Genomic DNA, 72,089 nt, shown 5'->3' with positions numbered 1-72,089 from the left:
TTTGGGAAGTTCTCATCGACAATTTGTTTGAATATATTCTCTGTTCCCTTCTCTCTTTCTTCTCCTTCTGGTATGCCCATTATTCTTATGTTGCTCTTTCTGATCGAGTCAGAAAGTTCTTGTAGAGTTCTTTCATTTCTTTAAATCTCAAGTCTCTTTCTTCCTCCATCTATGTCATTTCCAGGTTTCTATCTTCGATGTCCCTGTTTCTTTCCTCCGTCTGGTCAGTTCTATTACCTAAATTGACTATTTCATTCTTAATTTCTTCTATTGCGTTCTTAATCTCCAGAAATTCTATTTGGTTCCTTTTAAAATTTCAATATCTTTGGTAAAATGCTCATGTTGTTCTTTGATTGTGTTTCTGAGTTCATTAAACTGTCTTTCTGTGTTTTCTTCCATCTCGTTGAGTTATTTCAGAACTGCAATCTTGAATTCTCTGCCATTTAAGTCACATATTTCCATATGTTTAAGTTCATTTTCTGGAGACGTTTCACTTTCTTTCTGAGCTGTCTTGTTGCCTTGGTTATTCATGGCCATTACTGATTTATTATTTCTCTTCCTAGACATCTACAGTAGTGGGTTCTACAACAGGTTGATAGGAATAGGTCTTTCTTTTTTTTCCACAGTACTTGTTGGTAGAATGTTTTATATTCTCTCCGAATACAGCCTTTTTTTCTCTCTCACACTGTCGTGTTATGTTTTCTCTGCACTATTCCAGCTTCTCACATAATGGGGGGATTCCCTGGAAGGTGGGCTTCTCCGTTAACAGTTCACCTGGGTCATAGGGCACTACGTCCCCGTGGGCATGCGGAAAGGTTTTGAAGTTCCAAAGCTCTTCCTGCACCAAATTTAGAGCCCGTGTGTTTCAGCAGTTCTGTTTACTCCTGCAGGCATCACCCAGATGGCTGAGGACAGGGGCGGGGTGGGTTGTGAGAGGTGGCCCAGAGCAATGGCAGCGACCACCACTACAGCCAGTCCTGCTTCCACAGCTCCCTCCCCTTTGCCGGAACTAGTTGGGCTGCAAATCTGTGTTTGCGGACCACAGTTGTCAGAACTGCAAATATTCTTTTCTTTTGATCTGACACTGCTACTGTTCCACCTCTAGCACTGGGCAGGTGTGGGTGGCGTGAGCTCTGGGAGGTTAGGGAGGGAGCGGCTAGTCTCAGTGCCTAATGCTTCCGTTCTCTGCGGCAGTAGGGCTTAAACCCTGTTTTCAGCCTTGTTCCCTCAGTCTTTGCTCCGAGGTCTCTGCCGTGAGCTTTGGATTCAGCCGTGTTGTATGCTTTCTCTGTAGCCCTGTGAGCCATAAACTGAGCCCTAGCAGTCGGAGTTCTTCCCTCTCCTGCAGCTGTAGTTGTTCCAGGATGCAGCGAACTGGGATTACTGCGCTAGGTGTGCATCCTATGCCTGCGCGGTCCCGTCCCTGCACTTCTCCCTTCCCTCCTCCCCCGCTCACGCAATTTGCCCAACTTTAGGTGAATTCGGTAGTGAGCATCTTCGTCTTGCTTGTCTGCTGTGCAGGGGGTCATTTGTGGAGTTATAGTTGTTCAATTTGTTGTAAATTCTAGGGGAGATTTCCAGAGGCTCACCTCATGCCTCTATTTTGATGACGTCACTCATAATTTTAATTCAGTAAAAATATAAGAGATGGTTTTTTGTTTTTTTTGCTTTCTTTTTTTTTTTTAATTAAATTTATTGGGGTGACAATTGTTACTAAAATTACATAGATTTCAGGTGTACAATTCTGTATTACATCATCTATAAATCCCATTGTGTGTTCATCACCCAGAGTCAGTTCTCCTTCCATCACCATATATTCGATCCCCCTTACCCTCATCTCCCACCCCCCACCCCCCACCCCCCTTACCCTCTGGCAACCACTAAACTATTGTCTGTATCTATGAGTTTCTGTTTCTCATTTGTTTGTCTTCTTTTGTTGTTTTTGGTTTATATACCACATATCAGTGAAATCACATGGTTCTCTGCTTTTTCTGTCTGACTTGTTTCGCTCAGCATTACTCTCTCAAGATCCATCCATGTTGTCACAAATGTTCCTATATCATCTTTTCTTACTGCCGAATAGTATTCCATTGTGTATATATACCACAACTTCTTTATCCATTCATCTATCGAAGGACATTTTGGTTGTTTCCATGTCTTGGCCACCGTAAACAAAGCTGCAATGAACATTGGAGCACACGTGTCTTTATCTCTAAATGTTTTCAGATTTTTTGGGTAGATACCCAGAAGAGGGATTGCTGGGTCATATGGCATTTCTATTCGTAATTCTTTGAGGAACCTCCACACTGCCTTCCATAACGGCTGTACCAGTCTGCATTCCCACCAACAGTGTATGAGGGTTCCTTTTTCTCCACAGCCTCTCCAACATTTGTTATTATTTGTCTTGTTGATGATAGCCATTCTGACTGGGGTGAGGTGATATCTCATTGTGGTTTTGATTTGCATTTCTCTGATGATTAGTGATGTTGAGCATTTTTTCATATGTCTATTTGCCATTTGTATGTCCTCTTTGGAGAAATGTCTCTTCAAGTCCTCTGCCCATTTTTCAATTGGGTTGTTTGTTTTTTTGTTGTTGAGTTGCATGAGTTCCTTGTATATTCTGGATACTAGCCCCTTATTGGAGGCACTGTTTGCAAAAATCTTCTCCCATTCAGTTGGTGGCCTCTTTATTTTGTCAATGGTTTCTTTTGCGGTGCAGAAGCTTTTAAGTTTCATATAGTCCCATTCGTTTATTTTAGCTTTTACTTCCATTGCCTTTGGAGTCAAGTTCATAAAATGCTCTTTGAACCCAAGGTCCATAAGTTTAGTACCTATGTTTTCTTCTATGCAGTTTATTGTGTCAGGTCTTATGCTTAAGTCTTTGATCCATTTTGAATTAACTTTGGTACATGGTGACAAATAGCAGTCCAGTTTCATTCTTTTGCACGTGGCTATCCAATTCTCCCAGCACCATTTATTGAAGAGGCTGTCTTTGCTCCATTGTATGTTTTTAGCTTCTTTGTCAAAAACTATCTGTCCATATTTATGTGGTTTTATTTCTGGGTTCTCAATTCTATTCCATTGGTCTATGTTTCTGTTTTTCTGCCAATACCATGCTGTTTTGATTATTGTAGCCCTGTAGTACAAGCCAAAGTCAGGAAGAGTGATACCTCCATTATTGTTCTTTTTTCTTAAGATTGCTTTGGCTATTCGGGGTCTTTTGTGGTTCCAAACAAATCTGATGATTTTTTGTTCTATTTCTTTAAAATATGCCATTGGGATTTTGATGGGGATTGCATTGAATCTGTATATTGCTTTGGGTAATATGGCCATTTTAACTATGTTGATTCTTCCAATCCATGAGCACGGAATGTCTTTCCATTTCTTTGTGTCTTCTTCAATTTCTTTCAAAAATGTCTTATAGTTTTCAGCATATAGGTCTTTCACATCCTTGGTTAAGTTTATTCCTAGGTATTTTATTCTTTTTGCTGCAATTGCAAAAGGAATTGTTTTTTGTATTTCTTTTTCTGAGATTTCATTGTTAGTATATAGGAAGGCAATGGACTTTTGTGCGTTGATTTTGTAGCCGGCAACTTTACTGTATTCGTTGATTGTTTCTAATAGCTTTTTGGTGGAGTCTTTAGGGTTTTCTATATATAGCATCATGTCATCTGCAAAGAGTGATATTTTAACTTCTTCATTCCCTATTTGGATGCCTTTTATTTCTTTCTCTTGCCTGATTGCTCTGGCAAGGACTTCCAACACTATGTTGAAAAGCCGAGGTGATAGTGGACAGCCCTGTCGTGTTCCTGAACGTAGAGCAAAGGGCTTCAGCTTTTCTCCATTAATTATGAGATTAGCAGAGGGCTTGTCATATATGGCCTTTATTATGTTAAGGTATTTTCCTTCTATACCCATTTTATTAAGTGTTTTAATCATAAATGGATGTTGTATCTTGTCAAATGCTTTTTCTGCATCAATTGATATAATCATATGATTTTTGTCCTTTATTTTGTTTATGTGATGTATCACATTGATGGATTTGCGTATGTTGAACCATCCTTGTGCCCCGGGAATGAACCCCACTTGGTCGTGATGAATAATCTTTTTAATGCATTGTTGTATTCGGTTTCCTAGAATTTTATTTAGGATTTTTGCATCAGTATTCATTAGAGATATTGGTCTGTAGTTTTCTTTTTTTGTGCTGTCCTTACCAGGTTTTGGGATCAGGGTAATGTTGGCCTCATAAAATGAGTTAGGGAGTACTGTCTCTTCTTCAATTTTTTGGAAGAGTTTGTGCAGAATTGGTATTAGATCCTCTTTGAAGGTTTGGTAGAATTCACTAGTGAAGCCATCTGGTCCCGGACTTTTGCTTTTGGGAAGGTTTTGGATGACTGATTCAATTCCTTTACTGGTGATAGGTCTGTTTAGATTTTCCAGTTCTTCATGGTTCAGCCTTGGAAGGCTATATGTTTCTAAGAACTTGTCCATTTCTTCTAGGTTGTTGAATTTGGTGGCATATAGTCCTTCATAGTATTCTTGGATGATCCTTTGTATTTCTGTGATGTCCGTGATAACTTCCCCTTTTACGTTTCTGATTTTGTTAATCAGTGTCTTCTCTCTTTTTATCTTTGTAAGTCTAGCCAAGGGTTTGTCAATTTTGTTAATCTTCTCAAAGAACCAGCTCTTTGTCACATTAATTTTTTCTATTGTCTTTTTGTTCTCTATTTCATTTAGTTCTGCTCTAATTTTTATTATTTCCTTTCTTCTGCTGACCTTGGGTTTTACTTGTTCTTCTTTTTCTAGTTCTTTAAGGTGTAACATGAGGTTATTTATTTGGGAGTTTTCTTGTTTCTTGAGATAGGCCTGTAATGAGATAAATTTCCCTCTTAAAACTGCTTTCGCTGCATCCCAAAAATTTTGGTAGGATGTATTTTCATTGTCATTTGTTTCTATGTATCTTTTGATCTCTCCTCTAATTTCTTCTTTGACCCAGTCCTTCTTTAAAAGTATGTTGTGTAATCTCCATGTATTTGTGTTTTTTCCCGCTTTCTTTTTACAGTTGATATCCAATTTCAAAGCCTTGTGATCAGAGAATATGCATGGTATGATTTCAATCTTCTTAAATTTGTTGAGACTGATTTTATGTCCCAATATATGGTCTATCCTTGAGAATGTTCCGTGTACACTAGAAAAGAATGTATAGTCTGATGTTTTAGGATGAAGTGCTCTATAAATGTCAATTATGTCCATTTGGTCTAATGTGTCATTTAGGGCTACTATTTTGTTATTTATTTTCTGTTTGGATGATCTATCCATAGCTGTCAATGATTTATTTAAGTCCCCTAGTATAATTGTGTTTTGGTCAATTTCTCCCTTTAGTTCTGTTAGTAGTTGCTTGGTGTATTTCGGTGCTCCCTGATTGGGGGCATAAATATTGATGACTGTTATGTCTTCTTGTTGTACAGTCCCCTTCACCATTATGAAATGTCCATCTTTATCTCTTGTTATCTTTTTCACCTTGAAGTCTGTTTCATCTGATATCATTATGGCTACACCTGATTTTCTCTGGGTACCATTTGCTTGGAGTGTCAATTTCCACCCTTTCACTTTGAGTCTATGCTTGTCCTTGTAGCTGAGATGTGTCTCTTGGAGACAGCATATGGTTGGGTTTAGTTTCTTGATCCAATCTGCTACTCTGTGCCTTTTTATTGGTGAGTTCAGTCCATTTACATTTAGGGTGATTATTGACATGTGAGGATTTCCTGTCATTCTATCTTTAGTTTTCTGGTAAGGCTGTGTCTCCATTGTTTCTTTGCCTTTTTGTTGCTGTCTATTATTTCTGTGTGGTGGTATTCTATGACGTTTCCCTCTGTTTCTTCTTTTATTTCAGTATATATTTCAATTCTGGATTTATTTTGAGTGGTACCCTTAAGTTTATGTAAAAGAAAGTTTGATATTTAGAGTATTCCATTTTCTTCAGCACGCTTACTTTCTCCATTCCCATATTCTGGTTCAGGCCTTTACTCTCCCCCTTTTTGAGTTTTGGTTGCCACAAATTGTCCCTGTTGATGGTGGTCGAATAGCCTCCTTTAGTATTTCTTGTAGTGCAGGTCGTGTATTAGAAAATTCCCTCAGCTTCTGTATGTCTGGAAAGGTCTTTATTCCTCCTTCATATTTAAAGGATAACTTTGCTGGATATATGATTCTTGGCTCATGATTTCTCTCTTTCAATAGTTTGAATATTTGTTTCCACTCCCTCCTGGCTTGTAGAGTTTCTGCTGAAAAATCTGATGATAATCTAATGGGCTTTCCTTTGTAAGTTACCGTCTTCTTTTCCCTGGCTGCCTTGAGGATTCTTTCTTTGTCGTTGATTTTACACAGCTTCAATACAATGTGCCTTGGAGAAGGCCTGTTGGGGTTGAGGTAACTAGGTGTTCTATTTGCTTCTTGGATTCGAGGGTCCAGTTCTGTCCACAAATTTGGGAAGTTCTCATCGACAATTTGTTTGAATATACTCTCTGTTCCCTTCTCTCTTTCTTCTCCTTCTGGTATTCCCATTATTCTTATATTGCTCTTTCTGATGGAGTCAGAAAGTTCTTGTAGAGTTCTTTCATTTCTTTTAAGTCTCAAGTCTCTTTCTTCTTCTATCTGTGTCATTTCCAGGTTTCTATCTTCGATGTCACTGATTCTTTCCTCCATCTGGTCGACTCTACTACCTAAGCTGGTTATTTCATTCTTAATTTCTTCTATTGAGTTCTTAATCTCCAGAAATTCTCTTTGGTTTTTTTTTAAAATTTCAATCTCTTTCGTAAAATGTTCATGCTGTTCTTTGATTGAGTTTCTGAGTTCATTTAACTGCCTATCTGTGTTTTCTTTATCTCGTTGAGTTTTTTCAGAACTGCAATCTTGAATTCTCTGTCACTTAAGTCACACATTTCTGTATCTTTAAGTGCCTTCTCTGGAGACTTTTCACTTTCTTTCTGAGGTATCTTGTTGCCTTGGTTATTCATGGCGATTACTGGTTTACTATTTCTCTTCCTAGACATCTACAGGAGTGACTTCTGCAACAGGTTGATAGGAAGAGGTCTTTCTTTTGTTTGCCAGTACTTGTTGGTAGAATGTTTTATTATTTCTCCGACTGCAACTTATTTTTCTTCTCCCACACAGTAGTGCTATGTTTTCTCTGCACTATTCCAACTTCTCACTCAATGGGGGGATTCCCTGGGAGACGGGCTTCTCCTCTGTTTATAGTTCGTCTAGGTCACAGGGCACAGTGTCCGGTGGGTATGCAGAGAGCTTTTGATGTTCCAAAGCTCTTCCAGCTCCTGATTCAGAGCCCGTATATTTCAGCAGTTCTGTTTACTCCTGCAGGGATCTGCCCAGATAGGTGGGGTCAGGGGCGGGGTGAGTTGTGAGAGGTGGCCCAGAGCAATGGCGGCGACCACCACCACAGCCGGTCCTGCTTCCACAGCTCTCTCCCCTTTGCTGGAACTAGTTGGGCTGTGATTTTGTGTTTGCGGTCCACAATTCTCAAAACAGCAAATTTTCTGTTGTTTTGATCTGACACTGCTACTGTTTCGCTTCTAGCACCGGGCAGGTGGGGGTGGGGCGAGCTCTGGGAGGGGAGGGAAGGGGTGGCTAGTCTCAGTGCCTAAGGCTCCGTTCTCTGCTCGGTAGTGCGGGCTTAAACCACCGTTTTCAGCCTTTTTCCCTCAGTCTTTTCTCTGAGGTCTCTGCCGTGAGCGTTGGGTTCAGCCGTGTTATATGCTGTCCCCTCAGCCCTGTGGAGCCCTGGCGGAGCCCTAGCAGTCCGATCTCCCGCAGCTGCGGTAGTTCCGGGAAGCAGCGAGCTCGGCGCACTGAGCTAGGTCTGCGTCCTGCGCCTGCGTGGCTCAGTCTCCGCCGCGCGCTTCTCCCTTTCCTCCTCCCTCCACTAGCGCGAATCTCCCACCTGTAGGTGATTTCAGTCAGTAGTGGGCCTCTTCGTGTTGCCTGTCTGCTGTGCAGGGAGTCCTTTGTGGAATTTTTGTTGTTCAATTCTTTGTAAATTCCAGGGGAGCTTTACAGAGGCTCACCTCACTCCGCCATTTGTCCGGAAGTCCCTGATTTTGTTTCTTAGTGTCTTTTCTCTTTTTATCTTAGTGAGTCTAGACAAGGTTTTGTGAATTTTATTAATTTTTTCGGAGAACCAGATCTTTGTTGCATTAATTTTTTTCTATTGTCTATTTGTTCTCTATTTCATTTAGCTCTGCTCTGTTTTTCATTATATCCTAAACTTCTGCTCACTTTGGGATTCATTTGTTCTTCTTTTTGTCGATTTTGAAGGTGTAATGTGAGATTGTTTATCTGAGAATTTTCTTTTTTGTTGAGATATGGCTGTAATGATATACATTTCCCTCTTAAAACTGCTTTTGCTGCATCCCCAAAATTTTGGTGGATGTATTTTCATTTTCATTTGTTTCTATGTATCTTTTGGTCTCTCTTATTTCTTCTTTGACCCAGTCATTCTTTAAAGCATGTTGTTTAATCTCCACATATTTATGGTTTTTCCTGCTTTCTTTTTTGCAGTTGATATCCAATTTCAAAGCCTTGTTATCAGAGAATATGCTTGTTGTGATTTCAGTCTTCTTAAATTTGCTGAGGCTAGTTTTATGTTGAGGTAGTTATATGGTCTAGCCTTCAGAATATTCCATGGACAGTAGAAAAAAATGTGTAGTCTGATGTTCTAGGATGAAGTACTTTATAAATGTCAATTATATCGATTTGGTCTAATGTGTCATTTAGGGCTGCTATTTCCCTATTGGTTTTCTGTTTGGATGATCTATCCATAGCTGACAATGGCGTATTTAGGTCCCCTACTATAATTGTGTTTTGGTCAATTTCTTCCTTTAGTTCTGTTAGTAGTTGCTTTGTATATTTTGGTGCTCCCTGGTTGGGTGCATATGTATTGATGAGTGTTATGTCTTCTTCTTGTATTGTCCCCTTTATCATTATGAAATGTCCATCTTTTTCTCTTATTACCTCTTTTATCCTGAAGTCTGTTTCATCTGATATCAGTATGGCTTCACCTGATTTTCTCTGCCTACCATTTGCTTAGAGTATCAATTTCCACCATTTCACTTTGAGTCTATATTTGTCCTTGTAGCTGAGATGTGTCTCTTGAAGGCACCATATGGTTGGTGCCTGTGAAATTCCAATGTTGCCTCTGCAGCCTCATGCAGAGCTTATGTCTCTCAGCAGCCTTGGTTATCACCACAGGGATCACACATCAAAGGTGGGGGTAGGGTGGGCTGGGAGAGGTGGCAGGTGTGTTTTTGGCTCCAAGCAATGGCGACTTCCATCCCACAGCTGTATCGTCCCTACAGCTCCTTCTCTGTCACCAGAATTAGGCACACTGTGTGTCTGACACTGCGGAACTGTCTCTCCAGTTCTCAGGGCTATAGATATACTGCTGTTTAATCCGACACTACTACAGTTTCTTCTGGGACCCGTTTCTAACACTGGGAGGGTGAGAAGAGGCGAGCTCTAGGAGGGTGGGTGGTGGTGGCCAGGCAGCCTCTTTGTTTTCTACCTGGTAGTGAGGGCTTGAACTGTAATTCTCGCTCTTCTGTATTCAGTCTTTGCCCGAAGGTCTCTGCCCTGATCACTGGTTCAGCCTTATTATATGCTGATCCCTCAGGCAGCTGTGTGAGTCACAGAAAGTGGACCTGCAGTCTGAATGTTTCCCTCTCCCATGACCACAGTGAGCTCCAGACTGTGTCTCTGCACTCCTTCCTTCCCTTCTCCCTTGTTCCCTCCAAATTTGCCCACCTTCAGATGTTTCAACGCACAGATCTCTCAGACATGCTTGTGTGTTGTGTAGGGAGTCCTTTGCTTAATTACAGCTGTTCAATTTGCTGTAACTCCCAGGGGAGATTTCAAGGAGCACCCCTCATGCCACTGTGTTTCTGACATCCCATAAACTTATATTTTTAACATCTCAATAAAAAGAAGATATTTAAAAATATCTTTTGGTATGTTGTCAAAACCCTTTCCCAGGCCTTCATGGCCTCCAGTCCATGTAAAAGGAGTGTGTGTATTCGTGTAAATAAGCCTCCACTGCAATTGGTTCCGCCTGTTCCACATGGGGCTCACCAGGTCCAAATCGGACTGGAGACCATATCTTTCTCAGCCTCATACTTGAAATAACTGAAGGGAAAGATGACAGACCACAAGATATTTTTCAGAGTGATCATATCAACAATATAGTCAATTCTGCTTGTGTTTCAGCTGCTGTCTGTGCGTGCGTGTGTGTTACATGTTCTATACTATTGGGTGCTTACTGTGTCTCTTATAGGTATGCTTGCATCAGTAACAAGCCACCTTCCACTGAGGCAGCGGCTTTATGAGGCCATCAATGAGGAGGAGACAGTTTCACTCCTGGCATCATTAATTACTGCATGGAGGCTGCCTAGCCAAATGAGGAGACATACCCATGCAACCTATTAGATGGCTGACTATGAAAGAACTGCAGGATGTTCTTTGGAGTCTGGGAATGAGACATGCTGTCTATTCTTAGAACTTCACAGGGCCAGATAGTGAGTTTTTTTTACAGCAGGGATCAAGGATGTCATTTTACAGTCGGCCCCTAACCAACAGTGTGGTACCTTGGTTTCCTTCTTGAGTCCCCTGGTAGGGCAAGCAACTTCCCCTGCTGCACAAACAGTGTCAGATCTAGGAAAGACTGAAAACGTACACTGCTGGGGAGTCAGGAAGGCTGAACAGAAGGGAAAGGGGGTGCTGTTTGTGTAACCCATAAGCAAATATGATATGACCTGCACCAAGCAGGGATACCCTGGAATAAATTGACAGACAACCAAATGCAGCCTTTAGCAAATTGTGGCAGAAGTTACCCAAAGAGAAATGTTGCTGCAAAATGCCACCCCAAGATGGTCTCCTGCAGAAGAAGGGGGAAACTCAGCCCACGGTGCCACCTAAGGAAGAGGGCTGGCAGGAGCCATGCCTTCTGCAGTAGGATGGAGGCCAAGGCCCTGGACTCCAAGTCAGGGTGTACGCCGGGAATTGGAGTTTTCATGTAGAACTGATCATCCACTAGTCTTCCAAGAATAAACAGAAGATTTTAGCTCTTGCTGATACAGGAGCTAAATGCACTTTGATATATGGCAACCCCAACCATTAGGTTAGTGCAAAAGTAATTGCAGTTTAAAGGGTTAAAATAATTGCAAAAACTGCAATTACTTTTGCACCAACCTAATATTTCCAGGAACCCATGGAGAAAGCACGATTAGGTCTAAAAAATACCTTTAGTTCTATAAATTGGCCAACTCCCCTCTAAATGATATGTAGTGCATATATCACCCATACCTGAATACATCTTGGGTGTGGACATTCTGGCAGGCCTTACACATAACACAACGGCAGGGGAATTTAGACAGTGATGCAGGGTGGTGACATGCCCGGGGACATGCCAAATGGTCTCCGGTGAGACTCTTATCCCCACGGTGCATAACAAATACCTGGCAATAACACCTGCTGGGAGTGGAAAGAATAACACAAGCTATACAGGAGTTGGCAAAAGTGGGCATTGTTCACCCAACCCACAGTGTCTTCAACAGCTCTGTGTGGCCCGTGTAAAAACCAGATGGCACTTGGAGGATGACTGTAGATTATAGGGAATTGAATAAGGTAAACCCCTTTGTATTCAGCTATACCTAATATTGCTTCCCTCCTAGATGACACTGGACAAGCCCTGGAAACATACCATTTTGTCATAGACCTGGCTAATGCTTTTTTTTTTTTTTTTTTTTTTTTTTGTGTGTGTGTGTGTGTGTGTAGCTAGTCAAGACCAATTTGCCTTCACATGGGGAGGGCAACAATGGACATTTACCGTCCTCCTCCAAGGCTATCTACACAGTCCCACTATGTGCCATGGCCTCGTGGCAAGTGATCTGCAGCTCTGGTTAAAAGCCTGTGTCAGTGCACCTGGTTCACTATATAGATGACATAATGTTACCCTATGCATCTCTTTCAGATCCAGAGCAAGCAGCTGGAATGCTGATTCCCCACCTGAAGCAACGAGGATGGGCAGTGAACTGTACCAAAGTGCAAGGGCCTGGGTTCTCTGTCAAATTCTTGGGTGTTATGTGGGTGAGTAAGACAAAAGCCATGCCAGAAGCAGTTACTGATAAAATACAGTCTTTTCCCCTCCCCTAATCTGTCCCCCAGTTATAATACAATCTGTTTGGGGACTCCTGGGTTATTGGCGACCCTTCATTCCCCACTTGGCCCAAATCCTTAGGCCATTATATAGACTAGTTAAGAAGGGGGTGCCTTGGGTTTGCAAAACCCAATACACCAAGGCAGTCATTCAGCAAAACGGGCAGTCAAGCAAGTACAGGCATTGGTCATGATTCAACCTGACGTGCCCTGTGAATTGGATGTGGCTAGTGCCATGGAGGGTTTTAGCTGGGGCTTGTGGCAAAATGAATGGCGTGCGCCTCTTTGTTTCTGGATGCAGTTATGAAAAGGAGCTGAACAAAGGTACAGCTCCATTGAAAAACAGCTCTGTGTGATGTACCATACACTTCATCAGTGCGAACTGCTCACCAGCACAATTCCTATCACCATAAAGACTTCCCTCCCCATTGCTGGATGGATTCAGGACACATTGTGGAAGCCACATTCAGTTACCTTAGAGACACTAACTGTGACTAAATGACATGGTTATTTACAGCAGCACAGCACTTTTGCAAACAGCCCCCTCAGTGAGGAGATGCATGCTGTCCTGAGACCCATGACTTATCTCACTACAGGCCTTTCTGCTGACACCTCGATATGGACATACAGCCATCCACTGTGAAGGAAGGACGAGGGACAATCCAACCAGATACCTGGTACACAGATGTCTGTGTAGTAGGGCAGCCACCCCAATGGACTGCTGTTGCTGTGCAGCCCTTCACCGATACCATATAGTGGACTGATGGAACAGGGCAAAGCAGCCAATGGGCAGAGCTATGAGCAGCATGAATAATGACTGTCTTAGAAGCAATTATGTCACCCTGTGTACTGACAGCTGGGTGATCTTTAAGGGCCTTACCAGGCCATATAGGGCTCCCTACCAGGGTTGCAAATGACTGGATGGTTGCAAAACGACCTCTATGGGGCAAGGACTTATGGCAGAACACGTGGGCAGCAGTACAATGGAAAACTGTCACGGTGTACCATGTCCCAGATCATGCAGTGTTAAATACCCTGCCAGGGAATCATGAGACAGACAGCCTCACCTGCCTGTGCTGGGCCCGACTAACAACAACAACAACAAAAATAGCTCAATGGCTACATAACAAGAGTGGCCACCAAGGCCAATGTACTCTCCTCCAACTGGCCATACAATACAGCCTTGACATGTCAGCAGAAGACCTCAAAGTTATCTGTAAACAATGTCCTGTGTGTCATCAATGACATCCTAAACAACTGGGGCAACACATGGGGCACATTGGCAGAGAACATGAACTCATTTGTCACTGGCAGGTCAATTATATAGGACCCCTTTCCCTGTTGGAGGGCTGCAAATATGCCCTGACTTGTGTGGATACAACTGGTTTCCTGCAGGCCTTCCTAAGTAAACAGGTCACACAATGGAACACCATCTGGGGACTTGAACACCTAAGTGTGGCTTGTGGGCTCCCATCACACATTAACAGTGACAATGGGACCCCCTTATCTGGAGTTCTTACCCAGATCTGGGCTGAACAGCATGACATAACGTGGTCATTTTACTTACCCTACAATCTAATTGCTGCCAGTCTAATTGAACAATATAATGGACTGTTAAAGGGACAATTGAAAATGGAGACTGCCTCCCTCTAGGGGTGGACCACCCAGCTGCATTAGGCCCTCTAGACCATCAATGACTCACCTCGAAGAAAAAGACCCAGTGATTACTCCTGACAGCTGGGTCCTACCAGGCCCTCCAAATTCAGGTAAGTGGGCCACATAGTCTCATGCCCCAATGAGGCACCGAAACAACCTCTTCTTACCGTTGACACAAGACGTACCCACGGGGACACATGCAATCTCTTGGTCATGGCAAACCAGACCTCGGTAGTTGGGGATCCTAGCTCCACGGGATTTTGGTATAGAATGGGGACTAATAATACCCCCAACTTTTGTCTTTAAAATCCCTCCCTAAATCACTATTCAGTGCCCATGATAAAGCAGGGATCTCTATGCATGACCCTATGGGTGGTTATTATGCCCATCTTGACCATAGATCAAAGCCCACAGCCCACTTCTCCTGCGGGAGATAAAATTTGGTACACCAAAACTGGTAGACAACCCTGTCCAGGCACGGTGTTATCTACCACTGATCAAATTGTATTTATCTTATTGGATGGGTAAGAGCTCCTGCTGCTAGTCCCCAGAAAACACCTCACTTCAGATGGTTCTCCAGGTCGATTGTTCTATAATTTAGTTGTAATTTTAATGTGTTCACAGAAGGAAACAGGCACAGTGCTTATTTACTCCGCCATCTTGGATCTCTCCAAAGAATTTTCTAAACATATTCTTCCCATCTCCTTCCCTCCCCAGAACATGCTTGAATCAAGTTTTCTTATACCCCACAACCACATGAGCTCAAATGCTCTTTTCAAGGTTCAAATGCCTCATGTATCAGTTAGCTTTGGCTGGGTAACAAATCACTTCAAAATTTAGTGATTGGATCAGTTCTTTGTTACCTCAACCTTCTGGAGTTCAGCTATGTGATCTGGGCTCAGTTGTGAAGTTCTTCTGTAGGTCTCTCCTTGCGCACTCTTGTGTCTGCAGCCAGGAATGGATGACCTGTATCTAGGATGTCTGGGATCCACAGGCTATCAGCATGGATGCCTTGGTTGTCTTCCATATATCCTTTATAGTAGAATAACTTGGGCTTGTTCACATGGCAGCAGCATTCAGGAAGAAAAGAGAAGAACCTGCAAGGTCTTTTGAGAACTAGGTTCAGAAATTGTGCAATGTGCCATATTTTGTTGATAAAATCAAATCACATGGCCAGCCCAGATTCCAGGCATTGGGAAGAAGAGTTATCTCTGGATGAAAGGTGGCTCTTTATAATCAAACAAAACTTTATGTGATCAAATCTTCTTCTTTGATCAATTAGCATAATTAGACACTATTAACCTTTACACCCTTTTCTTCATCTTAAAAAAATTGATGTACAGTTCAAATATAATAAATTGCATATATTTAATGCACCACACTTTCATAAGTTTTAACACCTGCATACACCCTTGAAATCATCATCACTTTCAACATAAGGAACACACCTTAACACTCACTCCCTTAAGTTTCCTTGTGTCTTGTTAGTGTCTCCCTACTGCCCTTCCCTGCCTCCCATCCCCAAGCAAACATTTGTCTAATTTTTGCCACTATGTATTAATTTGCATTTTCTAGGATTTTATATAAATGAAATCATACAGTATGAACTTGTCTTGTATATCCGGCTTCTTTCACTCAGCATAAATTTTTTGAGCTTTATCCATGTTTCTGAGTGTATCAGTTTGTTTTTTGTTTGTCTGTTTTGCTAAGCGGTATTTTATTGTACAGCTATACCACAAATTGTTTATCCACTTACCTTGATGGACATTTAGGTTATTTCTGGGTTTTGGTTCTTATAAATAATCTGATATGAGCAACTAGCCCTTCCAGCTGTGCACCTGTAGACTCCCAGCCTCATTCACATCACCAGCATCCACTGCTGTGCTGCACTGTGGAAACCCTACAGCCACATGGTTGCTGGTCTATAGCCAAGTATCGCACAGGTACTTGTGGGCTCAGCTCTGTCTCCTGTCAGTGGCCTGCACTGTTATGCTCACCTCCAGCTACCCTTTCCAGCTATGCAACTACATGCACCCAGCCCAGATCCCTTTGCTGGCCTCCAGTGCCATGCACACACCCATGGGAAGACCCTGTAGCCACAAGAGTGTTACACTGTCAGCCAGAGTACCCACAGCTATCAATGAACCTGTAGTTGGCCCTGCCCTTGCTGTTGGCACTGCCTTCCTCCACTATGTGTGTGTCTGCAACTGCCTCCTACAACCACACAGCCCCTGTAACTGAGTCTTGCAGCTGCTTGTGTGCATTCTATTGGCTATATCCAGGATGGCTGCCTGACCTGGTTCCTAGTTGCTGTACAAAGAGGTTGAGTTCATCTCAAGAGAAAGAATAAAGGTACTATTTTCCACCCTACTAATTTCATTTGAGCCTTCATTTGAGGAAGTATAATTCAATGTTAAAGGTATTTCCCCCTGACAAGAAAAACTTATTGAGGGCTTATGTTTTTGTAGAAACTATTGACCTAATTAATATATTTATTGGCATATGAACTGATTAGGAAACAGCAAGTATCTGTTAATGGTCCCAGTGGAAAAAATCATAGGTTTGGGGGAAAAATCATGTTTGTGAAGAGTTCTCAATCCCTACGACTTCAATTCTTTCCATACACCAAGGAAGGGGCTGCTTGATCTGTGTAGGGTTTAAGGTAGAAAGTGTGGCACCAGTGTCAACTAGGACAGGATAAAAGTCATTTTCAATCTGAATAGATGTTTCTCCTAAAATATTCAAGGGGTAGAGGGCAAGTAGCCTCTTTTTCTCCTCTAAGAACTGTCTTTAGGGAGTTTACAATCAATGAAAATAGTTTGTCATTGCTAAATTTTGAATTTTGAGCAGTCTCATTTCAAAAGACCAGGTTTGGTTTTGTTTTTTCAGTAATGACAAATCCCTTCAGGGTTGGGTTTAGCTTTACAATTGGCCTTTGCCTCCAATTATTGGAGCTGTAGATTAATTATTTGATTTGCTTTCTTGTCTCTAGCTTTATCAAAAGATTGGGCTAAGGAATCAGCATGGGCCCCAAGTTGAGCAGTGGGAAGAACTTCCCAGTCTTTTTTAGTTAAGGCAGACAGTTCTCTGTCTAATCTATTAGGAAAACCTGAATTTAAGGCAAATTTTGTTGTCTCAGCATCGATAGATGAGCCAAGCTTTTCATGAAGGACAGGACAGAGCCATGTGAAATCATTATAAATGGATTTTCCTTTAATTTTTGAATTTTATAGCAGTCTACAGGTTTTGGAAAGGCTCACGGAATAGAGTCTCACAGCCATTCAGCAATGCAGTTGTCTCCTTCAAAAGCTAGGCCCAGATTATTGGGTAAGGCTCCTAGAGGAGTTTTGGGATCTTGACAACCTGCAAGTTGCATCCTGTGTTGTGCCCCTCTGGGCCCCACAAGCATGGTAACTAGCTGACATAAATCAGGTAATATGGGCAAAAGGAATGTATGGTAACATTCAACGCTTGCTTAAATGGGTGATGGTTTTCATGTAAATATGAGGACTTTAATAATGTCTTAGATGAGCAAACATAAGATATATCAGGTTTTACTTCAGGAGACACTGCTGGGGAACCCTAACTCTAACCCTAACCCTTGCCCTTACCCTAACCCGAACCATAACTCTAGCACTAATTTAAAATCAGATCTTAACCTGAAAGCTAATTCTAATTGTAAATTTAATCCTAAACCTAATCCTAAACTCAACCCTAACTCTCACCCTAACTCAAAACCTAACCTTAACCCTAAAACTAACAACATATGTAAACCCAACCCTAGTCTTCACCTTAACACTAAACCCAAAATTAACCCATATTGAAACCCAAACCTTAAACTCAAAGGTAATGCAAACCCTAATCCTAATCGTGTACTCAACCCCTACCTAAACCTAAATTTAACCCTAACTCTAGCCATAACACTAAACTTAAAACCTAACCCTAACCCTGAAACTAATCCTAACCATAGCCCTTACCTTAAATCCAAACCTAAACCTAAAGCTAATTTAAATCTAAAACAGAATCTTAAAAGTAACTCTAAGCCTAACCATAACCATACCCTAATCATAAACTCAACCGAACCCTAACCCTAATGCTAACTCTAACACTAACCCTAACTATTATCATATTTCAAAACTTAACCCCAACCTTAAAGCTTACTCTAATCGTAACCCTAATCATAAACTGAACACTATCTCCAACCTAACCCTTACCTTAAACTTAACCAAAAACTTAATGTAAATCTAAATCTAAATGTAAATCGAAACCTAACACTAACCTTACCTCATACCCTAGCCCTCAGCCTAACCTTAATTCAAACCCAACCCCTAAATTAAGAGCTAACTCTAATTATAACCATAACCCTAAGCATAAACTCAACCCTAACACTATTCCTAACCATAACACTTACCCAAAACATGTTACCTCAACTTAACCCCAAACTTAACTTTAACCCTAGCTCTTAGCTGAAACCTAACATGAAACTTAACTCGAATTTCAACCTAAACCCTAACCTCAAAGTTAACTCTAACCCTAAACTTAATCCAAACCTTAACTCTAACTCTGAATATAAACCTAACCATAACTCTTAATTTAATCCTAATCCTAGCTCTCACCCTAAACCTAACTATAACCCTAACTCAAAATCTAACCCTAAAACTAAACTTAACACTAACCTGAGACCTTAACCAAACCTTTAACCGAACCCCAAAAAATAATTTAAACAAACCCTAAACTCAAAGCTAAATCTCACCCTAACCCTAAATATAAAATCAAACTTAACCATAAGCCTGGTTCTAATTGTAACCCTAACTCTAAACCTAATGCCCTACCTAACCTTAACTCAAAAGTTAGTCCTCATCCTAACCCTTAACTTAAACCTAACCCTAACCCTATCCCTGACCCTAACCCTAAACCTACTCTAAACTTAACCCAAATCCAACCCTAAATGTAACACTAACCCTTATCCAAACCCTGTGTCTTACCTTAATACTGACCCTAACACCAACCCTAATTTAAACCCTACTTTTAAACTTAATCCTAACCCTAACTTTAACACTAGCACAAATGTAACATTAACCATAAATTGTAACCCAAACCTAAGCCTAACCCTAACACTAACCTTAACCTTAACCTTAACCTTAACCTTAACATTAACTCAAAATCTAACCCTAACTTAAACCTAACCCTAAACTCAGCCCTTACCTTAACCCTAATCCTAAACCTAATTTAAACAAAAACATTAATCTCAATGCTAACTCAGACCCCAACCTAAAATATAAACTAAACCCTAACCTAACCCTAACCCTAATAGTAAGCTGACTAAAAATCTAACCCTAACCTACCCCTAACCCTAAACCTAACACCAACACTACCTTTCCCTAATCCTTACCCTAAACCTAACTCTAATTTAAACCCAAACCCTAACCTCAAAGCTAACCATAACTATAACTATAAACCTAACCCTAATTCTAACCCTAACCTACTATTAATCCAAAACCTAACCCTAACCCTAACCTAAAGCAAAACTCACCTAACTCTAGCCCTTACTCTACAACTACCCTAACCCTAAAACTAATACACAACCCAACTCAAACACCAACCGTAAACCTAATCCAAACACTATGCATTAACCTAATGCTAATTCTAACACTAACTCTGGTGTAAATCCAAAAACTAACCTCAAAGCTATCTCTAACTCAAATCCTAACCCTTAACTCAATCATAAACTTAACCCGAACAATAACACAAACCCTAACTTCAAAGATTATTCTACCTCTAATGTTAACTTAACCCCGATAATAATCTCAACACTATCCATAACACTAACCATGAACCCTACTGTAACCGTAAGCTTAAACCCAACCCTTATACAAAACTTAACCCTAAATGTAAACATAAACTTTACCCTACCCTAGTGTCTACCCAAACCCTAAACTAAACCTAACTATAAATTCAACCTAAACCTTAACCTCAAGGCTAAATCTAACCCTACCCCAATTCTAATCCTAATCATACAAGCAACTGTAAACCCAACTCTACCCCTAATTCTAACACTAACACTACCCTAAACCTAACACTAACCCTAGCCTTTACCTTTATCCTAGAACTCACCCTAACCCTAACCTAAACCCATACTGTAACCTGGGCTAAATTTAATCCTAAACTGAACCCTAATCATAAACTCAATGCTAACCCTATCCCTAATACTGACTTCAACCCCAACCCCAACTCCAAACCTAAACCTAACCCTAGCCCTAAACCTAGCTCTTTCCCTAACCCCAACACTAAGCTTATCTCTAGTTGAAACCCAAGCCCTAACCTCAGAACTAACCCTAACCCTAACCCACCTCAAAGTCTACTTCTAACCCTAACAAACCTAAACCTAATCCTGACCCTAACCTTAATCCTAATCTTTACATCAACCAAAACCTAACCCTAACTCATTCATCCTAACCTCAACACTAGACCTAACACTAAAGCTAACCCTAAGCCTAAACCTATCTTCAACCCCAAAAGTAAACCTAACAGTAACATTAACCCTACTCCTACACTCAAGACAAAACCTGGCTCTTTTCCTGTTTTTGGGTGCGAGGCAACATGAGCAGCAAAGTCTCCCGTGACACTCTCTACGAGGCACGGAAACCAGTGCAAGTGCCGGAAGTTTTTGGAAACTATGGAGCTGCAGATCAGCTTGAAGAACTATGACCCTCAGAAGGACAAATGCTTCTCAGGCACCATGAGGCTTAAATCCACTCCCCGCCCCAAGTTCTCTATATGTGTTCTGGTGGACCAGCAGCACTGTGATGAGGCCAAGGCTGTGGATATCCCCCACATTGGGGTTAGGGACATTGAGGCACTGAGGAAGCTCAACAAGAATAAGAAACTGGTCAACAATCTGGCCAAGAAGTATGATGCATTTTTGTCTTCAGAGTCTCTGATCAAGCAGGTCCCATGAATCCTGGGCCCAGGCCTGAATAAGGCTGGCAAGTTCTCTTCCTTGCTGACCCACAATGAGAACATGGTGGCTAAAGTCGATGAAGTGAAATCCACTATCAAGTTCCAGGTGAAGAAGATGCTGTGTCTGGCAGTGGCTGTTGGCCACATGAAGATGACAGATGATGAGCTTGTGTACAATATTCACTTAACTGTCAATTTGCTGGTGTCATTGCTCAAAAGGAACTGGCAGGACATCCAGAGCACCATGGGGAAGCCTCAGTGCCTGTACTAAGGCACAACTTAATAAACCATAGTGTTACCAAAACATAAAAATAAAAATAACACAAAACATGACCCCCACCCTAGGCCTAGTCCTAAATGTAACACTAACCCTAACATTAACTCTCACCTTAAGCCTAACCCTGTACTGAAACTCAACCCTAAACTTAAACTTAACCCTAACCTTAAATTAACCTTAATCCTAAACTCAATCCTAACCCTGACCTTCATGGTATCATAATCCCAAACCTAATTTTACCACCAACACAAACACTAATCCTACCATCAACATAAACCTTGACTATAACCTGAACCCTAAATCTATACATGACCACAACCCTTAACCTATACTTAGCCCTAACCCTACACCCTAACTAAACTCTAAACCTAACCTCTATCTGAATCCTAAAGCTAATTCTATTCCTAAACTTAACGTAATTCTGACCTTAATTTTAACCATAACCTTCACCCTAACACTAACCTCGAACACTACACTAAACACAACCAAATCCAAAACTTAACACAATGTTAACCTCATCCTTAAGGCTCTACCAAACACTAACACTTACCCTAAACCTAACCTTAACCTCAATTCTAACTCTAATACTAATCCTTACACTAAGCAAACCATTGACATAAGTGAAACATTAAACCCTAACAGTGACCATAACCCTAACCGCAATCCTACCTCAAATCTCACATTAACACCAACTGTAACGTAAAAACCACAACGTAAAAACCCTAATGCCAATCCTAACCCAGACCATAACCCTAATCACAAACTTTATAAATGCAACGCTAACCCTAATCCTAACCCTAAACCCTAACCCTAATTTAAACACTAACCCTAAATCTAACCCTAACCCCAACCTTCACCTTAACCCTAACCTTAACCTTAACCCTAACTCTAACTCTAACCCTAATGTAAACCAAAAATCTAACCTCAAAACTCACTCTGTCCCTAACACTAACCTAATTATAAATTCAACCCTAATACTAACTCAAAACCTAACACTACCTGTAACCCTAACCTCAAACCTAACCCTAAACTTAGCACTTACCCTAAACCTACCACTAACCTAATTGAAACCCAAACTCTAACCACAAAGCTAATCCTAACCCTACAATGAACCCTAATCATATACTCTACACTAACCCTAACAATAACTTCAACTCTTCCCTAACCCTTAACTGTAACCCTAACCTCAAACTTAACACTAAACCCAACCCTAAACCTACTACTTACCCTAGCAGTTATCCTAAACTTAAACATAAACTAAACACTAATTTAAACCTATACTCTATACTCAAAGCTAATTGTAACCATAATCATAAACTTAACCTTTACCTTACATAATTATAACCCTAACCTTAACCTTAATTAAAAACCCAAACCCACCACTAAGCTTAATCCTAAAGATACCCTAATACAAAACCCTTACCCTAACAGTAAACCTAAACCTAATTAATTCCTAAACAGAACCTCAAACTTAGCACTAAACTAACGATAATCATAAATACAAGGCTAACCTTAAGTCTAACCCTAACTCTAACTGAACCCTAACTGTAAGCTTACCTTAAAACATAAACCCTAACCCTGACACTAAACTGAACCCTAATTTAAACACAAACCCTTACCTCAGTTAACTCTTAATCTAATTCTAAACCTAACTTTAACTCAAACTCTAACCCTAACCCTAATTTCAAACCTAACCCTAATCTTATCTCTAACCCTAGACTAATTTTAACCTTAACCCTTAACCTAACCTTTACCCTAATTCTAGTCCTAATCCTAATTGAAACCCAAACCCTACCTCAAAGCTAACTCTAACCCTAACCCTAAACCTAATCATAAAATCAGTGCTAAATCTAACCCTAACTGTAAACCAATTCTAGACTTAACCCTAAATTTAACACAAACTCAAAACTTAACATTATCCCTAACCCTACACATCACCCTGACCCTAAATCTAAAAAAAAAAAAATAACTAACACAAACACGAATGTGAACCGAAATGTAATGTCAAAGCTAAATCTAAACTTAACACTAACTTGAATTGAAACCCAAACCTTAACCTCAAAGAAAACTCTAATCATTACCCTGATCTGCACCCTAATCTTAAACTCAACTCTAACCATAACGCTAACCCAAATTATAACCATAAGTCTAACCCTAACAAAACTCAGAAGCTAACACTAACCTTAACCATAACCCTAAACTAACACTAACCCTAACTCTATCCCCAACCCAAACCTTAACACTAACACAAAACCTAATCTTAACACTAACCTTCACTCTCACACTAACCCTAACCCTAACCCTAACCGTAACCAAGCAATACTGCGTCAGTGTTCATGTGAATTCGTCCAAATCATATGCATACTTGGTAGGCACATGAATCCCGCATCACTATCATGTGATTTCTGCATGACCATCATGTGATTACGGCCTGAACGTCACGTGATTCCCACGTGACTGGCATGTGGTTGGTACATGATTCCCCCCCGTGACGATCACGATTCCCATGTAACCATCATGTGATTCTCATGTAATTCCCATGTGACTGGCATGTGATTCTCACCTTACTGTCACATAATTCTCATGTAATTCCCACGTGGCCATCACAAGATTTTCTCATGGCTGCCATGTGATTCCTGCATGACTGCAACATGATTTCCACATGGTATCAGCATGACAGCCACGCTATTCCACATGATTCCTGCACGAGTGATATGCAATTTCCAGGGGACAGTCACGTGATTTTTGCTGGCCCTGCTGTAAACCAAGTTCCCTCATAATAGACTCAGACTACCATCCATAAGCATTGATATAGCAGTGGCTGGTGCCAAAGCTATGAAGCAAATTTTTTCAGAACACACCTGGGCTAAGACCCCAAAGTGACAGCAGTGCAGCACCCACTGCCACAGCTGTAGGTCAAATTTCATAAGAACAGACTCAGCCTCATTCTCCAAAATGGCAGAAGTGAGGCAGCCACTGCTGCCATAAAGCGAGTTCCCTTAAAGCAGAAGTGGCCTACACCTCGAAGTGCAACTGTGGCAACTGCCCATTCCACTGCTGTAAAGCAACTTCCCTCAAAACAGACACTGCCTTAGGCCCTGAAGTATCAGCAGTGAGGAAGCTGCTGCTGTATAAAGCAAGTTCCTTTAGAACAGAAGGGGCCTACACCTTGAATTGCCAGAATTGTGGCCACCAGTGAAACTGTGGCAAAGCAAATTCCCTCAGAACATACTCTGACTCAAGCCTGAAACACCAGCATTGTGGCAGCCATGTCACCACCATAAAGCAAGTTCCCTCCTAGCAGAGACTACCTACCATCCCTAAGTGCTGGTATCATGACATCCGGTGCCACAGCTGTGAAGCAAGTATTTTCAAAAAACACCAGGACTAAGGCCCAAAAGCAACAGCACTGAAGCCAAAGGTCAAGTTCCCTAACAACAGACATGGCCTCATTCTCCGAAATGTCAGCAGTGAGGCAGTTGCTGTTGCTGCCATAAAGCAAGTAACTTCAGAACATATTCGGACATTAGCACCTATGTGTCAATGTGGTGGCAGCCTGTGCAACTGCCATAAAGCTAGTTCCCTCAAAGGAGACATGGACTCATGCCCTAGAACATCAGTGGGGCACTCACTGCTGCTGCCGCAAAGTAAGTACACTCAGATCATACATGGTCTCGCCCTTTAAGTGGAAGCAGGATGGCTGTAGCTGCTGCAGCCACTACCACTCTGCTACAGCTCCGTCAGTTGCATGTGAACTTAATGAAAGAATATGTATACTTGATAAGCACATGAATCCTGCATGACCGAGACATAATTGGCATGTGATTCCCATGTAACTACCACGTGATTCCTGCCTGATTATCACGTGATTCTTATGTGATCACATGTGATTCCCGAGTAATTCCCACGTGGTTGTCGTGTGACTTTTCTCATGGCTACCACATAATAGCTGATGACTGCCATCTTATTCCTACATGTAAAGGTGTGACTGACAGGTGGTTCCAAGTGATTTCTGATCAGCCAATATGTAATTTCCTGATTTTTGCTGCCCCTGCTTTTTGCTGCCCCTGCTGTAAAGCAAGTTCCCTCAGAAGAGACACAGGCTACACCTAAAAGCCTCAATATGGAAGCTGCAGGTGCTGCTGCCCTCAAGCTAGTTTGTTCACAATAGATGTGACAGCAGGCCCAGAAGATGGTGCAGTTAGACAGGTGTTGCCACTGCTGCAAAGCAAATACCCTTATGGTGTTCGCCAGTGCTGCTGCCATAAAGCAGTTTCCATCAGGCGAAATGCAGCCTTGGGCCTGAAATACACAGCAGTGCAAAAGCTTATGTGAGTGAAATCACATGGTTCTCTGCTTTTTCTGTCTGACATATTTCACTCAGCATTACACTCTCAAGATCCATCCATGTTGTCACAAATGTTCCTATATCATCTTTTCTTACTGCCAAATAGTATTCCATTGTGTATATATACCACAACTTCTTCATCCATTCATCTATCGAAGGACATTTTGGTTGTTTCCATGTCTTGGCCACCGTAAACAAAGCTGCATGAACATTGGAGCACACGTGTCTTTATCTATAAATGTTTTCAGATTTTTTGGGTAGATACCCAGGAGAGGGATTGCTGGGTCACAAAAACAACAAAAGAACAAGACAAACAAATGAGAAACAGAAACTCATAGACACAGACAATAGTTTAGTGGTTACCAGAGGGTAAGGGGGGTGGGGGGTGGGAGATGAGGGTAAAGGGGAATCAAATATATGGTGATGGAAGGAGAACTAACTCTGGGTGATGAACACACAATGGGATTTATAGATGATGTAATACAGAATTGTACACCTGAAATCTATGTAATTTTACTAACAATTGTCACCCCAATAAATTTAATTTTAAAAAAAAGCTTATGTGGCTGTCATAAAGCAATTTTCCTCACAACAGATGTGACTTCCTGTGATGGCTGCAGTGAGGCAGCTGGTGCTACTGCCATAAAGCAAGTTCCCTTAGAACAGAAGTGGCCAATACCACCAAATGCCAATATGTTGACCGCCAGTGCCACCTCTAAAGAAACTTCCCACAGAACAGATGCTGCCTCAGGCTCGGAAGCACCAGCAGTGAAAAAGATGCTGCTGTTGCATAAAGCAAGTTCCCTTAGAACAGAAGTGGGCTACATCCCGAAGCACCAGTATCATAGCCACCAGGGAAGTTGTAGTAACATAGGTTCCCTCAGAATATATGCTGCCTCGAGCTCAGAAACAACAGCATTGCTGTCACCATGTGGCTGACATAAAGCAAGTTCCCTTGTAATGGAATCAGGATACCATCCCAAAGTATTCATATTGAGGCATCTGGTGCCACTGTTGCGAAGCAAGTTTTTTCAGAAGACACCCGAAAAAGGCCCAAAAGTGACAGCAGTGCAGCACTTGCTGCTGCAGTCATAAGTCAAGTTACCTAAGAATGGATTTGGTCTCATTCCTCCTCGGATGAGACACAGCCTTGGGACTGGAAGTCACAACGATGCAACAGCGGCTGCCCTTGCCATAAAGCAACATCTCTCATAACAGATGTGACCTGATTCCTTGTAAGGGCAGCAGTGAGGCAGCCACTACTTCTGCCATAAAGTTGCTGCCATAAAGCAAGTTTCTTGAGAACATATTCACACTTCTGCCCCTCTGCACCACATTATGGCAGCCTAAGCAGCTGCTATAAAGTTAGTTCCCTCAAAAGAGACATGGTCTTGGGCCTGAAAGCATCAGCAGTGAGGCCCACACTGCTGCTGCCATAAAGTACACTCAGGCCAGACGTGGCCTCTCCCTTTGAGTGGAAGCAATGGGGCTGTAGCCGCTGCAGCTGCTGCCACTCAGCTATGGCTCCCTCAGTGTTCATGCGAACTCAGCAAAAGGATATGCACACTTGATAGGCACACGAATCTTGCGTGATTCCCATGTGACTGGCACATGACTGGCATGTGATTCTCACCTGACAGTCACGTGATTTCCCCATGATTCCCATGTGACAATCAACTGTTTGGCACATGATTCCTCCATGACCATCACATTATTCCACTGTGATTCTCATGTGACTGCCACATGATTCCCATGTGACCAACATGTGACTGGATCTTGATTCTTACCTGTTGGTCATGTGATTACCGAGAGATTCCCACATGACCTGTACGTGATTCTCACGTGATTCCACATGACTGGCAAGTGACTCGCACTTGATTCTCACCTGACTGTCATGATTCCTGAATGATTCCAACGTGACTGCCAAGTGATTCCATTGTAATTCTCACGTGACCAACACGTTACTGGCATGTGATTCTCACCTGTCGAGAGCCTGGAAGCTGCACTCCTGGCTCTGTCCCCACAACTCCCCTTCTCTTCGCTAGATTCTTGATGATGAATGTTCGGCCTTGGATCAGTTACTACATGTGAGACACACAAGGGTTTTCCTCATGGTTTGCATTAGAATGGATAGGATACCTGTGACCACTCAAGGGGTGTACGCCAATGTTATCTAACAACCAGTCACTCACGCTCCATAGCTGAGTGTTGCCCTGCCTCCATACCAGCCATGCTAGTATTTATTTAAACTTTCTAAGTTAATTAAATTAAATTTTATTTTTAAATTCAAACGGGGCTCCATCCTAAGCAAAAGTAGTCAGGAATCACGGTCTGATGTGACAGATTTATGAGAGTAGGAGTAGGAGCCTTGGAGCCAGGCTGCTGGCGTTGGAATCCTCGCTTTGCTTACCACTTGTTATCTGGCTAATCTGGTGAGCAGCTTATTCTCACTTTGCCTTGGTTTAACCATCTTTACAATGGGGATAACAATTGTAACTACGAATTGTAATGGGGTATGATGAGGATTAATTGAGGTGATAATAACAAAACTTCACAATGACCATACACCCAGCAGCCTCACATAGCCTCACATTTCCTCCTTTGGTCACGTTCATATATATATGTATATATATATGCCAAAAAATGTATGCAAGTGGACAGACACTTTGGTCAACACTGCTCAAGCAGTAGTTTGCCGTAATCAGAAGTGTCTGGACGCTGGTGCTAACCACTTTGAGCACCTCATGTAATTGCAGAAGTCAAACGTGACTTGTATTCATCTTTTGTTATCGGTATATATTGAGTATTACAATTTTAATAGTTTTTTCCTTTCTTGAAATATGTCTACATATTTTGGCATGATATATGTATATATAATATTATATGTACTTATATATTATATATATTATATTCATATATATATATATGTTTATATATATATATTTTATATATATTCATATTCACAAGGACCCGAGAGAGGAGAGATTGTTGTCCTCTGGCAGTATGCAATGAAGATAGGACGTTTTCCTGTGAAAATAATACTTGTATCATGTATTATGTTGGCTTCTTCGTGTATTATGAGCTCTGTGCCAGGAAGTGTGTCAGGAGAGTGTTTATTTCGCTTAGCAGATAGATTCTTTCTAGGCCTAATACATTTTATTTCCAGGAGCCAGAACACAACAATGTAATAATAGTTACCATGTATTAAGTGCTTATTCTGCGCCCAACTGAAGAACAAGCACTATAAAAGTTATAATCAGGGGGCATGACAGGGTCTAATTCACATTTTAACCATCAGCTAGATCACCCTGGCCCCCGAGTGGAGAATGGTCACAGGAGAGAAAGAGTGAAAGCAAGGGAGAGAGCAGGTAAACGCAACACTGTACTTTAAAATGATAGTGGATAGGCCTGTGGGTCCATGATACATTTAGGCGCCCATGAAAATAGTTTAACTTCTGATATGCTGATAGATTGGATGTTTGCAGTTGAAGAAAGTAGATGAGACAGCCTACATGCCTTAACTCCTTGAACCCTCATGAGAACCCTATGATGTTGGCACTGTTAATATCCCCACAGAGTGAGTGGGTCAGGCTTTGGACCTACGCTCCTGACTGCCTCCTCCCCATTACTGGTGGCCTTTTCCTTCTCCCCACAATGTACATCTCTTCCTGTTTTCTTTTTTCTTATCCTATTTCATTATTTTTTCCTCCTTCTTCCCTCTTCCTTGACTGAGGGTAGAACCCCAGGATCTCACTGAGCCCAGTGGGTGTCACTCAGTTAAAGAAGCAGGTAACTAAGTCCTGTCATGCTGACTCCCTAGATGCTGCAAAGGGTCAGGGCCTTTCCGTGCTCGGAATCACAACGAAGACCACAGTCTCCAGTAATTCCTCTATTGGTGGGCTACAGACTCAGTGGGTCTGCCTCTCTGTTTAATGTGCCAAGAACATTAAAAAACACACAATATTTGCAAATACATACAGAAAGTTTAGAAAAAGAATATAACATTACTTCAGAGCACACCCACAATTTTCAGAAAAATAAAGGGTTTGTGAGTTGTCCACTCTTGGAAAGGGTCTCCATACACTTTCTCATGACAGACTCTCTAGGGTTTTTGTCTGTGATTTAGCTTATTGGGGCAGATGTGGGGGAGGCTGTGTAATTATGAGTCTGTGTCATGCATAAGGGGGTCCAAGTCCAGTAAGCTGTGTATCCATAGATATCCTGAAACTTGAATGGAGATTTATAGCGGGTATGCCCTTACTGTGAATCTCCCTATACTGCACCCCTTCCACTTTTTTTTTTAAAACTAGGGCCAATCCTGTGCTTGAAGCCCTGTTTGCATGTCCTAAAATCACTCCATTTTGCCACAAGTACAGGTCTCTTTTGCCTAGGCAAAGATATTTAAACTCAGGCAGATTCTGCCCAGTGGTTATTTTCACCTGAAGATTCTTCTAACTTATTTAAAGACCTCCATCAGTGTACTTAATCAAAGATAGACTTTCTGAAAATCAGAAATTCCACAATTCTATCAATCTATGCTCAAAATAAGTTTATTGAGCTTATGGGAGTTTCCTCCCTCAAAAAAATAAACTATTGCCTTTTCTACAATGCTATCAACACTGCCCCCCATAGAGCAGTAAAATGCCTTTTGTCTAGAGTGGTACATCTTTGAAAATATCTGGGCATAAATATTTCACATCTATTTCTTTAACACTTGTATAGTGCTTACTATGCACCAGCCATTGTTCTAAATATTTTCCAAATATTAAGTCATTTTTCTTCACTATAACACTAATTGCAAAGGACACCATGCAGTGTAAGTGTTCTTAGCTGCACTAAGCACTGGGCTAAGCACTGGGCTGGGGTCTACACGTGCACTCTGATGAGGATTTATTCCTAAAAATCTGGAGCACTTACACTTTCTCAAGGGGCACGCTGGGTTTCTCGCAGAATGCATGTAACCACCCAGAGTGCTGGGCAAACCCAGCTCCAAGATCCTGTTCCCACAGCTCCAGGTAACATGGAAGGCTTTGATTTCAGGGTCATAGCAAATACTAAAAGCAAGCAGCCTCCAGCAAGTCTGTTCAGTTTCATTACTAACCCCTTTCGGATTCCTGGCTGCCGCATATGAAGGGCTGGGTCAAAGGACATCTCGAAGCTTTCCTGCGAAGACTAGAGTGAGGTCTCCCCTCTTTCCTTTCTGCACCCAAATCAGCTTGTAAAATGGAGCAAAGCCCCTTCCTCTGGGCAGGCACCCCACCAAGTCCAGAGTACTTAGCTGAGAAGTGATATAGATCCCTCATTCAGTACACTTGCATGTACCCTACAGGCACCCTTCTGCTTTCTAAACTCATGACTTCATTGGTCAGAAACTTTTCAGTGTCTTTGTAAAATTGTGTGTGTGTGTGTGTGTGTGTGTGTGTGTGTGTGTGTATACAGATGCACTATATGTATTATATATACATATATATACAGTATATGTGTATATATACATATATATGTATTTATATTCTTAAGTAAATTGTTATACATATACATATTATATATATGACATATATGTATATGTATTACATATATATGTAATATGTACATACACACACACACACACAAAACGGAAGACCTCTGTGTGGAGACTATCAGATGGACATAATAGCAATATCTATGCCATAGAACTGATGAGAGGAATAAATGACATAACGTGCGTAAGCGCCTAGCACAATGTCTAGCCACAGAGGAAGCCTTCAGGAATGTTTACTACTGTTACTCCATAGTATATCCTATTACAATGGTATAACCTGTGGCATATGTGCTATAATGGAAAGAGGCCTGATTAGGAATCACACGTTCTGGTTCTTTTAGAGATACACATTGAAATATTTATAGAAATTCTGTCGTTTGCAACAACATCGATGAATCTAGATAAAGGACATTGTGCTAAGTGAATTACCCGGACAGAAACACCCCACCCCACCCCCAAAAAAGAAGTATTTTCTGGGAGATGATTATCTTTATTTTTGCAAATAGTAGTAGTAATAATAGCCACCCTATTTTACAGTTGGAAAACTGAAGCTCAGAATGATGATGAGGCTTGCTCAGTGTCCTGTGATGAGAATATGAGGCCAAAGTTCTTGCTATGAGGAGGAAACTGGAAGAGCAATTCTGTGCGCTGAAACCAGATTCAGGTGTTCTAACTCCAAAGCCTGGCTTCTTTACTCAAATCCCTGGTCTCCCATATTTTGGGGGAGGGGTGGTTAATGTCATCACGTACCCCTTAATTATCTGATGAAAGGTGCACCCACTCTTAAAATTACCGTATGTATAGATTACACAATTCAAGTTCAAATAGACTCACAATCTCCATGATGGCCAACCACGGCCTCCAAATCAGGAACCCTATGTCTGGAAAATGTGCCCCACCCCCAAAACTGCAATGAACTCAGGCAGCACCTGGCTCTCTCACTCTACTCCACATCCTAAGACACTGCTTTCATTAAGTCACTGCCGCTGACCTAAACCTTTACAGTTATCCATGCCCAAATGCTGGCATTCTAATTCCTTCCATAAGTTTGACCCCAACCCACCGTTTAAACTTTATTTCTCACCTGCTGCAGTGTTGTCTTCAGGCTCCCCCTCCAGCTCCCTCTCAAGGTCACACTTTACATGTGCTCACTCTCCTGGTCACCCTGGCTGTGATGGGGTTCCCTGAGAAAAGTTTGTACCTGGTCCCTCCTGGGGCTGTTCACACTACCTCTTTTAACTGGGACTCCCTTCACAGACTGCTCAGCATCTGCCAACGTCTGACCCATCCTGTGAGGTGCAAAGGGCACCCTACTACGCACGCAAACTGCAGCTGCTTCTATCACCAGCTGCTAAGAACAGCATCTTCAAAGGTTTGACTTTTGGCCCATTTCCTTTCGGCTGTGTAACCTTGGGAAAGTCACTGAGCCTCCCTGAGCCTCCATTTTCTTGGTTAGGAACTAAAGAGAGTTGTGGCCCTCTCCTCAGGGGATGGCTGTAAGATTGATTAGCCAGGCCCTGGTGCACAATGAGCACCCGTAGGATCTCGCCAGCATGAACAAGCAGAGCTACGCGCCACTCCACAGACTCTCATATCCACTCAGGAGCAGGGGCTACACTCCATGCCTGGCATTTTCAATCACAGTGCGGGCCCATGTGCAGACTGACGGCCCGCAGTCCTGACCCCTTAACTCCAGCATCAGCTCAAGTTGTCTCAGCCCTCACCCTGGGCCTTACTTGTATGATTTCATGTAAATTTCTTCACACCAAAGAGCAGGGACCACCACGATCCCCATTCTGCAGATGTAGCACCTGAGGCACACAGAGGTCAGCTAACTTGCTCAAAGTCACAGAGCAAGTCAGCAGTGAGGCCAGGCAGTCTGCCTCCATACTGTAGGGCCTCCTGCTCTTGGGTGGGCCAATCTGCCTCCCCAGATTGTGAGAACCTGCAGCACAATGTCCAGGTTGGCCTTCATGACCTCCCCCACATTGCTGCTCTGTATATGCCACAGCCAGCATAGGCTTATTGTCTGAAGCACATATATGTACAAAAAGACATGGTGGGGACATTATTTTCACAAGAAAACGTCCTCTCTTCATTGCCAACACTTAGATGGTAACCGTCTTTATCTCCTCTCATGGGCCCTTATTAAAAATAATTACTAAAAAGATGGAAGTAACAAATGGGAGGCGACAGGGTATGTTCGTTTATAAAGATTTTAAAAATCATCCCTATTAATCTTCACAACAACCCCATGCGTTAGGTACTATTGTTATCTCTGTTTTGCAGATAAGGAAACTAAGGCTAAGGAAGAATAAGCAAGTCAGGTTAGCCAGGTAGCAAGTGGTGAGCAAGCAAGGTTTCTGATGTCAGTTAGCCTGGCTCCAGGAAGAGCTAGTCTGAGGAGGAAACACGTTGGTCAAAGTCATGCAGAGTCTGTCCGATTGCCATCTCTGACCATTTTTTTTTTTAAAGTGAATTCGTCAACTAAGCTTTTTAAAGCTGTTTTCTTACCCATTTTCTGGGAACATGAGGCGGGGGCATTTATCCATTAGGCACACTACATGAGGTGACTGGGGTCCATGATACATTTAGGGGCCCATGAAAATAGTTTAATTTCTGATATAAAACAGAGTTGATGGCAACGGTGGTTGTGCAGGTAAAAATAAGCAATTTCTCGTACATTATCGAGCATAGGGCCCATTGTTAGAGCCTAGTCTTAATATTTAGGATATTTAGGATATGAACACATCATGGAGCATCTACAAAACACTCCCTGTAGAAAGGCTCTTACAGCCTTCAATCTGTCCTGGCTCTCTTTATTTGATATAAATAAAATTTGACAATAAATGAAATTTATTTATTCCTAAGCAAGAGCTCAGGAAAAGGAGGGTGTAGAGCAAAAGGAGGAGGCAGCAACAGGAAAGGGAGGAGAGAATTCGACCAGGTGCACAGCACCCACCCAGCACAGGGAACAAGTGTGTGTTTGAAGACAGTCTGTAGCCACAGGCACAGCAGAAGTGGCATAGTCCGCAGTTAGAACCAGGAGCAAAAAAAGGGCCCTTTGCAGTTTGGGCATTCTTGGAGGCTCTAAACTCTGTGTAGGCTTCTACTCCTACAATCCGACATGGATTCATTACTAAAAATCAATAGCCAGTGGACTGTCTCAACCAGTGCGCTAGGGTTGTCCCCACCCCCACGCCCAGTGCATCTGAGCACAGCACATGCTCAGGACACGCAACCTCGAGCTCTTGTTCCTGGAGATCCGAGAAGCATGGTGAGGTCTGACTTCAGCCTCATTGCAAAAACTCCAGCAAGCAACGTCCTAGCTAATTATATTAGTTTGGTTACTATTCCCTGCTCAGTACTGGCAACTGTGTATGGAGGCTGGGCCAAGAGATACTCTGCAAACTTTTCTCCAAGGTCTCCGGAGCTCGTGTGAGGTCTGTCTCTTACCTGCTACATATTGGCTTGCAAACTCCAGCAAAGCCCCTTCCTCTGGGAAGATGCTCCACCAAGACAGGGGCAGTCTGTTAAGATGCAACTTAGAGCCTCAAGTCATACTCCCTATGTATGCTCCCTACCAGAGCCCCTCTTGCAAGTACACCCTCTTTTTGAGGTCCAACCCCCTGTCGCATGCGCACCTCAACAGCACCCCCCCACACACACACACACAGCAGGACCTGGTAATAAACCCAGGGAGGGCGCCTAGTCAGACACACTGTAGCCTGACTAGACTCGGGAAGGAGCCAGGCCGCATTGCAGAATCTGCAGAAGCCACAGCCTCAGGACAGCACTCAGAACATGAAGCATCAGCACCAGTGCAGCCGGGGTGTCACTGGCTTCCTCAGCCTGGGAGTCGATGAGGATCGGGAAGAACTGCGTGGTTAGTGCTGGTCGGGACGCGTGCTTCGGCCAACTCCAAGAAACTAACGTTCCCCGGGAGAGGCGAACGGACAAGACACCCGTCAGATGCAGCCCCTTGCCTCCTCACCTCCTCTTTCCCACAGCCTGAGATACAATACCCTGCTCTTTCTCTTTGGGTTCCTTCTTTTGCAGAAGCGAAGCCTGCGGGGATCTCGTTAATCAGAGAGGGAGGAGAAGAAGAAAAGGGTACACAGCCCGAACCTGAGCAGGGAGCAGCAGCAGCAGGAGGAAGAGAGATAGGAGCTGAAGAAGAAGCCAAAGAAGGCAGTGGCAGTGGCCCAGGTGCCCCAGGCCTCCTTGATGTCGGAAGCCACGAGGCCAGCGGCGATAGTGGCGGAGAACCAGGAGAGCAGGGGCAGGACGAACAGCCCGTCCAGGCCATTGCCCATGGTCCACAGCCAGAGGACAGGCAGCAGGTCGTCCAGCGCGCCATGTTCACCCAAGTGCAGGTGCAGGAGCTGGAGTGCGTTTTCCATCACAATGCCTATCCCAACTTGTTGATGAGGTAAGCAGTCCGCCAGGGGATGGCGCCATTCCAGCGAGCACGTGGCGCTGGCCTTTGCCTGTGTCACAGTGTTGGCCCTCCCACAGGTCCGTCTCCTTCTCTCGTGAACAAAAGGCGACCTGCAGGACTCGAGGCTGGGAGGGGGGCGGCTCTCCTGCACTTGGGTTGGGGTGAAGGCTATGCCTCTTGGGACTCAAGGTAAATACTTCATACAGTATTTAAATGAATCAAACTGGGTAACTACGACAGGCGCCTGTTATGTTAAACAATGTTCTGTTAGAACCAGGGCAAGGATAAGGATGAGAAGAAGCCTGAGGGAGGTATGATGGAGCAAATCAGAGTAGGAACTGACCTTAATTTAAAATGTTGATAAATCTGTTCATCATAGGTTATTTTTGCATTGCTTTTTATAATTTTAAATGCTACATTCGAAAATTATTTATCTGGATTAGTGATTTTTCTGCATCCCCTTAATTTTGCTCTTGAGAGGAAACTGTCTCTAAAGCAAGCTTCAAGCTAGATATTACAGAATAGTGTGTGGAAGGGCAGTTGGTGGCTAATTTTTTTAAAAATCAGCACAATCAAAGAATAAACAGCAGAGGATTTGTGTCGTCCTTTAGCATCTACTAGGAAAGTACTCCAACCTGCACAACACAGATAGATAGATAGATAGATAGATAGATAGATAGATAGATAGATAGATAGATAGATAGATAGATAGATAGACCAGGCTATTTTAAGTATGCAATTTAAGCCATAAAATGGGTAAGAGCAATGATTGAAAGTTGGTGGAGACATTTCTTCAGTCAGAGATATTTAGTAATTTCAAAGTTGAAGTTGATAACACTGAAAGAAACTGTGAATTAGAATTTCATGTGTTCTTGGGAACTGTGCCTCCATGAGACTTGGCTTTTTAAAACTGCTTTGTCAACTTAATTTCACTGTAAATCAAGAAATGGTGTGTCTTCCTACTACAGATATTGGTTCATAAAATAAATCACTGAAAAAAAACAAATCACTGACATTTCCCTGAAAAAAAAAAAAGTAAGTAAGAATGAAATAACATTTTATACTTAATTTCCATCCACATCTCTGAATACTGAACATTTGTGGTTTTCTCTCCTCAGACAGGAGATTGCGAGACGCATGAATGTGCCTGAAGCGAGAATGCAGGTCAGTAAACCTGAAAAATGCCATGTGGCAGGGCAGCCATTCTACAACCTGCTTCAGGACTTGCACACCTTTGTCCTAGACAATCTCAAGTTGGTGTGTTTTTATTGCCTTTTCTTTTCTTTTTTTTTTTTTTTTTAAAGATTTTAGTGGGGAACAGGACTTTATTGGGGAACAGTGTGTACTTCCAGGACTTTCTTCCGAGTCAAGTTGTTGTCCTTTCAATCTTAGTTGTGGAGGGTTCTGTTCAGCTTCAAGTTGTCCTTTTTCAGCCTTAGTTGTGGAGGGCGCAGCTCAGCTCCAGGTCCAGTTGCTGTTTTCTAGTTGCAGGGGGCACAGCCCACCATCCCCTGCGGGAGTCGTCAAACCGGCAACCTTGTGGTTGAGAGGACGCGCTCCAACCAACTGAGCCATCTGGGAGCTCAGCGTCAGCTCAGCTCAAGGTGCCGTGTTCAATTTTAGTTGCAGGGGGCGCTGCCCACCATCCCTTGCGGGACTCGAGGAATTGAACTGGCAACCTTGTGGTTGAGAGCCCACTGGCCCATGTGGGAATCGAACCGGCAGCCTTCGGAGTTAGGAGCACGGAGCTCTAACCGCCTGAGCCACCGGGCCGGCCCTTTATTACCTTTTCAATGATTGGAAAATAAGTTTGGGGCCTTAGTAGGTTGAAAATAGGATAAATAAACTATAGCTTTCGGGAACTTCCCATTATCAGAGGGAACATGATTTCCAAATTGGAAAATTACTATAGTATACTATTCCTTGTATACAAAGACATATATACTTTCATATAAACTATACTTATATATACTTATATATGTGTATTGTGTACACACACACACACACACACTCTTACATAGTTTAACTCCTCTAACACTGGTATCCTTGAAATAACACTTCTGTGTGAGGTCACACTGGGGTTAATTGTGAAGTGGAAATTATTCCAATTAATGCACTAAAGAGTCCAATTATACAAAATTATTTGAAGCCAAGCATAAACTCATTGCACAAGGGGTGAATTTATAAATATTTAGGCATTGGAAGGAGGGAATAATTCACACATTAGAACACAACAGACGAGCAACTAATGTCTGTTTAGTTAAGTTGAGTGGTCCCCAAGTCCAAGTGCCTGGTCCTCCTGATGTTCTTTTTAAGGGTTTGGAAAAGCGGTGTAGAGAATGGCTGCCCTAAATTTTAATTTTCTGGAATACTTTGATATGTCAGCCTGGAAACACTGCTAACATAGTAGGTTGTGCATTATGGTGGAGATGGGAAGGGGAGTTGCAACCTTTGAAATATGTCTAAAACAGGAAACAAACTAAAACAACAATTTCAAACAGAGTTCCACTGACTTAAGAAAGGCAGAAGTGTTAGGCAAGAATAATGTAGAGTCGAACACAGGCATTGGGGACACCACACACAAATTTTAGAAACTACCAAATGCATTAGTGAATATTGTCTTGAGGAATTTTTTTCTTCTATTCTGTGGTACTATTTGTGAAGAGATGGCTTGTGTGGAGTTTGTTGGTAGTGGGGGTTGGCTCTTAGTTCAGGCTAGATTCTTACCTGTGGTAATTTGAAATATTTTTTCATTTGCTCAGTCAGTGATGACTAACTTACAGGTCAATGGATCAAGAGCTAATTTTCTGAGATCATAGAAAAACCTAAGTTGCATCAAACAATAATTTTTTCTGGGGTGGGGGGGGTGGTGGAAGGAAATGAGAGAGAGAGAGAGAGAGAGAGAGAGAGAGAGAGAGAGAGAGAGAGAGAGAGAGAGAGAACCAGGATGGGTTTATGCAGGTGTGGTGGTGGGCTGTCTGAAAAACAGCCCACCCAAGCAGGCCACTGAATTCTGGCATCCTAAGGCCACAGACTGGGCTCACAGTCAGGGCTGGCCAGGGCTTGGGAGGACCAGGCCTCTGCTTTCTCCCACAGGCAAAGCCAGCACAGAGGAAAACAAACACTTCAGTTTTGGTGACTTGCTCTCTCCCCCTCCCTGGGTTTGCATAGTGCTCTCAATAGGGTTCTAAAGGAAAAAGGAGCCACAAGAAACAAATAAGAAAAGTTTCTCATCGATTTTCAAATTCTACAGCATGAATCACCCCATTAAATTTCACCAGTTTCATTGAGATATAATTGATATTACAGCACTGTATAAGTTTAAGGTGTGCAGCATAATAATTTGACTTACATATGTTGTGAAATGATTACCACAATAAGTTTAGTTAATATCCATCACGTCACATAGACACAACCAAAAAAAGGGAAAAAAAATGTTTGTTTTTTTCCCCTGTGATGACAACACTTAGGACTTACTCTCTTAACAACTTTCATATATGCCTTGGAGCAGTGTCAACTGTAGTCATCATGTTGTACATTACATCCCCAGGACTTATTTATCTTATAACTGGAACTTTGTACCTTTTGACCACCTTCTTCCCCCTCCCCCTCTCCCCCACCCTGCACCCACTAACCGCAAATCTGGTATTTTTCTATGCGTTTGGTGTTTTGTTTTGTTTTGCTTTTTAAGATTCCACATATACGTGAGAGCATACAGTATTTGTCCAAAGAAAATTTTAATGGAGGTTTCCGCCCCCAAGTCTATTTTGCAAATACAGTGAGACTTGTTTTATGAAACCAGCATTGGAAATATAAAGCTAGTATCAGCCTATACCTTAGTTAACCCGATTTGTGTTTTGGTTGTGTTTATGCAGATCTGACCATGGGTACACTTGGAGCGCCACCCCCATCCGCCCAAAAAAAGCTCAATTACAATGGTGTTTTTAGATTCCATATGCTTGCAGCAGAAGGGCCCAAATTCTTTTTTTATTATTATTAGTTTCAGGTGTACAAAACAATTGTAATAAACATTTATCATTTATGTCCCTCACACAGTGACAACCCCCCTCCCCCACGTCTACTACCTCTCTGACATCACATACAGCTATTACATTTCCACTGTCTCTATTCCTAGTTCTGTACTCCACTTCTTGTAAATATATATATATATATATATATATATATATATATATATATATATAAATAAAATTACAGTTGACATTCATTATTCTTCAGCTTCAGCTTCAGGTGTACAGGGCAGTGATCAGGCATCCACATCATCCCTGAGGTGGTCTCCCTAATGGGACAAGTGTCCATCGGATACCCTACAAACTCTTTACAACATTATTGATTACATTCCCCAAATTGACTTTCGTATCTCCATGGCAACCCTGTGGTTACTGATTGTGCTTTCTAATCCCCTCACCTTCCCCTTTATCCCCACCCCCCTCCCATCCAGAAACCCTCAGTTTTTCCTCTATGTCTCTGAGACTGTTTCTGAGTAGTTCCTTCCTTTATTCTTTTCGTTGGATTCCACATATAAGTGAGATCATAAGGTATTTGTCTCTCTGTCTGGCTTATTTCACTTAGCATAATGTTCTCTAGGTCCATCCATATTGTTGCAAATGGTAAGATTTCATGCTTCTTTATGGCTGTGTAATACTCCATTGTATAAACGTACCACCGTTTCTTAATCCAGTCATCTACCGATGGGCATTTCGGTCATTTCCATGTCTTGGCTATTGCTTGGCTATTGCGTATAGTGCTGCAATAAACACCGGGGTGCACAAATATTTTCGAATTAGAGTTTTGGATTTCTCCGGATAGATACCTAGGAGTGGAATTGCTGGATCATAGGTAGTTCCATTTTCAGATTTTTGAGATGCCTCCATACTGTTTTCCATAGTGGCCGCACCAATCTGCAATCCCACCAACAGTGCACGAGGAGGACCCAAATTCTAAGATGAAAGAGGGAAAATGAGGCCTGGAACAGCAACAGAAGACCTTTTGTATCACTTAAAATGTGCAGTTTGGAAACTTCCAAAAGGATTTAAATACAATGTAAACCCCGTTAACTAGGACACTGAGAAGACAGTGAAGTCTAACTGGCAGTTTTGTTTGTTTATTCGCAAAAATAGTTGGCGGATAGTTAGGGAGGAGTCATTTTGTAACCCCTCACCCACATGGTTGTGACTATCTTGCTAAAATGCCTGTTCCCCCTTCTTGTCTCTAAAATGAGGGATGGGATGCTGACCTCCTAGTTCAATTGCAGGCCTTAGGGGGACCCACCATGCTGGACCTCAGTGGCTCCAGCCCAGGGTCCCGGATCTGTAGCCAGAGCAGAGTGAGCTGACCGGGTCCTAAGCCCAGGAAGGTTAGCAACGGGGGGGCGAGGGGGGGGGCACGGTGGATCATGCAGAATGACAGCAGTGACTGATTTTTTTTAATTTTATTTTATTTATTTTTTTTTTTTTTGCCTCTTTCCTTTCAAACTCTTGGCTGGGCAAAGATTTTAAGAGTTTTTCGTAAATTTGTGCCGAGTTAGTCTAAACATTCATTACCTCAAATGTCTGAAATACGAAGGCAGCGTCCAGGGCTTCAGCTATACTCGTGTCCCAGCAAGATAGGCCACAAACTCCCTGGGACCCCCATGACCAAGCCACTCTCACAATACCATCTTTTTAACTATTAAGAGGTTTCAGATGATGAATGACCCTTTAGGCATTCTTGAAGGAAAACTTTTGTTTAAAAATCCCAAAGGCTCCTATTGATTCTTCACTGTACACTGAAGACGGCCTTTTCAAAATGGGGGCTGTTCCCCTCAGCATGATTTTAAAAAGCACCCACTTTTTACTGTGTTCTGCTTCCCCACAGGACACAGACATACCAGGTCCTTTTGTAGGCATAGCAATAACAGCAGGCACAGAGAGCAATTCCTCAGCTCCACCTGCATCTAAGAGTGGGGACAAATAATACTAAAGGTGGGAGGAGAGGGAAAGCAATAAGCCAAGCCATAGCCTGGCACATAGTTGGTGCTCGCTGTGGGTGAACTGAAGGGAGGGCTGCGGTGGAAAGTTCCCTAAGATGTTTTAGCAAGAAGGAAATAGCTTTCTCTGATGCAATGTAAAATCTTAAGGGCATAGAGAGTTGCCTACTGTGTTTTTTTATGAATGACATTGAATGCTAAATGTACTAAACCAATCCCTTTCTCTCTCTGATTGAAGGTTTGGTTTAAGAATAGGAGGGCCAAGTGGAGGAGACAACAGAGGGCATTAATGTTCAGAAATATGCACCCCGTGGCCCTGGGCCCTCCTGTCGTCATAACCTCGGGGAGACCCTTCAATGCCATCCTTATTCCGCAGCCAGTTTGGAGATGTGTGCCAGTTCCGCTGCCCCTGTGGCCGCCTCTGCTGCCCATGCTGCCCTTTCCTCCTCGGTTCTTTCCTCCTCCGCCCTTGCTTCTTGCACCTTTGCCTCCCTGGAGCCGGCACCCATGTGGCTGGGCCTGGTTCCTTACCCCGAATGGTCCTTTTGTAGCCCCCATTTTCTAACGAATTGTCTCTGAGACATTTTTTTTTTCAAAGGCTTTTGAGCCAGTTTCAAATTCTGCATGCCTCACCATCAATAGCAGTTCAACAAATAACCTGTTCAGTGTATTAAATAAAAGTACAAAGTCACTGTCCCACTCTTTTAGGGCACGTTGTTTTGTAGTTTCAATAAAGTTGTGAATTCTCTGTATATTTGTTTTGTGTGTCACATGGGGTTAGTCAATTTGATGGAAATTGCTAAGAAAATTCCATTCAAACTGAACAGACCCACCCTGCCCCAACACCTCAGCCCCCCAGCCGTCTCCCCCACAATCCCTAGCTCCCTACCCTCACCCCTTGTCCACTGGGTCCACATAGATATGCAAGACACGGTGGGGCAGGTCCCTAAGGAGAGAACATTGTGTTTCAAGGCAGGCCAGAGCCCCATTCAGGGTGACAGCTCAGGCACATCAGAGGACTCTTTTAAGAGGAACTTCCAAAGAGGTTACTCACAGGGCTTTATTGGAGAAGTGGGAGCCAGGCATTCATTTGGTACTCTCCAAGTTCCCTTCACTGCTTCCCTTTTGTGGAGGGGACATGGGGATAGAAACCATTCTAGAGGGTCCTGCCTCTTCAAAGGTCAGCTCTACGCCCTGCTCCCTTCTTCTCCTCCCCCACCCCCAGGTCTGGGGAGCATGTTATTGCTCCTTCCCCAGCTCAGAGCTGACATTCACACCTTCAAGTATATTTTGTCACCTTCAGCATCCTTGAGAGAACCCCACCTCAACGCTGAAAGGGAACCTCTTAACTTAGTGCTGTCTGAAGTAAGGAGGAGAGGGTCCCTCAGCCATGATCCAGAATAATCACTGCATTTAAAAGAAGCAGGTAGACCTTGGCTTTGTTCATGCTGCCTTCTTCGTGTGGAATTGCCAGGGTGGAAACCACACACACATATATGTATATGTATATGTATATGTATATGTATATGTATATGTATATGTATATGTATATGTATATGTATATACATATGCGTATGTATATATGCCATGGTATGCACCCTATAGGATACAATATGTGACATACAAGCACACCCAGAAAACACCCGCAACACAAGCAGAATTGGCTGTTATTAAAATGACCTTTCTGTGAAATACATCTTGTGGCCCGTCGTCCTTGCCTTCAGTTATTTCAAGTTCAAGGCTGGGAAAGGACAAGGCTTCGCGTCCACCTTGGACTTGGGGAGGGGGCGGGGCTCATGCCGAACCGAGGCAGTGTATCTGTTTGCCTGATCCCTTCATCTACACTAATGCACACAACACTTCTTGTTGCCAGGACGACACCAGCCCTGGGGAAGAGTTTTGCGGTTGGACCCAAACTGTTTCCTCGGTTACTTCAGGTTTGGGCGGGGTGGGGGGGGTGGCGGGGTGGGGGGGGTGGGGGGGTGGGGGTGGGGGGGCGGGGCTGGGGGTCCGCAGCGGGTCCTGGGAGCCAAGGCGTGCGAGATCTTGGCGGATCCGAGATCGGCATAGCCTCCTTCTCACGCAGAAGCAATGGGCTCCAGTGTCTTGCCTCGGGATCGGGGAAGCATAGCCGTACTTTGAAAATCCCCAAGCCCCACAAAGCCGCCCGCTGCACGCGTCGCTCACATTCTTCCCTCAGTCCTGAGATCTGAATGGCCTCAGCCATCAGCTGTGGGGCCTCAGCTCCAGGCTCCCCAAACCAATCCTCCAGCAGTCTGAGGCACCATCTTTGCGTTTGACTCCAGGATCCTTCCATGTAAATAGCAATTTTTGAAACCACTTCCTGGTATGTTCCTTGATGGAGATGATGCTATTCTTTTTCGTCGTGCATTTTTTTTTTATTAGTTTCAGGTGCACAAGACAAAGCAAAACTTAGATGTTTATCATTTATATCCCTCACACTGTGTGAACCCCCCTCCCCCCTCCACTATCCCTCTGACCTCGCACAGAGCCTATGCATTTCCACTGTCTCTATTCCTAATGCTGTACTCCGCTTCCTGTAACAATATACATACAAATATATAAATATACATACATATATACATATATTTATATAAAATTATAGTTGTCATTCAGTATTGTTCAGCTTCAGGTGTACTGCGCAGAGATCAGGCATCTACATCATCCCTGAGGTGGTCTCCCAAATGGGACACGTGTCCATCGGATTCCCTACAACATCTTTACATTATTGATTACGTTCCCCAAATTAATTTTCAAAACCCCGTGGCCATCTTGTGGTTACCGACTATTTTCTAAACCTCTCACCTTCCCCTTATCCCCACCCCACCCCCGCCCCTCTAGCAACCCTCAGTTTTTCCTCTATGTCTCCAAAACTGTTTCTGATTAGTTCATTCACTTATTCTTTTGTTTAGATTCCACATATAAGTGAGATCATATGGTATTTGTCTTTCTCTGTCTGACTTATTTCACTTAACATAATGTTCTCTAGGCCCATCCATGTTGTTGCAAACGGTGAGATTTCTTTCTTCTTTATGGCTGCGTAATACTCCATTGTATAAATGTACCACAGTTTCTTAATCCAGTCATCTACCGATGGGCATTTTGGTTGTTTCCGTGTCTTGGCTATTGTGTATAGTGCTGCAATAAACATAGGAGTGCATAAAGAGTTTTGAATTGGAGTTTTGGATTTCTCCGGGTAGATACCTAGGAGTGGGATTGCTGGATCATAAGGTAGTTCCATTTTCAGATTTTTGAGATACCTCCATACTGTTTTCCATAGTGGCTGCACCGATCTGCATTCCTACCAACAGTGCACAAGCGTTCCCTTTTCTCCACATCCGCACCAGCACTTGTTGTTTGTTGATTTATTGATGATAGCCATCTTGACTGGGGTGAGGTGGTATCTCGTTGTGGTTTTTGTTTGCATTTCTCTGATGGTTAGTGAGGTTGAGCATTTCTTCATATGTCTGTTTGCCATCTGTATGTCCTTTTAAGAAAAATGTCTCTTCATATCCTCTGCCCATTTTTTAATTGGGTTGTTTGTTTTTTTGGAGTTCGTCGTGCATTTTAATCGTGTCAGACGCTAGAGGGAAACTGGCTATTTTTAACATCTGGCTTCATTGGTCCTCTGGCTTTGATTGTCTCATGACTATTCTAACGGATTTAACTATCACGAGACCTCAGATGGAATGGTGCCATGACGTGGGTCATGTTTCTGGTGCTTATTTAAAGTCTTACTTGTATCATCTGCATTAATTCCCGTACATTATAACAACTTAGGTCCAAACCTAGCGTTGGGTGTAAGCTCTACCTGGCTCTGGAAATCTGGACGTTAGATCTTATTTTTCTACACGGAAAAGCCTCCCACGATTCAAAATTTGAAACAAATTTCAGAAAGAATGAAAAATACAAAAGGATTAATTACCTAATTTTAGATTTGCCCCCTTTATACCTGAAGGCTTTTCATCTCAATACTCTATTGTCACCAGTTGCATCCAACGGGACAACAATAGGTGTCCAAACAAACAAACAAAAAAATCTAGATTTAATAAGAATAGGATTGGGTTGGGGGAACACCAATAGGCATATAGAAGAGGCTTAGGACATTCAAACTGATGCCTCGTCCCCCATCTTGTTCCACTTGTGCCCTTTATCGCAGTCCATCCACAATATATCATTTTTTAAAACTGTGGTAAAATTCAAATAACATAAAATTACCCATTTTACAGTATACCGTTCAGTGGCATTTAATACATTCACAATTTTCTGCCACCATCACCACCATGTGTTTTCAAAACATATTTATCACCCCAAAATGAAACCCCTTATTCGTTTAGCAGTCATTTCCCCTTCCTTACTCCTTCAGGCCTGGCAACCTGTAATCTGCTTTCTCGCTCTATGGATTTGCCTATTCAGTATATTTAATATTCGTGGAATCATACATTATATGACCTTTTGTGTCTGGCCTCTCTCACTTAGCATAATGTTTTTGAGGTTCATCCACATTCTAGCAGGTATTAGTACTTTTTATTTCCTACTTGAATAATATTCCATTGTAAGGGTATGCCACGTTTTGTTTATTCACTTCTCCGTTGTTGGACATTTGGGTTATTTCCACCTTTCAGCTGTTGTGAATAGTGCTGCTATTTACATTTATGTACAATTATGTATTTGAATACCCATTTTCAATTCTTTTCGGTATATACATATAAGTGGAAGTGCTGAGTTGTAGGGTAATTCTATTAAACTGAGTCTATTCTAATTAAATTTTTGAGGAACTGCCAAATACAGCAACTTGCACTATGTGACATTCACCTAGTCATGTATGAGGGATCCAGTTTCTCCACATCCTCACCAATACTTATTGTATTCCTTTTTTTTTTTTTTTTTTTTTTTTTAACAGCCATCCCAGTGGGTGTGAGGTGATATCTCATTGTGGTCTTGATTTGCATTTACCTAATAATTAATGATATTGAGCCTCTTTTCATGTCTGTTGGTCATTTGTACACATTCTTATTTTTTATGTTTATTTTTAAACTGTAGTTGACATACAATATTATATTAGTTTCAGGTGTACAACATAGTGGTTAGACATTCATATACCGTATGAAATGATCACCATAATAAACCTGGTACCCATCTGGCACCATAGGTAGTTACGTATCACAATATTATTGTTAAATTTTTTTTTTATTCCTGACTTCGAAGGGAATTCTAACAAACATTAACCACTAAATAAAGTATATTGTATGCTGTAAAATTTGTGTAGACACCCTTTATCAAGTTAAAGAGCTTCCTTCTATAATGAATTTGCTGAGAATTTTTACCATGAATTAAATTACATCAGATGTTTTGTCTGCATCCATTGAGATGATGATTTTTCCCATTTAATATATAAATGTAGTAAATTATATTAATAATTTTTCTAATGTTCTAGCACTGTATTCTGGGACAAACCCAAATAGATCATAAATATTAATTCTGATGCATTGCTGGATTTAATTCATGATTTAATGTTTTACTATTTTGTTTAGGATTTTCACTTCTGCATTTATGAGAGATTTGTCTACAATTTTCCTTTCCTATTTATCCTTGTCTTGTTTTCATATCAAAATTCTGCCAGCATCACAAAAATGAGTTGTGGTACACTGTGCAAGATTACGATTAATTTTTTCTGAAGTGTTTGTCAGAATTTGCTTATAAACCCCTCTGGCTGGTCCTCACGTGTTTTGTTTTGTTTTTGCAGGTAGATTTTAAACTAATTCAACTTTGTAAAAATAGCTATAGCTCTCTAATCAAGTTTTCTATTTCTTCTTGAGTCAATTTAGTAAGTTTCATTTTTCTAGGGAACTGGTCATTTCATGTACGTTTTCAAATTTAGTTGCATGAAGTTTATAGCATTCTCTTATTTTTAAAATTTTTTCCCTTTTAATTTCTGTCAGTTTATTGGTCTTTTCAAAGCACCAGCTTTTTGTCTTCTCGATCATTTCTACTGTAAATTTGTTTCCTTTGCTGTTTTTTAACCTGTCTCCCCACGCCTTCCCCTCTGGCAACCATCAGTTTGTTCTCTGCACCTATGGGTCTGTTTTCATTTTGTTGGTTCGATTGTTTTGGTTTCTTTAGATTCCACAAATAATTGAAATCATACGGTATTTGTCTTTCTCTGACTTATTTCACTTGGCATAATACCCTCTAGGTCCATCCATGTTGTTGCAAATGGCAAGATTTCATTCTTTTTTTATTGCCGAGCAATATTCCATTGTATATACATATACACACCACGTCTTCTTTATCCATTCATCTATCGATGGACACCTAGGTTGCTTCCATGTCTTGGCTATTGTAAATAATAAACATAAGGGTGCATATATCCTTTTGAATTAGCGTTTTTGTTTTCTTCAGGTAAATACACAGAAGTGGGATTGCTGGGTCCTATGGCAGGTCTATTTTTTATTTTTTTAGGAACCTCCGTACTGGTTTCCATAGTGGCTGCACCAATTTACAGTCTCACCAACAGTGCAGGAGGGTTCCCTTTTCTCCACATTTGTCGTTTGTTGATTTTTTGATGATAGCCGTTCTGACAAGGTGTGAGGTGATATCTTATTGTGGTTTTGATTTGTGATTAGTGATGATTAGTGATGTTGAGCATGTTTTCATATGTCTGTTGGCCATCTGTATGCCTTCTTTGAGAAATGTCTACTCAGGTCCTCTGCCCCTTAAAAAAATTATTCATTGTTTTCAGTTACAGTTGACATTCACTATTATTTTATATTAGTTTCTGACATACAGCATAGTGGTTAGGCATTTATACTATCATTTATGCAGTGATCCCCCGATTAGTCTAGTACACCCCTGGCACTATACATAGTTGTTGCAACACCATTGACTATATTCCCTACGCTGTACTTTACATCCCCATGACTATTTTGTAACTACCAATTTGTACTTCTTAATCCCTTTACCCTTTTCACCAAGCTCCCCAAACCCTCTCCCCTCTGGCAACTACCAGTTTTTTCTCTGTATCTATAAGCCTGTTTCTCTTTTGTTTGTTCATTTATCTTGTTCTTTAGTTCCCACATATAAGTGAGATCATATGGTATTTGTCTTTCTCTGTCTGACTTATTTCACTTAGCATAATATCCTCTAGGTCCATCCATGTTGTCGCAAAAGGTAAGATTTTCTTTTTTATGGCCGATTAATATTCCATTGTATATATGTACCATAGTTTCTTTATCCAATTGTCTATTGATGGGCACTTGGGTTGATTCCATATCTTGGCTATTGTAAATAGTGCTGCAATGAATATAGGGGTGCATATATCTTTTCGGATTAGTGTTTTGGATTTATCTAGATATATACCTAAGAGTGGAATTGCTGGGTCATAAGGTAGTTCCATTTCCAGTTTTTTGAGATACCTCCATACTGCTTTCCGTAATGGCTGCACGAATTTGCAATCCCACCAAAAGTGCGTGAGGGTTCCCTTTTCTCCACAGCCTCACCAACTCTTGTTGTTTGTTGATTTATTGATGATGGCCATCCTGACAGGTGTGAGGTGATACCTCTTTGTGGTTTTAATTTGCATTTCTCTGATGATTAGTGACGTTGAGCATCTTTTCATATGTCTATTATTGGCCATGTGTATGTACTCTTTGGAGAAATGTCTGTTCAGGTCCTTTGCCCATTTTTAAATTGGATTGTTTGTTTTTTGGGTGTTGAGTTGTATGAGTTTTTTATAAATTTTGGATATTAACCCCTTATCAGATGTATCATTGGCGAATATCTTCTCCTATTCAGTAGGCTGTCTTTTCGTTTTGTTGATGGTTTCCTTTGCTTGCAAAAACTTTTTAGTTTGATGTAGTCCCATTCATTTATTTTTTCTTTTGTTTCCCTTGCCCAAGGAGATATAGGAGAGAAAATATCACTAAGAACAATGTCAAAGAGCTTACTGCCTATGTTTTCTTCTAGGAGTTTTATGGTTTAGGGTGTTAAATTTAAGTCTTTAATCCATTTTGAGTTTATTCTTGTATACGGTGTAAGAAAGTGGTCTAGTTTCATTGTTTTTGCATGTATCTGTCCAGTTTTCCCAACACCACTTATTGAATAGACTGTCTTCACCCCATTATATATTCTTGCCTCCTTTGTCATAGATTAAATGACGATGTAGGCATGGGTTTATTTCTGGGCTCTCTATTCTGTTCCATTGATCTACATGTCTGTTTTCATGCCAGTACCACGCTGTTTTGATTACTATAGCCTTGTAGTATAGTTTGATAACAGGCAGCATGATAACTCCAATTTTCTTCTTCTTTCTCAAGATTGCTGTGGCTATTCAGGGTCTTTTGTGGTCCCTTATATATTTTAGGATTATTTGTTCTAATTCTGTGAAAAATGCCATTGGTATTTTGGTAGGGATTGCACTGAATCTGCATATTGCTTTGGGTAGTATGAACGTTTGATCAATATTAATGTTTCCAACCCATGAGCACAGTATAGGCTTCCATTTGTTTGTGTCCTCTTCAGTTTCTTTCTTCAATGTCTTAAAGTTTTCGGAGTACAGGTCTTTCACTTCCTTGGTTAAATTTATTCCTAGGTATTTTATTGCTTTTCATGCAGTTGTCAATGGAATTGATTTTTAAATTTCTCCTTCTGATCATTTGTTACTAGTGTATGGAAATGTCATATACAGATTTCTGTATGTTAATTTTGTATTCTGAAACTTTCACTGAATTCTTTTGTTAGTTCTGATAGATATTTTGGGTGGAGTCTTTAGGGTTTTCTATATATAGTATGCCATCTGCAAATAGTGTCAGTCTTACTTTTTCCTTTCCAATTTGGATGCCTTTTATTTCTTTTTCTTGTCTGACTGCTGTGGCTAGGACTTCCAGTACTATGTTGAATAAAAGTGGTGAGAGTGGGCAACTTTGTCTTCTTGTTCCTGGTCTTAGAGAAAATGCTTTTAGCTGTTCACCGTTGAGTTTGATGTTGGCTGTGGGTTTGTCATATATGCCCTTTATTTATAGTGTTGAGGTATGTTTCCTCTATCCCCACTTTGCTGAGAGATTTTATCATAAATGGATGTTGAATTTTGTCACATGCTTTTTCTGCATGCCGTGATATGATCATATCATTTTTATTCTTCACTTTGTTTATGTGGTGTATCATGTTGATTGATTTGTGGATATTGAACCAACTTTGCATCCCTGGAATAAATCCCACTGAACATGATGTATGATCTTTATAGTGTATGGCAGAATTTGGTTTGCTAATATTTTGTTGAGGGATTTTTTCATCTATGTTCATCAGAGATATTGGCCTGTGACTTTCTTTCTCCTTCCTTCCTTCCTTCCTTCCTTCCTTCCTTCCTTCCTTCCTTCCTTCCTTCCTTCCTTCCTTCCTCCCTCCCTTCCTTTCTTCTTTCTTTTAGTGTCTTTGTCTGGTTTTGGTACCAGGGTAATGATGGCCATGTAGAATAAGTTTAGGAGCTTTCCCTTATCTTCAATTTTTAGGAGTAGTTTGAAAAAGACAGGTATTAATTCTTCTTTGAATGTTTGGTAGAATTCACCCATGAAGCCGTCTGGCCCAGGACTTTTGTATGTTGGAAAGTTATAGATTATTGATTTGATTTCATTACTAGTAATCAGTCTGTTCAGATTTTCTGTTTCTTTCTGATTCACTCTTTGAAGATTGTATATTACTAGGAATTTATCCATTTATTTCTGACTGTATAGTTTGTTGCCATAGAACTGTTCATAGTCTTTTCTCACAATCCTTTGTATTTCTGTGGTGTCACTTGTCACTTCTCTTTCATTTCTGATTTTATTTATTTATACATATTCTTTGGAAAAACATGTATGTAAATCCTTTGCCTCTTTTTTTTAAATTAAATTTATTGGGGTGACAATTGTTAGTAAAATTACATAGATTTCAGGTGTACAATTCTGTATTACATCATCTATAAATCCCATTGTGTGTTCACCACCCAGAGTCAGTTCTCCTTCCATCACCATATATTTGATCCCCCTTACCCTCTTCTCCCACCCCCCACCCCCTTACCCTCTGGTAACCACTAAACTATTGTCTGTGTCTATGAGTTTCTGTTTCTCATTTGTTTCTCTTGTTCTTTTGTTGTTTTCGGTTTATATACCACATATCAGTGAAATCACATGGTTCTCTGCTTTTTCTGTCTGACTTATTTCGCTCAGCATTACTCTCTCAAGATCCATCCATGTTGTTACAAATGTTCCTATATCATCTTTTCTTACCGCCGAATAGTATTCCATTGTGTATATATACCACAACTTCTTTATCCATTCATCTATCGGACATTTTGGTTGTTTCCATGTCTTGGCCACCGTAAACAAAGCTGCAATGAACATTGGAGCACACGTGTCTTTATCTTTAAATGTTTTCAGATTTTTTGGGTAGATACCCAGGAGAGGGATTGCTGGGTCATATGGCAATTCTATTCGTAATTTTTTGAGGAACCTCCACACTGCCTTCCATAACGGCTGCACCAGTCTGCATTCCCACCAACAGTGTATGAGGGTTCCTTTTTCTCCACAGCCTCTCCAACATTTGTTACTATTTGTCTTGTTGATGATCGCCATTCTGACTGGGGTGAGGTGATATCTCATTGTGGTTTTGATTTGCATTTCTCTGATGATTAGTGATGTTGAGCATTTTTTCATATGTCTATTTGCCATTTGTATGTCCTCTTTGGAGAAATGTCTCTTCAGGTCCTCTGCCCATTTTTCAATTGGGTTGTTTGTTTTTTTGTTGTTGAGCTGCATGAGTTCCTTGTATATTCTGGATACTAGCCCCTTATCGGAGGCACTGTTAGCAAAAATCTTCTCCCATTCAGTTGGTGGCCTCTTTATTTTGTCAATGGTTTCTTTTGCGGTGCAGAAGCTTTTAAGTTTCATATAGTCCCATTCGTTTATTTTAGCTTTTACTTCCATTGCCTTTGGAGTCAAGTTCATAAAATGCTCTTTGAACCCAAGGTCCATAAGTTTAGTACCTATGTTTTCTTCTATGCAGTTTATTGTATCAGGTCTTATGCTTAAGTCTTTGATCCATTTTGAATTAACTTTGGTACATGGTGACAAATAGCAGTCCAGTTTCATTCTTTTGCACGTGGCTATCCAATTCTCCCAGCACCATTTATTGAAGAGGCTGTCTTTGCTCCATTGTATGTTTTTAGCTTCTTTGTCAAAAATTATCTGTCCATATTTATGTGGTTTTATTTCTGGGTTCTCAATTCTATTCCATTGGTCTATGTGTCTGTTTTTCTGCCAATACCATGCTGTTTTGATTACTGTAGCCCTGTAGTACAAGCCAAAGTCAGGAAGTGTGATACCTCCATTATTGTTCTTTTTTCTTAAGATTGCTTTGGCTATTCGGGGTCTTTTGTGGTTCCAAACAAGTCTGATGATTTTTTGTTCTATTTCTTTAAAATATGCCATTGGGATTTTGATGGGGATTGCATTGAATCTGTATATTGCTTTGGGTAATATGGCCATTTTAACTATGTTGATTCTTCCAATCCATGAGCACGGAATGTCTTTCCATTTCTTTGTGTCTTCTTCAATTTCTTTCAAAAATGTCTTATAGTTTTCAGCATATAGGTCTTTCACATCCTTGGTTAAGTTTATTCCTAGGTATTTTATTCTTTTTGCTGCAATTGCAAAAGGAATTGTTTTTTGTATTTCTTTTTCTGAGATTTCATTGTTAGTATATAGGAAGGCAATGGACTTTTGTGCGTTGATTTTGTAGCCGGCAACTTTACTGTATTCGTTGATTGTTTCTAATAGCTTTTTGGTGGAGTCTTTAGGGTTTTCTATATATAGCATCATGTCATCTGCAAAGAGTGATAATTTAACTTCTTCATTCCCAATTTGGATGCCTTTTATTTCTTTCTCTTGCCTGATTGCTCTGGCAAGGACTTCCAACACTATGTTGAAAAGCAGAGGTGATAGGGGACATCCCTGTCGTGTTCCTGAACGTAGAGCAAAGGGCTTCAGCTTTTCTCCATTAATTATGAGATTAGCAGAGGGCTTGTCATATATGGCCTTTATTATGTTAAGGTATTTTCCTTCTATACCCATTTTATTAAGTGTTTTAATCATAAATGGATGTTGTATCTTGTCAAATGCTTTTTCTGCATCAATTGATATAATCATATGATTTTTGTCCTTTATTTTGTTTATGTGATGTATCACATTGATGGATTTGCATATGTTGAACCATCCTTGTGCCCCGGGGATGAACCCCACTTGGTCGTGATGAATAATCTTTTTAATGCATTGTTGTATTCGATTTGCTAGAATTTTATTTAGGATTTTTGCATCGGTATTCATTAGAGATATTGGTCTGTAGTTTTCTTTTTTTCTGCTGTCCTTACCAGGTTTTGGGATCAGGGTAATGTTGGCCTCATAAAATGAGTTAGGGAGTACTGTCTCTTCTTCAATTTTTTGGAAGAGTTTGTGCAGAATTGGTATTAGATCCTCCTTGAAGGTTTGGTAGAATTCACTAGTGAAGCCATCTGGTCCCGGACTTTTGCTTTTGGGAAGGTTTTGTATGACTGATTCAATTTCGTTACTGGTGATCGGTCTGTTTAGATTTTCCAGTTCTTCATGGTTCAGCCTTGGAAGGCTATATGTTTCTAAGAACTTGTCCATTTCTTCTAGGTTATTGAATTTGGTGGCATATAGTCCTTCATAGTATTCTTGGATGATCTTTTGTATTTCTGTGGTGTCCGTGACAACTTCCCCTTTTACGTTTCTGATTTTGTTAATCAGTGTCTTCTCTCTTTTTATCTTAGTAAGTCTAGCCAAGGGTTTGTCAATTTTGTTAATCTTTTCAAAGAACCAGCTCTTTGTCACATTAATTTTTTCTATTGTCTTTTTGTTCTCTATTTCATTTAGTTCTGCTCTAATTTTTATTATTTCCTTTCTTCTGCTGACCTTGGGTTTTACTTGTTCTTCTTTTTCTAGTTCTTTAATGTGTAACATGAGGTTATTTATTTGGGAGTTTTCTTGTTTCTTGAGATAGGCCTGTAATGAGATAAATTTCCCTCTTAAAACTGCTTTCGCTGCATCCCAAAAATTTTGGTAGGATGTATTTTCATTGTCATTTGTTTCTATGTATCTTTTGATCTCTCCTCTAATTTCTTCTTTGACCCAGTCCTTCTTTAAAAGTATGTTGTTTAATCTCCATGTATTTGTGTTTTTTCCCCGCTTTCTTTTTACAGTTGATATCCAATTTCAAAGCCTTGTGATCAGAGAATATGCATGGTATGATTTCAATCTTCTTAAATTTGTTGAGACTGATTTTATGTCCCAATATATGGTCTATCCTTGAGAATGTTCCGTGTACACCAGAAAAGAATGTATAGTCTGATGTTTTAGGATGAAGTGCTCTATAAATGTCAATTATGTCCATTTCATCTAATGTGTCATTTAGGGCTACTATTTAGTTATTTATTTTCTGTTTGGATGATCTATCCATAGCTGTCAATGATGTATTTAAGTCTCCGAGTATAATTGTGTTTTGGTCAATTTCTCCCTTTAGTTCTGTTAATAGTTGCTTGGTGTATTTCGGTGCTCCCTGATTGGGGGCATAAATATTGATGACTGTTAAGTCTTCTTGTTGTACAGTCCCCTTCACCATTATGAAATGTCCATCTTTGTCTCTTGTTATCTTTTTCACCTTGAAGTCTGTTTCATCTGATATCATTATGGCTACACCTGATTTTCTCTGGGTACCATTTGCTTGGAGTATCAATTTCCACCCTTTCACTTTGAGTCTATTCTTGTCCTTGTAGCTGAGATGTGTCTCTTGGAGACAGCATATGGTTGGGTTTAGTTTTTTGATCCAATCTGCTACTCTGTGCCTTTTTATTGGTGAGTTCAGTCCATTTACATTTAGGGTGATTATTGACATGTGAGGATTTCCTGTCATTCTATCTTTAGTTTTCTGGTAAGGCTGTGTCTCCGTTGTTTCTTTGCGTTTTTGTTGTTGTCTATTTTTTCTGTGTGGTGGTATTCTATGATGTTTCCCTCTGTTTCTTCTTTTATTTCAGTATATATTTCAATTCTGGATTTATTTTGAGTGGTTACCCTTAAGTTTATGTAAAAGAAAGTTTGATATTTAGAGTATTCCATTTTCTTCAGCACACTTACTTTCTCCATTCCCATATTCCGGTTCAGTCCTTTACGCTCCCCCTTTTTGAGTTGTGGTTGCCACAAATTGTCCCTGTTGATGGTGGTCGAATAGCCTCCTTTAGTATTTCTTGTAGTGCAGGTCGTGTATTAGAAAATTCCCTCAGCTTCTGTATGTCTGGAAAGGTCTTTATTCCTCCTTCATATTTAAAGGATATCTTTGCTGGATATATTATTCTTGGCTCATGATTTCTCTCTTTCAATAGTTTGAATATTTGGTTCCACTCCCTCCTGGCTTGTAGAGTTTCTGCTGAAAAATCTGATGATAATCTAATGGGCTTTCCTTTGTAAGTTACCGTCTTCTTTTCCCTGGCTGCCTTGAGGATTCTTTCTTTGTCGTTGATTTTACACAGCTTCAACACAATGTGCCTTGGAGAAGGCCTGTTGGGATTGAGGTAACTAGGTGTTCTATTTGCTTCTTGGATTCGAGGGTCCAGTTCTGTCCACAAATTTGGGAAGTTCTCATCGACAATTTGTTTGAATACATTCTCTGTTCCCTTCTCTCTTTCTTCTCCTTCTGGTATGCCCATTATTCGTATATTGCTCTTTCTGATGGAGTCAGAAAGTTCTTGTAGGGTTCTTTCATTTCTTTTAAGTCTCAAGTCTCTTTCTTCTTCTATCTGTGTCATTTCCAGGTTTCTATCTTCGATGTCACTGATTCTTTGCTCCATCTGGTCAACTCTACTACCTTGGCTGGTTATTTCATTCTTAATTTCTTCTATTGAGTTCTTAATCTCCAGAAATTCTCCTTGGTTCTTTTTTAAAATTTCAATCTCTTTCGTAAAATGCTCATGCTGTTCTTTGATTGAGTTTCTGAGTTCATTTAACTGCCTATATGTGTTTTCTTGTATCTCGTTGAGTTTTTTCAGAACTGCAATCTTGAATTCTCTGTCACTTAAGTCACATATTTCTGTATCTTTAAGTGCTTTCTCTGGAGATTTTTCACTTTCTTTCTGAGCTATCTTGTTGCCTTGGTCATTCATGGCGATTACTGGTTTACTATTTCTCTTCCTAGACATCTACAGGAGTGACTTCTGCAACAGGTTGATAGGAAGAGTTCTTTCTTTTGTTTTCCAGTACTTGTTGGTAGAATGTCTTATTATTTCTCCAACTGCAATTTGTTTTTCTTCTCCCACACGGTAGTGCTGTTTTCTCTGCACTATTCCTGCTTCTCATACAATGGGGGGATTCCCTGGGAGACGGGCTTCTCCTCTGTTAATAGTTCGTCTAGGTCACAGGGCGCAGTGTCCATGTGGGTATGCGGAGAGCTTTTGATGTTCCAAAGCTCTTCCAGCTCCTGATTCAGAGCCTGTATGTTTCAGCAGTTCTGTTTACTCCTGCAGGGATCCGCCCAGATAGGTGGGGTCAGAGGCGGGGTAGGTTGTGAGAGGTGGCCCAGAGCAATGGCGGCGACCACCACCACAGCCGGTCCTGCTTCCACCGCTCCCTCCCCTCTGCCGGATCTAGTTGGGCTGTGAATCTGTTTCCCCGGCCCACAGTTCTCAAAACAGCAAATTTTCTGTTGTTTTGATCTGACACTGCTACTGATTCGCTTCTAGCACCGGGCAGGTGGGGGCAGGGCGAGCTCTGGAGGGATGGGAGGGGGCGGCTAGTCTCAGTGCCTAAGGCTCCGTTCTCTGCTCGGCAGTGCGGGCTTCAACCACCGTTTTCAGCCTATTTCCCTCAGTCTTTTCTCCGAGGTCTCTGCCGTGAGTGTTGGGTTCAGCCGTGTTATATGCTGTCCCCTCAGCCCTGTGGGCCACAAGTGGAGCCCTAGCAGTCCGATCTCCCGCAGCTGCAGTAGTTCCGGGAAGCAACGAGCTCGGCGTACTGAGCTAGGTCTGCGTCCCGCGCCCGCGCGGCTCCGTCTCAGCGCACTTTTCCCTTTCCTCCTCCCTCCACTCGCGCGAGTCTCCCACCTGTAGGTCATTTCAGTCCGTAGTGGGCCTCTTCGTCTTGCCTGTCTGCTGTGCAGGGAGTCCTTTGTGGAGTTTTTGTTGTTTGATTCGTTGTAAATTCCAGGGGAGCTTTACAGAGGCTCACCTCACGCCGCCATTTTTCCGGAAGTCACCTCTGCTTCTCAACATAGTGTTGGAAGTCCTTGCCAGAGCAATCAAGCAAGAGAAAGAAATAAAAGGCATCCAAATTGGGAATGAAGAAGTTAAAGTATCACTCTTTGCAGATGACATGATGCTATATATAGAAAACCCTAAAGACTCCACCAAAAAGCTATTAGAAACAATCAACAAATACAGTAAAGTGGCTGGCTACAAAATCAACGTACAAAAGTCCATTGCTTTCCTATATACTAACAATGAAATCTCAGAAAAAGAAATACAAAAAACAATTCCTTTTGCAATTGCAGCAAAAAGAATAAAATACCTAGGAATAAAGTTAACCAAGGATGTGAAAGACCTATATGCTGAAAACTATAAGACATTTTTGAAAGAAATTGAAGAAGACACAAAGAAATGGAAAGAGATTCCGTGCTCATGGATTGGAAAAATCAACATAGGAAAAATGGCGGCGTGAGGTGAGCCTCTGTAAAGCTCCCCTGGAATTTACAACGAATCGAACAACAAAAACTCCACAAAGGACTCCCTGCACAGCACACAGGCAACACGAAGAGGCCCACTACCGACTGAAATCACCTACAGGTGGGAGATTCGCGCGAGTGGAGGGAGGAGGAAAGGGAGAAGTGCGCGGAGACGGAGACGCGCGGGCGGAGGACGCAGACCTAGCTCAGTGCGCCGAGCTCGCTGCTTCCCGGAGCTACCGCAGCTGCGGGAGAGGGAAGAACTCGGACTGCTAGGGCTCCGCCAGGGCTCCACAGGGCTGAGGGGACAGCATATAACATGGCTGAACCCAACGCTCACAGCAGAGACCTCGGAGAAAAGACTGAGGGAAAAAGGCTGAAAACGGTGGTTTAAGCCCTCACTGCCGAGCAGAGAACGGAGCCTTAGGCACTGAGACTAGCCGCCCCCTCCCTCCCCTCCCAGAGCTCGCCCCGCCCCCACCTGCCCGGTGCTAAAAGCGAAACAGTAGCAGTGTCAGATAAAACAACAGAAAATTTGCTGTTTTGAGAACTGTGGACTGCAAACACAATTTCACAGCCCAACTAGTTCCAGCAAAGGGGAGAGAGCTGTGGAAGCAGGACGGGCTGTGGTGGTGGTTGCCGCCATTGCTCTGGGCCACCTCTCACAACCTACCCCGCCTCTGACCCCACCTATCTGGGCGGATCCCTGCAGGAGTAAACAGAACTGCTGAAACATACAGGCTCTGAATCAGGAGCTGGAAGAGCTTTGGAACATCAAAAGCTCTCCGCATACCCACATGGACACTGCGCCCTGTGACCTAGATGAACTATTAACAGAGGAGAAGCCCGTCTCCCAGGGAATCCCCCCATTGTATGAGAAGCAGGAATAGTGCAGAGAAAACAGCACTACCGTGTGGGAGAAGAAAAACAAATTGCAGTTGGAGAAATAATAAGACATTCTACCAACAAGTACTGGAAAACAAAAGAAAGAACTCTTCCTATCAACCTGTTGCAGAAGTCACTCCTGTAGATGTCTAGGAAGAGAAATAGTAAACCAGTAATCGCCATGAATGACCAAGGCAACAAGATAGCTCAGAAAGAAAGTGAAAAATCTCCAGAGAAAGCACTTAAAGATACAGAAATATGTGACTTAAGTGACAGAGAATTCAAGATTGCAGTTCTGAAAAAACTCAACGAGATACAAGAAAACACATATAGGCAGTTAAATGAACTCAGAAACTCAATCAAAGAACAGCATGAGCATTTTACGAAAGAGATTGAAATTTTAAAAAAGAACCAAGGAGAATTTCTGGAGATTAAGAACTCAATAGAAGAAATTAAGAATGAAATAACCAGCCAAGGTAGTAGAGTTGACCAGATGGAGCAAAGAATCAGTGACATCGAAGATAGAAACCTGGAAATGACACAGATAGAAGAAGAAAGAGACTTGAGACTTAAAAGAAATGAAAGAACCCTACAAGAACTTTCTGACTCCATCAGAAAGAGCAATATACGAATAATGGGCATACCAGAAGGAGAAGAAAGAGAGAAGGGAACAGAGAATGTATTCAAACAAATTGTCGATGAGAACTTCCCAAATTTGTGGACAGAACTGGACCCTCGAATCCAAGAAGCAAATAGAACACCTAGTTACCTCAATCCCAACAGGCCTTCTCCAAGGCACATTGTGTTGAAGCTGTGTAAAATCAACGACAAAGAAAGAATCCTCAAGGCAGCCAGGGAAAAGAAGACGGTAACTTACAAAGGAAAGCCCATTAGATTATCATCAGATTTTTCAGCAGAAACTCTACAAGCCAGGAGGGAGTGGAACCAAATATTCAAACTATTGAAAGAGAGAAATCATGAGCCAAGAATAATATATCCAGCAAAGATATCCTTTAAATATGAAGGAGGAATAAAGACCTTTCCAGACATACAGAAGCTGAGGGAATTTTCTAATACACGACCTGCACTACAAGAAATACTAAAGGAGGCTATTCGACCACCATCAACAGGGACAATTTGTGGCAACCACAACTCAAAAAGGGGGAGCGTAAAGGACTGAACCGGAATATGGGAATGGAGAAAGTAAGTGTGCTGAAGAAAATGGAATACTCTAAATATCAAACTTTCTTTTACATAAACTTAAGGGTAACCACTCAAAATAAATCCAGAATTGAAATATATACTGAAATAAAAGAAGAAACAGAGGGAAACATCATAGAATACCACCACACAGAAAAAATAGACAACAACAAAAACGCAAAGAAACAACGGAGACACAGCCTTACCAGAAAACTAAAGATAGAATGACAGGAAATCCTCACATGTCAATAATCACCCTAAATGTAAATGGACTGAACTCACCAATAAAAAGGCACAGAGTAGCAGATTGGATCAAAAAACTAAACCCAACCATATGCTGTCTCCAAGAGACACATCTCAGCTACAAGGACAAGAATAGACTCAAAGTGAAAGGGTGGAAATTGATACTCCAAGCAAATGGTACCCAGAGAAAATCAGGTGTAGCCATAATGATATCAGATGAAACAGACTTCAAGGTGAAAAAGATAACAAGAGACAAAGATGGACATTTCATAATGGTGAAGGGGACTGTACAACAAGAAGACTTAACAGTCATCAATATTTATGCCCCCAATCAGGGAGCACCGAAATACACCAAGCAACTATTAACAGAACTAAAGGGAGAAATTGACCAAAACACAATTATACTCGGAGACTTAAATACATCATTGACAGCTATGGATAGATCATCCAAACAGAAAATAAATAACTAAATAGTAGCCCTAAATGACACATTAGATGAAATGGACATAATTGACATTTATAGAGCACTTCATCCTAAAACATCAGACTATACATTCTTTTCTGGTGTACACGGAACATTCTCAAGGATAGACCATATATTGGGACATAAAATCAGTCTCAACAAATTTAAGAAGATTGAAATCATACCATGCATATTCTCTGATCACAAGGCTTTGAAATTGGATATCAACTGTAAAAAGAAAGCGGGGAAAAAACACAAATACATGGAGATTAAACAACATACTTTTAAAGAAGGACTGGGTCAAAGAAGAAATTAGAGGAGAGATCAAAAGATACATAGAAACAAATGACAATGAAAATACATCCTACCAAAATTTTTGGGATGCAGCGAAAGCAGTTTTAAGAGGGAAATTTATCTCATTACAGGCCTATCTCAAGAAACAAGAAAACTCCCAAATAAATAACCTCATGTTACACATTAAAGAACTAGAAAAAGAAGAACAAGTAAAACCCAAGGTCAGCAGAAGAAAGGAAATAATAAAAATTAGAGCAGAACTAAATGAAATAGAGAACAAAAAGACAATAGAAAAAATTAATGTGACAAAGAGCTGGTTCTTTGAAAAGATTAACAAAATTGACAAACCCTTGGCTAGACTTACTAAGATAAAAAGAGAGAAGACACTGATTAACAAAATCAGAAACGTAAAAGGGGAAGTTGTCACGGACACCACAGAAATACAAAAGATCATCCAAGAATACTATGAAGGACTATATGCCACCAAATTCAATAACCTAGAAGAAATGGACAAGTTCTTAGAAACATATAGCCTTCCAAGGCTGAACCATGAAGAACTGGAAAATCTAAACAGACCGATCACCAGTAACGAAATTGAATCAGTCATACAAAACCTTCCCAAAAGCAAAAGTCCGGGACCAGATGGCTTCACTAGTGAATTCTACCAAACCTTCAAGGAGGATCTAATACCAATTCTGCACAAACTCTTCCAAAAAATTGAAGAAGAGACAGTACTCCCTAACTCATTTTATGAGGCCAACATTACCCTGATCCCAAAACCTGGTAAGGACAGCAGAAAAAAAGAAAACTACAGACCAATATCTCTAATGAATACCGATGCAAAAATCCTAAATAAAATTCTAGCAAATCGAATACAACAATGCATTAAAAAGATTATTCATCACGACCAAGTGGGGTTCATCCCCGGGGCACAAGGATGGTTCAACATATGCAAATCCATCAATGTGATACATCACATAAACAAAATAAAGGACAAAAATCATATGATTATATCAATTGATGCAGAAAAAGCATTTGACAAGATACAACATCCATTTATGATTAAAACACTTAATAAAATGGGTATAGAAGGAAAATACCTTAACATAATAAAGGCCATATATGACAAGCCCTCTGCTAATCTCATAATTAATGGAGAAAAGCTGAAGCCCTTTGCTCTACGTTCAGGAACACGACAGGGATGTCCCCTATCACCTCTGCTTTTCAACATAGTGTTGGAAGTCCTTGCCAGAGCAATCAGGCAAGAGAAAGAAATAAAAGGCATCCAAATTGGGAATGAAGAAGTTAAATTATCACTCTTTGCAGATGACATGATGCTATATATAGAAAACCCTAAAGACTCCACCAAAAAGCTATTAGAAACAATCAACGAATACAGTAAAGTTGCCGGCTACAAAATCAACGCACAAAAGTCCATTGCCTTCCTATATACTAACAATGAAATCTCAGAAAAAGAAATACAAAAAACAATTCCTTTTGCAATTGCAGCAAAAAGAATAAAATACCTAGGAATAAACTTAACCAAGGATGTGAAAGACCTATATGCTGAAAACTATAAGACATTTTTGAAAGAAATTGAAGAAGACACAAAGAAATGGAAAGACATTCCGTGCTCATGGATTGGAAGAATCAACATAGTTAAAATGGCCATATTACCCAAAGCAATATACAGATTCAATGCAATCCCCATCAAAATCCCAATGGCATATTTTAAAGAAATAGAACAAAAAATCATCAGACTTGTTTGGAACCACAAAAGACCCCGAATAGCCAAAGCAATCTTAAGAAAAAAGAACAATAATGGAGGTATCACACTTCCTGACTTTGGCTTGTACTACAGGGCTACAGTAATCAAAACAGCATGGTATTGGCAGAAAAACAGACACATAGACCAATGGAATAGAATTGAGAACCCAGAAATAAAACCACATAAATATGGACAGATAATTTTTGACAAAGAAGCTAAAAACATACAATGGAGCAAAGACAGCCTCTTCAATAAATGGTGCTGGGAGAATTGGATAGCCACGTGCAAAAGAATGAAACTGGACTGCTATTTGTCACCATGTACCAAAGTTAATTCAAAATGGATCAAAGACTTAAGCATAAGACCTGATACAATAAACTGCATAGAAGAAAACATAGGTACTAAACTTATGGACCTTGGGTTCAAAGAGCATTTTATGAACTTGACTCCAAAGGCAATGGAAGTAAAAGCTAAAATAAACGAATGGGACTATATGAAACTTAAAAGCTTCTGCACCGCAAAAGAAACCATTGACAAAATAAAGAGGCCACCAACTGAATGGGAGAAGATTTTTGCTAACAGTGCCTCCGATAAGGGGCTAGTATCCAGAATATACAAGGAACTCATGCAGCTCAACAACAAAAAAACAAACAACCCAATTGAAAAATGGGCAGAGGACCTGAAGAGACATTTCTCCAAAGAGGACATACAAATGGCAAATAGACATATGAAAAAATGCTCAACATCACTAATCATCAGAGAAATGCAAATCAAAACCACAATGAGATATCACCTCACCCCAGTCAGAATGGCGATCATCAACAAGACAAATAGTAACAAATGTTGGAGAGGCTGTGGAGAAAAAGGAACCCTCATACACTGTTGGTGGGAATGCAGACTGGTGCAGCCGTTATGGAAGGCAGTGTGGAGGTTCCTCAAAAAATTACGAATAGAATTGCCATATGACCCAGCAATCCCTCTCCTGGGTATCTACCCAAAAAATCTGAAAACATTTAAAGATAAAGACACGTGTGCTCCAATGTTCATTGCAGCTTTGTTTACGGTGGCCAAGACATGGAAACAACCAAAATGTCCGATAGATGAATGGATAAAGAAGTTGTGGTATATATACACAATGGAATACTATTCGGCGGTAAGAAAAGATGATATAGGAACATTTGTAACAACATGGATGGATCTTGAGAGAGTAATGCTGAGCGAAATAAGTCAGACAGAAAAAGCAGAGAACCATGTGATTTCACTGATATGTGGTATATAAACCGAAAACAACAAAAGAACAAGAGAAACAAATGAGAAACAGAAACTCATAGACACAGACAATAGTTTAGTGGTTACCAGAGGGTAAGGGGGTGGGGGGTGGGAGAAGAGGGTAAGGGGGATCAAATATATGGTGATGGAAGGAGAACTGACTCTGGGTGGTGAACACACAATGGGATTTATAGATGATGTAATACAGAATTGTACACCTGAAATCTATGTAATTTTACTAACAATTGTCACCCCAATAAATTTAATTTAAAAAAAAGAGGCAAAGGATTTACATACATGTTTTTCCAAAGAATATGTATAAATAAATAAAATCAGAAATGAAAGAGAAGTGACAAGTGACACCACAGAAATACAAAGGATTGTGAGAAAAGACTATGAACAGTTCTATGGCAACAAACTATACAGTCAGAAATAAATGGATAAATTCCTAGTAATATACAATCTTCAAAGAGTGAATCAGAAAGAAACAGAAAATCTGAACAGACTGATTACTAGTAATGAAATCAAATCAATAATCTATAACTTTCCAACATACAAAAGTCCTGGGCCAGACGGCTTCATGGGTGAATTCTACCAAACATTCAAAGAAGAATTAATACCTGTCTTTTTCAAACTACTCCTAAAAATTGAAGATAAGGGAAAGCTCCTAAACTTATTCTACATGGCCATCATTACCCTGGTACCAAAACCAGACAAAGACACTAAAAGAAAGAAGAAAGGAAGGGAGGGAGGAAGGAAGGAAGGAAGGAAGGAAGGAAGGAAGGAAGGAAGGAAGGAAGGAAGGAAGGAAGGAAGGAGAAAGAAAGTCACAGGCCAATATCTCTGATGAACATAGATGAAAAAATCCCTCAACAAAATATTAGCAAACCAAATTCTGCCATACACTATAAAGATCATACATCATGTTCAGTGGGATTTATTCCAGGGATGCAAAGTTGGTTCAATATCCACAAATCAATCAACATGATACACCACATAAACAAAGTGAAGAATAAAAATGATATGATCATATCACGGCATGCAGAAAAAGCATGTGACAAAATTCAACATCCATTTATGATAAAATCTCTCAGCAAAGTGGGGATAGAGGAAACATACCTCAACACTATAAATAAAGGGCATATATGACAAACCCACAGCCAACATCAAACTCAACGGTGAACAGCTAAAAGCATTTTCTCTAAGACCAGGAACAAGAAGACAAAGTTGCCCACTCTCACCACTTTTATTCAACATAGTACTGGAAGTCCTAGCCACAGCAGTCAGACAAGAAAAAGAAATAAAAGGCATCCAAATTGGAAAGGAAAAAGTAAGACTGACACTATTTGCAGATGGCATACTATATATAGAAAACCCTAAAGACTCCACCCAAAATATCTATCAGAACTAACAAAAGAATTCAGTGAAAGTTTCAGAATACAAAATTAACATACAGAAATCTGTATATGACATTTCCATACACTAGTAACAAATGATCAGAAGGAGAAATTTAAAAATCAATTCCATTGACAACTGCATGAAAAGCAATAAAATACCTAGGAATAAATTTAACCAAGGAAGTGAAAGACCTGTACTCCGAAAACTTTAAGACATTGAAGAAAGAAACTGAAGAGGACACAAACAAATGGAAGCCTATACTGTGCTCATGGGTTGGAAACATTAATATTGATCAAACGTTCATACTACCCAAAGCAATATGCAGATTCAGTGCAATCCCTACCAAAATACCAATGGCATTTTTCACAGAATTAGAACAAATAATCCTAAAATATATAAGGGACCACAAAAGACCCTGAATAGCCACAGCAATCTTGAGAAAGAAGAAGAAAATTGGAGTTATCATGCTGCCTGTTATCAAACTATACTACAAGGCTATAGTAATCAAAACAGCGTGGTACTGGCATGAAAACAGACATGTAGATCAATGGAACAGAATAGAGAGCCCAGAAATAAACCCATGCCTACATCGTCATTTAATCTATGACAAAGGAGGCAAGAATATATAATGGGGTGAAGACAGTCTATTCAATAAGTGGTGTTGGGAAAACTGGACAGATACATGCAAAAACAATGAAACTAGACCACTTTCTTACACCGTATACAAGAATAAACTCAAAATGGATTAAAGACTTAAATTTAACACCCTAAACCATAAAACTCCTAGAAGAAAACATAGGCAGTAAGCTCTTTGACATTGTTCTTAGTGATATTTTCTCTCCTATATCTCCTTGGGCAAGGGAAACAAAAGAAAAAATAAATGAATGGGACTACATCAAACTAAAAAGTTTTTGCAAGCAAAGGAAACCATCAACAAAACGAAAAGACAGCCTACTGAATAGGAGAAGATATTCGCCAATGATACATCTGATAAGGGGTTAATATCCAAAATTTATAAAAAACTCATACAACTCAACACCCAAAAAACAAACAATCCAATTTAAAAATGGGCAAAGGACCTGAACAGACATTTCTCCAAAGAGTACATACACATGGCCAATAATAGACATATGAAAAGATGCTCAACGTCACTAATCATCAGAGAAATGCAAATTAAAACCACAAAGAGGTATCACCTCACACCTGTCAGGATGGCCATCATCAATAAATCAACAAACAACAAGAGTTGGTGAGGCTGTGGAGAAAAGGGAACCCTCACGCACTTTTGGTGGGATTGCAAATTCGTGCAGCCATTACGGAAAGCAGTATGGAGGTATCTCAAAAAACTGGAAATGGAACTACCTTATGACCCAGCAATTCCACTCTTAGGTATATATCTAGATAAATCCAAAACACTAATCCGAAAAGATATATGCACCCCTATATTCATTGCAGCACTATTTACAATAGCCAAGATATGGAATCAACCCAAGTGCCCATCAATAGACAATTGGATAAAGAAACTATGGTACATATATACAATGGAATATTAATCGGCCATAAAAAAGAAAATCTTACCTTTTGCGACAACATGGATGGACCTAGAGGATATTATGCTAAGTGAAATAAGTCAGACAGAGAAAGACAAATACCATATGATCTCACTTATATGTGGGAACTAAAGAACAAGATAAATGAACAAACAAAAGAGAAACAGGCTTATAGATACAGAGAAAAAACTGGTAGTTGCCAGAGGGGAGAGGGTTTGGGGAGCTTGGTGAAAAGGGTAAAGGGATTAAGAAGTACAAATTGGTAGTTACAAAATAGTCATGGGGATGTAAAGTACAGCGTAGGGAATATAGTCAATGGTGTTGCAACAACTATGTATAGTGCCAGGGGTGTACTAGACTAATCGGGGGATCACTGCATAAATGATAGTATAAATGCCTAACCACTATGCTGTATGTCAGAAACTAATATAAAATAATAGTGAATGTCAACTGTAACTGAAAACAATGAATAATTTTTTTAAGGGGCAGAGGACCTGAGTAGACATTTCTCAAAGAAGGCATACAGATGGCCAACAGACATATGAAAACATGCTCAACATCACTAATCATCACTAATCACAAATCAAAACCACAATAAGATATCACCTCACACCTTGTCAGAACGGCTATCATCAAAAAATCAACAAACGACAAATGTGGAGAAAAGGGAACCCTCCTGCACTGTTGGTGAGACTGTAAATTGGTGCAGCCACTATGGAAACCAGTACGGAGGTTCCTAAAAAAATAAAAAATAGACCTGCCATAGGACCCAGCAATCCCACTTCTGTGTATTTACCTGAAGAAAACAAAAACGCTAATTCAAAAGGATATATGCACCCTTATGTTTATTATTTACAATAGCCAAGACATGGAAGCAACCTAGGTGTCCATCGATAGATGAATGGATAAAGAAGACGTGGTGTGTATATGTATATACAATGGAATATTGCTCGGCAATAAAAAAAGAATGAAATCTTGCCATTTGCAACAACATGGATGGACCTAGAGGGTATTATGCCAAGTGAAATAAGTCAGAGAAAGACAAATACCGTATGATTTCAATTATTTGTGGAATCTAAAGAAACCAAAACAATCGAACCAACAAAATGAAAACAGACCCATAGGTGCAGAGAACAAACTGATGGTTGCCAGAGGGGAAGGCGTGGGGAGACAGGTTAAAAAACAGCAAAGGAAACAAATTTACAGTAGAAATGATCGAGAAGACAAAAAGCTGGTGCTTTGAAAAGACCAATAAACTGACAGAAATTAAAAGGGAAAAAATTTTAAAAATAAGAGAATGCTATAAACTTCATGCAACTAAATTTGAAAACGTACATGAAATGACCAGTTCCCTAGAAAAATGAAACTTACTAAATTGACTCAAGAAGAAATAGAAAACTTGATTAGAGAGCTATAGCTATTTTTACAAAGTTGAATTAGTTTAAAATCTACCTGCAAAAACAAAACAAAACACGTGAGGACCAGCCAGAGGGGTTTATAAGCAAATTCTGACAAACACTTCAGAAAAAATTAATCGTAATCTTGCACAGTGTACCACAACTCATTTTTGTGATGCTGGCAGAATTTTGATATGAAAACAAGACAAGGATAAATAGGAAAGGAAAATTGTAGACAAATCTCTCATAAATGCAGAAGTGAAAATCCTAAACAAAATAGTAAAACATTAAATCATGAATTAAATCCAGCAATGCATCAGAATTAATATTTATGATCTATTTGGGTTTGTCCCAGAATACAGTGCTAGAACATTAGAAAAATTATTAATATAATTTACTACATTTATATATTAAATGGGAAAAATCATCATCTCAATGGATGCAGACAAAACATCTGATGTAATTTAATTCATGGTAAAAATTCTCAGCAAATTCATTATAGAAGGAAGCTCTTTAACTTGATAAAGGGTGTCTACACAAATTTTACAGCATACAATATACTTTATTTAGTGGTTAATGTTTGTTAGAATTCCCTTCGAAGTCAGGAATAAAAAAAAAATTTAACAATAATATTGTGATACGTAACTACCTATGGTGCCAGATGGGTACCAGGTTTATTATGGTGATCATTTCATACGGTATATGAATGTCTAACCACTATGTTGTACACCTGAAACTAATATAATATTGTATGTCAACTACAGTTTAAAAATAAACATAAAAAATAAGAATGTGTACAAATGACCAACAGACATGAAAAGAGGCTCAATATCATTAATTATTAGGTAAATGCAAATCAAGACCACAATGAGATATCACCTCACACCCACTGGGATGGCTGTTAAAAAAAAAAAAAAAAAAAAAAAAAGGAATACAATAAGTATTGGTGAGGATGTGGAGAAACTGGATCCCTCATACATGACTAGGTGAATGTCACATAGTGCAAGTTGCTGTATTTGGCAGTTCCTCAAAAATTTAATTAGAATAGACTCAGTTTAATAGAATTACCCTACAACTCAGCACTTCCACTTATATGTATATACCGAAAAGAATTGAAAATGGGTATTCAAATACATAATTGTACATAAATGTAAATAGCAGCACTATTCACAACAGCTGAAAGGTGGAAATAACCCAAATGTCCAACAACGGAGAAGTGAATAAACAAAACGTGGCATACCCTTACAATGGAATATTATTCAAGTAGGAAATAAAAAGTACTAATACCTGCTAGAATGTGGATGAACCTCAAAAACATTATGCTAAGTGAGAGAGGCCAGACACAAAAGGTCATATAATGTATGATTCCACGAATATTAAATATACTGAATAGGCAAATCCATAGAGCGAGAAAGCAGATTACAGGTTGCCAGGCCTGAAGGAGTAAGGAAGGGGAAATGACTGCTAAACGAATAAGGGGTTTCATTTTGGGGTGATAAATATGTTTTGAAAACACATGGTGGTGATGGTGGCAGAAAATTGTGAATGTATTAAATGCCACTGAACGGTATACTGTAAAATGGGTAATTTTATGTTATTTGAATTTTACCACAGTTTTAAAAAATGATATATTGTGGATGGACTGCGATAAAGGGCACAAGTGGAACAAGATGGGGGACGAGGCATCAGTTTGAATGTCCTAAGCCTCTTCTATATGCCTATTGGTGTTCCCCCAACCCAATCCTATTCTTATTAAATCTAGATTTTTTTGTTTGTTTGTTTGGACACCTATTGTTGTCCCGTTGGATGCAACTGGTGACAATAGAGTATTGAGATGAAAAGCCTTCAGGTATAAAGGGGGCAAATCTAAAATTAGGTAATTAATCCTTTTGTATTTTTCATTCTTTCTGAAATTTGTTTCAAATTTTGAATCGTGGGAGGCTTTTCCGTGTAGAAAAATAAGATCTAACGTCCAGATTTCCAGAGCCAGGTAGAGCTTACACCCAACGCTAGGTTTGGACCTAAGTTGTTATAATGTACGGGAATTAATGCAGATGATACAAGTAAGACTTTAAATAAGCACCAGAAACATGACCCACGTCATGGCACCATTCCATCTGAGGTCTCGTGATAGTTAAATCCGTTAGAATAGTCATGAGACAATCAAAGCCAGAGGACCAATGAAGCCAGATGTTAAAAATAGCCAGTTTCCCTCTAGCGTCTGACACGATTAAAATGCACGACGAACTCCAAAAAAACAAACAACCCAATTAAAAAATGGGCAGAGGATATGAAGAGACATTTTTCTTAAAAGGACATACAGATGGCAAACAGACATATGAAGAAATGCTCAACCTCACTAACCATCAGAGAAATGCAAACAAAAACCACAACGAGATACCACCTCACCCCAGTCAAGATGGCTATCATCAATAAATCAACAAACAACAAGTGCTGGTGCGGATGTGGAGAAAAGGGAACGCTTGTGCACTGTTGGTAGGAATGCAGATCGGTGCAGCCACTATGGAAAACAGTATGGAGGTATCTCAAAAATCTGAAAATGGAACTACCTTATGATCCAGCAATCCCACTCCTAGGTATCTACCCGGAGAAATCCAAAACTCCAATTCAAAACTCTTTATGCACTCCTATGTTTATTGCAGCACTATACACAATAGCCAAGACACGGAAACAACCAAAATGCCCATCGGTAGATGACTGGATTAAGAAACTGTGGTACATTTATACAATGGAGTATTACGCAGCCATAAAGAAGAAAGAAATCTCACCGTTTGCAACAACATGGATGGGCCTAGAGAACATTATGTTAAGTGAAATAAGTCAGACAGAGAAAGACAAATACCATATGATCTCACTTATATGTGGAATCTAAACAAAAGAATAAGTGAATGAACTAATCAGAAACAGTTTTGGAGACATAGAGGAAAAACTGAGGGTTGCTAGAGGGGCGGGGGTGGGGTGGGGATAAGGGGAAGGTGAGAGGTTTAGAAAATAGTCGGTAACCACAAGATGGCCACGGGGTTTTGAAAATTAATTTGGGGAACGTAATCAATAATGTAAAGATGTTGTAGGGAATCCGATGGACACGTGTCCCATTTGGGAGACCACCTCAGGGATGATGTAGATGCCTGATCTCTGCGCAGTACACCTGAAGCTGAACAATACTGAATGACAACTATAATTTTATATAAATATATGTATATATGTATGTATATTTATATATTTGTATGTATATTGTTACAGGAAGCGGAGTACAGCATTAGGAATAGAGACAGTGGAAATGCATAGGCTCTGTGCGAGGTCAGAGGGATAGTGGAGGGGGGAGGGGGGTTCACACAGTGTGAGGGATATAAATGATAAACATCTAAGTTTTGCTTTGTCTTGTGCACCTGAAACTAATAAAAAAAAAATGCACGACGA

The 72,089-nt window shown here is 40.6% G+C and overlaps 1 protein-coding gene and 1 pseudogene across 1 annotated transcript; both read left to right on the top strand.

The window, feature by feature from the left end:
* Positions 1–20,475: 20,475 nt before the first annotated feature.
* LOC109439606 (large ribosomal subunit protein uL1 pseudogene) lies at positions 20,476–21,106 on the top strand (annotated as a pseudogene).
* A 13,676-nt stretch (positions 21,107–34,782) lies between these two features.
* LOC148754669 (rhox homeobox family member 2B-like) lies at positions 34,783–42,119 on the top strand. Its single transcript, XM_088794763.1, has 4 exons — positions 34,783–34,864; positions 35,038–35,410; positions 36,538–36,583; positions 41,644–42,119. The coding sequence occupies exons 1-4, from the start codon at positions 34,783–34,785 to the stop codon at positions 41,968–41,970; spliced, it is 828 nt and encodes a 275-aa protein (XP_088650889.1). The 3' UTR covers positions 41,971–42,119.
* The last annotated feature ends 29,970 nt before the right edge of the window (positions 42,120–72,089 follow it).

Source organism: Rhinolophus sinicus, chromosome 18 (assembly GCF_057876585.1).
Source record: "Rhinolophus sinicus isolate RSI-liver-muscle chromosome 18, RSI-T2T, whole genome shotgun sequence".
Lineage (NCBI taxonomy): Eukaryota > Metazoa > Chordata > Mammalia > Chiroptera > Rhinolophidae > Rhinolophus > Rhinolophus sinicus.
The sequence above is the reverse complement of the archived record's forward strand: the minus strand, read 5'-3'. Positions and strand labels throughout refer to the sequence as shown.

Excerpts from the sequence above, each read along its gene's own strand:
- LOC148754669 (XM_088794763.1), top strand. The coding sequence starts at position 34,783 with ATGAAGCATCAGCACCAGTGCAGCCGGGGTGTCACTGGCTTCCTCAGC. Across the intron at positions 35,411-36,537 it reads TATCCCAACTTGTTGATGAG|ACAGGAGATTGCGAGACGCA; the intron begins GTAAGCAGTCCG and ends TTCTCTCCTCAG. Across the intron at positions 36,584-41,643 it reads TGCCTGAAGCGAGAATGCAG|GTTTGGTTTAAGAATAGGAG; the intron begins GTCAGTAAACCT and ends CTCTGATTGAAG.